We start from the raw sequence: 72,089 nt of genomic DNA, 5'->3' as shown, positions 1-72,089 counted from the left end.
TCACAGGACATCAGAAGTTAAGACTCCTAGGGGTCATACGAAGGGGGTGAGCGGACCCCAACAGCACCGCTCACAGGCACTATTGGCAACACAAGGTATTTGAGAGAAACCTTGTTTCTCAACATAATATCGATGTGACCAGTAATGAAAATGGGTGAACCACATCTTTAAGATCAACCTACTCTATGAGGTGCTCATGTCCTCCTTTTTCTCTTTTATCCACTGGTATGTACCCAACTACTCATTTTGAGTTTACGACTTTAAATGTGTGAATAAGCAGTATATGCTGGGAGATTCTAGCTAGCAGAATTCAGAATGCAGCTCTGAGAATAAAAAATATAAGAAATCAAGACCCTGGTCCCTCACCGACCATGTGCTAACTATAATACTGTTGTATTTTTACAGAGAGGTTCTTGTCCCACCCCAGGAACAATGGCGTAGGATACCATAATTCTTCCGCACCCCAATAGCTAGACTGCTTTGCAAAGTAGCTCAGTTAATTCTGTATGTAAAAATATTAATTTCCTTAGTCCTAATATTTCAGATTGAGTTTTTCTTTTTTTCTTCCACTTTGCGTATTTTGCCCAGTAAATTGCATTTAGCCTTCGTTGTTGAACTGACTTGTACATAAATGAATGTTCAGTATTTGAAGTGAAGTCTACAAGTACATTCTGTAAAGCTGTTAACCTCATTCTTTCATGCACCTTAGACAAAGCCCATTTAAATTGTACGGAACGATTTTTATGTTTGACTTTATGCTGGATAATGAATATACCAAGTAAAAAACTGACATCTTTTCATCTAATTAGATAAAGAAAAGGGAAAAAGATTTAATGCCTGGAAAATTTATTCTAATAAATTCTGGAAATAATTATAGAAACGAGTTTCATAGTTTCAAACAAAATCACAAAACTACTTCTATAAAGTTCTTTTTAGGAGGACAGAGGAGTGAGAACATTACAGTGTTGCGATGTGAGGAACAAGTTACACAGAATGGTAAAGAAGTATGCATCAGGTACAACTTAGGAATTGCTGTTTGGTGCCATCTCTAGGTCCATATACAACTGAGGGAAGGAGTTACCCACCCTTTTTTTTTTTTTTTTTTTTTTTAATCCAATCAATTTTTATTGTAGGAAGTTACATTACAAAAAGGAGAAATTCAGGTATCATTGGCAATAATACACAAAGAAAACAACGCTGTAACATGTGGTAGTATCACCTTTGATTATGATTCACATTTCCTGTCACACCACCACCAATCATGTCTGATGCAAGTTGCAACTTTTTTTAGGTTAATCAATACCCAATACGTATAGAGTCAACCTACCAATTTACTCTTTAACCCCTTCACGACCATGGACGGATATATCCGTCATGGATCGTGTCCCGGTAAGCCCCGCCCCCTGCCGCGGGCAGGCGGCGTGGATGGGCACACATATCAGCTGTTTTCAACAGCTGACATGTGTGCCTACATGTTCCGAGTGGAATCGCATTCCACCCGGAACATTAACCCCTTAGATCTCGCTGCCAAAGTCTGGCAGCGAGATCTATATGCGCGCGGCCATCTTTTTTACTTACTGCCGCCCCCTCCGGACGTCACGTGAGTGATCACGTGACGTTCGGTGGTTGCCATCGTAGCACAGGGTCATGTGATGACGCCTGGTGCTACGAAGTTTCACTTTCATTCTTCCTCGGCACGGAGCAGAGGAAGAAAGAAAGTGACTATTTCTGCTGTTTACAGCGGTCTAGCTGTGATCAGCAGATAGCGATCAGCAATCGGATTGCTGATCGCTATAGCCCCCTAGGGGGACTAGTAAAATAAAATAAAAAAAGTAAAAAAAATGTTTTAAAAAATTAAAAAAAAAACAAAAAACCTAAAAGTTCAAATCACCCCCCTTTCCCCCCATTGAAAATTAAAGGGTTAAAAAATAAATAAATATACACATATTTGGTATCGCCGCGTTCAGAAATGCCCGATCTATCAAAATATAAAATCAATTAATCTGATTGGTAAACGGCATAGTGGCAAAAAAATTCCAAACGCCAAAATTACGTTTTTTGGTCGCCGCAAGTTTTACGCAAAATGTAATAACAGGCGATCAAAATGTAGCATCTGCGCAAAAATGCTACCATTAGAAACATCAGCTCGAGACGCAAAAAATAAGCCATCACTGAGCCATAGATCCCAAAAAATAAGAACGCTACGTGTTTCGGAAAATGGCGCAAAACGTGCGCCACTTTTATTGGACAAACTTGTGAATTTTTTTAACCCCTTAGATACAAGTAAACCTATACATGTCTGGTGTCTACAAACTTGCACCGACCTCAGGTATCATACCCACACATCAGTTTTACCATATAGTGAACACCGTGAATAAAACATCCCAAAAACTATTGTGCCATCACACTTTTTTTGCAATTTTTCCACACTTGGAATTTTTTTGATGCTTTCCAGTATACCATATGGTAAAACTTATGGTTTCATTTAAAAGTACAACTTGTCCCACAAAAAACAAGCCCTCATATGGCAAGATTGACGAAAAAATAAAAAAGTTACGGCTCTCGGAAGAAGGGGAGCAAAAAACAAAAACGCAGAAACGGAAAGTGCCCCGGGGCTGAAGGGGTTAATCCTCAAAACGAGGGATCCAAACAACCAGAACCAGAGAGTAAGAAAGGAAGATAAGAAAAGGGAGGGGAGAGAGAGGTGGGGGAGAGGGGGAGAACCATGGATGGTTGCAAGGAAGCAACCAGGGGGGGGGAGGGGGGAGGGAGGGAATTGGATGGCGTTTCGGGGTAGCCCGAGCAGTAACAACAACAGAGATTTAAACACCTTGAATATTGACATGTGGTATGAGTGAACTACCCACCCTTAACCCCTTCCTGGTGTGTGACATGCATGAACATGGGGACTAAGGGGTAATGTTTCTCCCTGTGGAGAGAGACATGCCTGTAATGCCAGTGTAAAAATGCTTATAGGAAAGAAGAAAAAGAACATATTCTATCCATTCTGTTGCTTTATTCACCTCTAAAGCAACAGAATGGATTCAATATACTCAAATCCTGGGTTTTATTTCTACCTTTCTTGGATTGCCTTCCACACCCACCAAAATTTTATAGGGTGGAGAGTCAATCACCTGTTAGATCTTAAAAAGGCTTATAAGCCATGCAATGCTCCTCTGGGAAATTAAATATGCATATTGCTTCTTCAAAGAGGAAAAGGACTTGAACTTTAGTGCTACCTATTGGGAGCAGCAATCCTAAAAGTCAATATTGAGCCTTTAACGAGCCTTACTATATGACTTAGGATAAAAGCTAAACCAGAATTTCAATTTGCAGACACAATGTTTCAGGGTGTTGCCCCTCTTCAGTGAACTGATTTCACTGTATGACAGGCTTCTGACCAGAGTCTAATGGATAATGTTTCTCCTTGTGGAGATCAACATGAATGACATGCCATATAAGCCTCCTTACACTGGCATGTCAGGCAAAGATTAGTGATGAGTGAGCACAACTGTGCTCGGGTGCTCAGTACTCAAAACGAGAAGGTCAGACGCTCCGACAGGCTTGTATTCAGTACTGAGGTTAATGGAATTGAATGGGAAACTCAAGCATTTTTCTGTAAGATCGTATTTGAAATGCTTGAGTTTTTCATTGACTTCTATTATACTCGGTACTTGAGTACCTAGAACCTGAGATTAGTGAAGAAAATCAGAACAAAATTGAGAAATGTCTTATGACAATAGGAACTCCACTAAGCAATATCCCTTGACCCCAATTAATGAAGATCTTCCGGAAAAATGCTTAAGTTTCCAACTGACATTTATTATGCTCAGTACTCTTGTTGAACCTGTCTGGGCATCCGACCTGCTCATTTTGAGTACCGTGCACCCGAGTGCTCGCTCATCACTAGCAGATATAGTATCTCAACATTGTTCTTATGACTGTGCTCTCATTCCTATTCCCACTGCCAAATTACCTAAAGCTTTCTCACCTGTATAATTTATCGGATCCTGAACGGACCACCATGAAAGAATATGTAAACAAAAGTTTACGGAAGTGTCATATTTGTCCTTCCTCCCTGCCTGTAGCTGCTGGATTTTTCTTTGTTAAAAAGAAAGATTGGGGTCTCTATCCTTGATTTATTCCTGTGGATTAAATAAAATTACGGTTAAGAATACTTACCCATTTCCACCTATATAACCTTAGATCCCAGTCTTAACTTTCAGAGAAAGGAACAGAAAAATTACCCCCTATTAATAAAGCTGCCAGAGATTATGGAAAATGCTCACACTATTTAGCCTGGTTACACCTAAAAAATAAATAAATAATTTAAAAAAAAGGCATAGGGTCCCCCCAATTTTGCTTATCAGCTAATTTAAAATAGACAGCCGAGGGCTGATATCAGACTGTAAAGGCCCATCGTTATACGGCCCTTCCAAGCCTAAAAGTATCACCCCACAGCTGCTCCAGAATTGGCACATCACATTAGATTCACCAATTCTGGAGCTTTGCCCCAGCTCTTCCCTGGTGCGGTGGCAATCGGAGTAATGGTTTATGGAGTTGATGTCAGCCCCATTACTGACCCTGTAAATGTAAAGGAAAAATAAATAGTTTCTTTGAATAAAGACTCCCCCAAACTTTCCCTCATTCACTAATTTATTAAAAAAAATGATCCCACGAACATCCAACATAATCCAAGTACAGCTATTCACAGACACCAGGTACAACGCTTATCAGAGTCATCGGCTCTTAAAAGAAAAATACAAAAAAGTGCAGATGCAATAGTGGATCAGGCCATTTTTGACTATTGTTGTCTAGCCTTGTGGACTGTTTTTTCTCAATCACCACAGTAGCTGTCTTTCACATATTTCATGAAAGTTCTTTCACCCCCATGCACATGTCACTTCTCAATCAGCTGGAATCCTTGCATTAAATAATAAATGGCACGACTTTTTATGAATTATTCAGTTGTATCCTGAACATTATTATTTTAGACTAACAATTGGCAATGTAGGGGAAAAGAATCTAATTACGGTATTTCTTTTCATCTGATGACCAAATGTTTTCCTATAGCTGCTTGCGTTAAAGCTAAAATAATGTGCTGCATTGTGTGACATTATGTGGATGTATGTGCATATTATATTCCTCTTGGAACTAAATCCTGGGATTATTTTTTTAGCTGACCTTTTCCATTTAATAAATTCCCTGCCAGTGAGGTTTCTGTCAACACATCCTCTGTATAAAGAAAATAGCATGCCTTTCAAGTAACAAATTACAGTATTAGTATATAGAGACACTGGTTACGTGAATGGTAAATCCTGTAAATCAAATTATTGGATACTTTTCTGATATTTGTAATATTTAAGTGAATTTGAGTTGCTTTCAGTTCTTCTCGATTTTTACATGTTCTTTGGCCTGCTTCACATTGGGCTGCAGCTTCCGCTGTGAATAGGCCTTTGACATCCTTCCTTGCATGCTGTGCCATCGCGGTGCATGTCCTAACATCACTACACGCATCACCTAATACACTGACTAGGCCTTCGGTGACGCATGTCTTAATGTTACAATGTGTGCTACAACAGCACAGTTCTAAATCCAATAGCTAAAGACTAAAAAATAATATTTTAACAAACCAAAATGAAAACATAACTTTTAATTGTTAAATTAAAAATATAACAAACTAGTTCAAATCATATGTTAAGATGCACACTAAACTAACACTCTGTCCCTTATTCGACTTACCTGTTTAAATATATCCCAAGCGGTAAAATTGCTAGGCTAGTTGAGTCATTAATTTGTAATATATGCACATGGATAGATCTACATAATTGTAGATACATTGATGTAGCGCTCTAGTAGCCTTCAATTGTATAAAGCAAATGCACTGCCAACCATTATCTAACCATCAGGGATTGTATTATATTTTGGAATAGCTAATGACCAGAGTAACAATGCACTATTTCCCTTGTGTGTCTTCTTTCGTCTTCCCAGCTTACTCACACTGCTACCTACCTCCCCCCCCACTTCCCACTCTAATTTTCCTCCCTTCTCCCTTTTTTTTTTTTCTTCTCCTTTTTCTTCTCTCTCTCTCTCTTCTCTTCTCCTTTCCTTTTCCTGGGTTCTCGTTGGAATCCAATCTGAAATGTTTATTGAGGTTTATCGATGGAAAGTGTTCATTATTCGGTCAAATTGAGAAAGATTGAGAAAACCTGATTTCTTTACTATGCAATTTATAAAAAGTTTGACATATCAGTCATTCAGTTTTACATGCTGTATATGTACAATATAATATGTTTACAATAAAAATAGATTGAACATAAAATAGAAAAAAAGCCTTCCCAGAATGTTTCACCCTTTTGGGCTTTATCAGGCATTTGCCTAATTCCCTGATGAAGCTCGTAAGCGTGAAACATGTTGGGGAGGATCTTTTTCTGTCTTAATAGCCTCTTGTTCATCTAGTCATTAGAAATTACTAAATAGGTTACAATCCCTGATGACTAGATAATATAACCGCAGTGCTTTTGCTTAATGGTAGTTCTACAATTTGAGGCTATGAAAGCTGTACAACTATGTAGCTACAAATAGGTAGTCCTATCCCTATGTATATTACAATTGAATGACTGAACTAGTCAAGCAATTTGATCCCTTGGGATACATTTAAAAATCAATAAGGAACAGAGTGTAATTTTAATGTACACATTTACATAGGATTTGAACAACGTTACTTATATTTTTAATTTAAAAATTAAAAGTTATATTTTATTTTGGATTGATTAAAGTAGAATTTTTGGCTTTTGGCTATTGGATTTAAAATATTTTGTAATGCCTACCGTTACCATTTAGTAATTTTGCTGCAGTTGTCTCGCAGAGATATCAGAGGCCAAGTCACCTGGAAACAGTGGCCCAAAGTTAAGCAGGCCAAACAAGATGTGCACGACTGGGGAAGATGAAAAAAATGAAACTCAGCGGACCAGACGCTGGTCTGCAGGACAGGTGAGCAGTGAGGTGAGTCTTATTTTTTTTTTTCATCTTATATTGATTATGCTGATAGACTGAAAGATTTACCAAATTTGATTCTCTGCAGATTCAATCATTTCTCATCAGCTGTTATTCAAGCCATGAAAGTCAACTTTTCCTTTCTACTGACTTTTAGGCCTCTTTGACACGTCCTTGTCTCCGGTATATGTTTGGTCCTTTTCCTCACGTACCGGAGACACGGGTACACATAGACCCATTAAAATCAATGGGTCAGCACTCACGTGCGTGTTCTGCCATGGACCGTGTGTATGTGTGGAGCATACGTGTGTCCGTGTGCTCTACACATCAACATGTCCGTTTTTCTCCCGCATCACGGGTGTCACACGGAACGCAAACGGACCACATGGAGGTGTTCCGTGTGACACGCGCCGGAGAAAACACACGTGTTTGAGAAAAAAAAACTTTACTCACCTTCTCCAGCCCTCCTGTCTCTGCCGCTGTTGTCACTTGCTTCCGACTGCTGCTCATTATGCTCATTGAATATTCACTTCACTGTGGCCGGAAGAAGCAGCAGCAGGGAGGCCGAAGATCAGCACCATGGACAGCGACGCCAGGGACAGGTGAGCAGAAAGTTCCCGTTCTTCGTGTATTATCACGGAGAACACACGGAGAACACACGTGTGCCATAAACATGGCTCACGCAGGGCAATACGCACATTTGACACGTCCATGAAAAATGTGCGTGGTTTTTCACAAACGTGTGAAAGAGGCCTTACCTAGTTTTCAGATCATTTTCTGCCACTGCACAATAGATGAACTATGGTCTTAGTGCTTCTTTGTTCAAGAAATTTCTCAGTGTTTTCTACAAGCTTAGTATCTACCATAGAGATGAGCCACCCCCCTAGAGTTCGAGTTCGGTTCGGTTCGTCAAATGGTGCACCGTTCGACGAGCCGTTCGATGAGCCGTTCGACGAACCTCTCAAACCCCATTGAAAACAATGGGAGGCATTCACAAACACCTAAAAACACCCTCAAAGTTGCCCAAAAGGTGACAAACAACTCCCAAGACAACACAAACACATGGGAAAGTGACAAGGACAAATACCCATGTGAAAACTAAACAGCTAGATGAGGAAAAAGAGGAGGAGACACAGATATAGGCATGGCATGACCTTTTAAAGTCATGTAAAACACAGCAAGGAGACTCCAAGTGGAGTCTCCCTTTTTTCCAAAAATTGGGCCCCACAGACACCACTTCAGTGGCAGCACTTGTGCCCTAGTTGCAAAAAGGATGTTTTGATTTGCATCAAGCACATTCCAAAATATGCCAGCCTTAACTGTCCCCAGGATGACACCGGGATAGGTAGCAAAGTCTTTGCTGAACCATGACTTGTTCATCTTGGCTCATTTTTAAAAACACAGCAAGGGTTACTCCAAGCGGAGTATCCCTTTTTTCCAAAAATTGGGACCCTCAGACACCACTTCAGTGGCAGCACTTGTGCCCCAGTTGCAAACTTGACAGGTACATTTGCATCAAGCATATTCCAAATCCACAAGCATTTACTCTCCCCAGGATGACACAGGGGTAGTAAAGTCCTTGCGGATCCATGACTTGTTCATTTTGATGAACGATAGTCTGTCCACATTGTCACTGGACAGACGCGTGCGCTTTTCTGTCAGCACACACCCAGCAGCACTGAAGACACATTCTGACACAACGCTGGCAGGTGAACATGACAAGATCTCCAAGGCGTAAGTGCCGAGCTCAGGCCATTTTTCAAGATTTGAAGCCCAAAATGAGCAAGACTCCAGTTGCAAAGTCATTGCATCGATGTTCATTTCTAGATACTCCTGTCTCATCCTCTGCAGCCGTTGAATATGTATCACACTTTTTTGTCTCTGTTGGCCTTGCAAAGGATGGTCTAAAAAAATTATGAAACGATTCAATAAAATTGCTGTTGCCAGCACCAGATACGGTGCTGCTAGTATGGTTAGACTGTTGATGATGAGACCATCCCATGTTTGTCAAGTTAAAACTGGGAGATTCACTCCGTGCACCACTGGGGTTTGCTGGAAAAGCTGAGCTAAGATTGAGTAACAGCTTCTGCTGATACTCCTGCATACGTGCGTCCCTTTCTATGGCTGGAATTATTTCACAAAATTTGGACTTGTACCGGGGATCTAATAGTGTGGCAACCCAGTAGTCATCATCACTTCTAATTTTGACAATCCGAGGGTCATGTTGTAGGTAGTGCAGCAAGAAGGCGCTCATGTGTCTTGCGCATCCATGCGGACCAAGTCCTTGCTGTGTTTGTGGCATAGAAGTGCTAACCATTCTTTCTTCCTCTGACATCTCCCCCAACCTCTTTTAACTGAAATGTGACCAAGGTCTCCCTCATCTGCTGAGTCTTCCATGTCCATTGACAGTTCGTCCTCCATTTCTTCATGTTCTCCAGCACCTTCCTCAACATTTTCCCTGCTACCATGCGCCCTTGTTAATCCCTCTCCCCCACCGTCCCATGCCTGCCACCTTGGTGATGATGAACGTCTGGACCTTGGTGATGTTGTTATCCCTTGCGCATATGAATCCTCATGTATTTTCTCCCTTTCCTGTTGAACCGCCCCCTGACTCCGAATAGTGTTTAGCGTGTGCTCCAGCATGAAAATGACCGGAATTGTCATGCTGATAATGGCATTGTCAGCACTAAACATATTCGTCGCCATGTCGAAACTGTGCAGAAGGATGCATAGGTCCTTGATCTGAGACCACTTCATCAGGGTGATCTTCTCCACCTCTGCATCTCGTTGGCCCAGGCTATATGTCATCACGTATTGCACCAGTGCTCGGCGGTGCTGCCACAGTCGCTGTAACATGTGGAGAGTCGAATTCCAGCGTGTCGGCACATCGCACTTCAGGCGATGAACCGGCAGGCCAAAAGACTTCTGGAGCAATGCAAGTTGCTTAGCTACGGCGCTTGAACGGCGGAAGTGAGCAGACAGTTTTCGTGCCCTGTGCAGAAGGCCATCTAGGCCGGGATAGTGTGTTAAAAATTGCTGGACAACAAGGTTCAACACGTGAGTTATACAAGGCACGTGTGTCACCTTCCCCAGACGAAGGGCCACACCCAGGTTTGCAGCATTGTCGCACACGGCCTTACCTGGCTGCAGGTTGAGTGGAGACAACCATTTATGAAACTCAGACCGCAGAGCTGCCCACAACTCAGCCGCTGTGTGACTCTTATTTCCAAGACATTTCAAGCTAAAGACCGCCTGATGCCGTTGCGCTCTGCTGCCAGCATAGTAAGGAGGTGTGCGTAATTCCTTGTGCGCAGTTACAACGCTGGTGGCCTGACCAGGCAGGCTTGGGGCGGAGGTGGAGGACCCAGACAAGGTTGAGGAGGCAGAAGCGTTGGAGGAACTTATACATACAGAGGATTGACGCACAAGTCGTGGGGATGGCAAGACTTGTTCAGCAAACCCTTCTCCATCTATCACCATAGTTACCCAGTTCCCAGTCAGCGACATGTAACGCCCATGTCCATGCTTACTGGTCCAAGTATCGGTGGTGAAATGCACCCGTTCACACACAGAGATTCTCAAGGTAGCGGTGAAATTGTGTGCGACATGCTGGTGTAGCGCTGGCACACCTTTTTTGGAGAAGTAGTGGCAACTGGGCATGTGGTACTGGGGCACTGCGACGGACATAAGGTCTCGAAAATCCTCTGTGTCCACCAGGCGGAAAGGCAGCATTTCCGTAGCCAAGAGCTTACAGAGGGATAAAGTCAACCTCTTAGCTTTGTCATGGGTCGGAGCAAATGGCCTTTTATTTGTCCACATCTGAGGGACAGAGATCTGGCTGCTGTGTGTAGACGGTGATGAGTAGGGTGTCCCTGGAAAAATGCAGGTTTGTGAGGAAAGTGCAGGCGTAGACATGATGTTGCCTTCATCCAACGTTGGTGCTATTGATGTCTGAGAGAGCTGTACACATGCACTTGTTTCCAACTGACGACCTACCAAGCAAACTGCCTGTTGCGATTAAGCGGGCTTTACACACTGCGATATCGGTCCCGATATCGCTAGTGTGGGTACCCGCCCCATCTGTTGTGCGACACGGGCAAATCGCTGCCCGTGCCGCACAACATCGCCCAGACCCGTCACACATTCTTACCTGCCCGGCGACGTCGCTGTGACCGGCGAACCGCCTCCTTTCTAAGGGGGCGGTCCGTGCGGCGTCACAGCGACGTCACTGAGCGGCCGCCCAATAGAAGCGGAGGGGCGGAGATGAGCGGGACGTAACATCCCGCCCACCTCCTTCCTTCCGCATTGTGGCCGGGAGGCAGGTAAGGAGAGCTTCCTCGTTCCTGCGGTGTCACACGGAGCGATGTGTGCTGCCGCAGGAACGAGGAACAACCTCGTTACTGCTGCAGTAACGATATTTGAGAATGGACCCCCATGTCACCGATGAGCAATTTTGCACGTTTTTGCAACAATGCAAAATCGCTCATCGGTGTCACACGCAACGGCATCGCTAATGCGGCCGGATGTGCGTCACCAATTCCGTGACCCCCAACGAGTTCACATTAGCGATGTCATAGCGTGTAAATCCCCCTTTACAGTGGTGGAAGGTGTGCATGGAAAACCAGGTGTGACAGCTGTCCCCACAGTAATAGAAGATGAAGAGCACGCGGATGCACTGGAAGGGGCAGGCGGTGGTTGGACCACTACGCTAGGCCGCATTGCAGGACAGTGAGCTTCCCACTGGGAATTATGCTTGGTATTCATGTGACGATTCATGGAAGAAGTTGTCAAACTGGTGAGCTTTTTGCCTCTACTTATAGATTCCCGACAAATTTTACAGATCACATGATTTTCGAGATCCTTTGCAAGGTCAAAATAGGACCAGGCTAGGCAAGGCTTAGAGGACATGCAACCTGCAGAGCCACCCCGACTTGTGCTCAGAGGCAGAGTGGTGGCTGAGGATGCAGTTGTAGACGTGCTACCAGTACTCCGACTCTGTCCAGGAAGGCGCAAGGTAACTTCGTCGTCAGTTGCATCCTCGCCCACCGCCTCTGTTGACCTCCTTAAGTGCCTGACTGTGGGTTGACAGTAAGTGGGATGTAGAACTTCATCATCAAGCGTTGTGTTTGCACCTCCCTCGCCCTCAGACCTAGCCTCTTCCTGCCCTGACCGAATATTTAAGTTGTCATCCCAATCTGGTATCTGCGGCTCATCGTCATCAGTATGTTCCTCATTGTCTCCACCAACAGGTGATACAGTTTGAGAATGAGGGTCTACATTATGCTCAGAAACGTGGTCATCAGGGCCTGAATCTGAGTCACAAAGGTTCTGGCCATCACTGCAGACCATTTCTTGGTCTGTACTCACTGTAGCTTGGGAGCAGACCTCTGATTCCCAGGCTATAGTGTGACTGAACAGCTCTGCAGACTCAGCCGTCTCTGGTACACCATACTGTGCAGGGCGGGTGGAGATTTGGTAGCTGGGAGAAAGCAATTGTGATTGAGATGACAACTCAGAGGACTGTTTTTATTTTATGTGGTAGTTGAGGTGGAGGAGAGGGCACTTGTTGGAGCACTTGAGATCCAGTCAAGCATGTTTTTTTTTTGTGCATCATCTAACTTTCTTACAGTTGTTCGGGTCCATAAAAAAGGGAGCACATCGGATTGTCCACGGAAAGTAGTAGACATCTTACTTTTGCTGGAAGATGGCTTATCTTCAGCTGATGTTAATGTAGCTTTGCCACCTTCCCCACGGACACAAACTTTTTTTCCTTTTCCAACACGCCTGTTCCCCTTTTCACCAGCATCTGTCCTTTTGCCACTCATTTTGTTAGCAACAAGATTAGTCACTTAAAATGTGGTAGCTAAAATTGAAAGGTGGTGTAGATTGCAGAGGTGGTCTAACTTTATTGACAGCTGAAGAACTAACACTGACTATCCCTGACAATGCAACTATGACCCTAAAACTGGCAGCACTGTTTGCTATAAAAATAGCGTAGCAAAATGTGCATGAGGGTTTAATGCAGAGGTGGTGGGACTTGCTTGGCACAAGTGGCACACAAAATTAGTATAGCATGTCCATGAGGGTTTAATGCAGAGGTGCTGGAAAATGCTTGGCACTGGTGGGACACAAAATTAGTATAACAGCCACTGCTTGGATGCCACTTATGTTCAGCATTGTTTGCTATAAAAATAGCATAGCAAAATGTGCATGAGGGTAGAATGCAGAGGTGGTGGGACTTGCTTGGCACAAGTGGGACACAAAATTAGTATAGCAGCCACTGTTTGGATGCCACTTATATTCAGCACTGTTTGCTATATAAATAGCATAGCAAAATGTGCATGAGGGTTTAATGCAGAGGTGCTGGAAAATGCTTGGCACCGGTGTGACACAAAATTAGTATAGCAGCCACTGTTTGGATGCCACTTATATTCAGCACTGTTTGCTATAAAAATAGCGTGGCAAAATGTGCATGAGGGTTTAATGCAGAGGTTCTGGAAAATGCTTGGCACCGGTGGGACACAAAATTAGTATAGCAGCCACTGTTTGGATGCCACTTATGTTCAGCACTGTTTGCTATAAAAATAGCGTAGCAAAATGTGAATGAGGGTTTAATGCAGAGGTGCTGGAAAATGCTTGGTACCGGTGGGACACAAAATTAGTATAGCAGCCACTGTTTGGATGCCACTTATGTTCAGCACTGTTTTCTATAAAAATAGCATAACAAAATGTGCATGAGAGTTTAATGCAGAGGTGCTGAAAAATGCTTGGCACCGGTGGGACACAAATTTAGTAGAGCAGCCACTGTTTGGATGCCACTTATGTTCAGCACTGTTTGCTATAAAAATAGCGTAGCAAAATGTGCATGAGGGTTTAATGCAGAGGTTCTGGAAAATGCTTGGCACCGGTGGGACACAAAATTAGTATAGCAGCCACTGTTTGGATGCCAATTATATTCAGCACTGTTTGCTATAAAAATAGCGTAGCAAAATGTGCATGAGGGTTTAATGCAGAGGTGCTGGAAAATGCTTGGCACCGGTGGGACACAAAATTAGTATAGCAGCCACTGTTTGGATGCCAATTATATTCAGCACTATTTGCTATAAAAATAGCGTAGCAAAATGTGCATGAGGGTTTAATGCAGAGGTTCTGGAAAATGCTTGGCACCGGTGGGACACAAAATTAGTATAGCAGCCACTGTTTGGATGCCACTTATGTTCAGCACTGTTTGCTATAAAAATAGCGTAGCAAAATGTGAATGAGGGTTTAATGCAGAGGTGCTGGAAAATGCTTGGTACCGGTGGGACACAAAATTAGTATTGCAGCCACTGTTGGGATGCCACTTATGTTCAGCACTGTTTGCTATAAAAATAGCATAACAAAATGTGCATGAGGGTTTAATGCAGAGGTGCTGAAAAATGCTTGGCACCGGTGGGACACAAAATTAGTAGAGCAGCCACTGTTTGGATGCCACTTATGTTCATCACTGTTTGCTATAAAAATAGCGTAGCAAAATGTGCATGAGGGTTTAATGCAGAGGTTCTGGAAAATGCTTGGCACTGGTAGGACACAAAATTAGTATAGCAGCCACTGTTTGGATGCCAATTATATTCAGCACTGTTTGCTATAAAAATAGCGTAGCAAAATGTGCATGAGGGTTGAATGCGGAAGTGCTGGAAAATGCTTGGCACCGGTGGGACACAAAACTAGTATAGCAGCCACTTTTTGGATGCCACTTATGTTCAGCACTGTTTGCTATAAAAATAGCGTAGCAAAATGTGCATGAGGGTTGAATGCGGAAGTGCTGGAAAATGCTTGGCACCGGTGGGACACAAAATTAGTATAGCAGCCACTTTTTGGATGCCACTTATGTCCAGCACTGTTTGATATAAAAATACTGTGGCAAAAGTTGGCAGGTGGGTACAGTGGCCGGGTTCCCTGGGTCAGTGGACATGAAAAGATTCCTTACTTTCTATCCCTCCTAATGGTGAAATGCAGCAAGGAATTCCCTAAGCTTAGGTACATAGATGCTTTTATCTGAAGCTGTATACAGTGTTTCCACGGACCTGACTGTCACCTATGGCTCTGAGCCTGAGAAAATTAGCCCTGAAAAGGGCTGAAATAAACTTTTGTCCCTAATCTGTAGAGCGCTGTGTGTATAGCGGACACAGCTGGAGCGGCGCCAGGAGCTGCGTGAGCGGTGACTGTCACCTACACGCAGAAAGCAGATAATGGCGCCGTGAGGGAAAATGGCCGTATTTATAATGCAAGGACATGTGAAATGGACAGCCTATGACACATGCCCTTGCCCTGTCTGGCAAAAAAGACCATTTAGCTGTGTGTGTGTCTGGGATTGGCTGACATGCTGGCCCGCCCCACTTCACGCGTGCTTAGGAAAAAAAAAAAAATGGTGATCGCCATTATCCCAGCAGCACTGATCTAAACGCGCCGCCCCCGCACACTATACACTTAAATTAGATAATAGTGTGAATCACAGAGTGACTCACACTATTACAGTGAAAAGCTAGCTAGTAACTAGCTAGACTTTTTGCTGATCGAACCGTTCTCGAACGTAACTCGACCTATCGAGCTTTTAGCATAAAGCTCGCGTTCAAGTTCGATCTCGAGCACCCCCAAAATCACTCGAACATGAAATTGGCGAACCTCGAACATCACTCAACTCTAATACTGGGTGTCTGGGGCTAAAGCTCAAACATGGTTTTTCAAAAAAAAGTCTATATCAGAGTTCGGAGTGCTGTTTGTATGCTAATCAAGTTTGTTGAAAGCCTGCAGCACCTGGATGCCTTTCATTTGAACTACATTACAGGTTAGGTGCACAAAATTCTGTGATAGGACATTATTTGCCCCATTTGGAGATAGCAAGCATTTTTTGTTTCCTATTATGGGATAATTGTCATCTGCCTCGTGGGGTAGGTGCGCACAATCAGCATTTCAGATGCAGTGTGTTTTCGCTGCAGGATGTCAATTTATATTGTGGAGATGCGAATGTTCTCCGTAAGGAGAACATAGCGAAAGTTTGCAGCGGCCTAAACCATGATCATGCACACAGTCAGCTGTGGTCTCGTGTGGACAGCACTCGCGGCCCCCAGGAAAGGACATGCTTCGTCTAGGACACAGCTGTGCGGATTGTTGGCACGTACCCCTAGGCTATAGGTTAAACACAATCGACTTGTGTGTGTCTTCTTTCAACCATAAAAACTACCGTATTTTTCGGACTATAAGACGCACTTTTTCCCCCCCAAATGTTGGGGGAAAGTAGGGGGTGCGTCTTATAGTTTCAATATAGGGCTGCGGGGAATGAGGGTGCTGCGGTGGAGCGGGTCATCAGGGGTATGAGCAGCCTGCAGCAGCCTGCCGTGACCACGTGGGCCCGCTCATTTCATATGCATGCCCATCCTCCTGCACATCTCTCAGCGCTGAAGCCTCCGCTGACAGGTGGGCGGGTGATGGGCGGGGGACACGCGCATATTAAACAGCCAGCCCGCATGATCACCCCTGGCTACTACAGCCTGGAGTGATCATGTGCGGCTGTATTCACTGCCCCCCATGCATCATCATCAGTGTGGGGGGCAGTGAATCAGTATACTCACCAACAACGATCCCTTCAGCACCGCAATCTCCTCCTGTCTGCCGGCCGCGGCTGTGTGTGGAGACTAGCGGTGCTCACAGCGATGACGTCATTGCTGTGCACACGTGTCTACACGCAGCCGCAGCCGGCACAGACAGGAGGATATCGCAGTTCTGCAGGGAGCGTGGCCGGCTCCACACTCCAGCAGAGCTGCTGCTGACACAGACAGGAGGACGAGTGATGCTGCGTGGAGCGAGGAAAGGTGAGTATAAACATTTTTTTTTTGTGTGCCATAGGATGTGGCCATATAGCAGGATAGGGGTGTATAGCAGGATGACGGCATATACCAGGATGGGGGTATATTATGAGCAGGATGGGAGTATATAGCAGGGTGGGGGTATATAGCAGGGTGGGGGTATATAGCATATGACGGCATATAGCAGGATGAGGGTATATCGCAGGATGGGGGTATATAGCAGGATGGGGGTATATAGAAGGATGGGAGTATATAGCAGGATGGGAGTATATAGCAGGGTAGGGGTATATATCAGGATGGGAGTGTGGAGGTGGCTTGAGCTATAGCTTGTTTGTTCTAACGTAATAAGATTATCTGTGTATGTAAAAAATCAAAATATAGATGTAGTTGTATAATTATCTGTGTGTCTATATAGCAATTGCACAGACCTATAATATGATTCTAAGTTGTATAGTCATGAAGAGGTTACCAAAAATAAGTGAACAGATGTACAAACAATGGAAGTCTTCATAATGATGAACAAAAGGCTTATCAGTAGCTTCACACAGAAAGTATGTATAACGAACAGAGATGTTTTTTACAGCATACTGGGGAGTGGAACACTCCCTAGATTCTGTGTTCTAGTTCCAAGGTCAATGATGCATACTGTATAATTGAATCTATCCAATACACGAGTTTCAGTGGGTGATGCTGGCTCAAAGAGAGAACATGTCTTGTGTGATCATTGTCAGATACATTAACATCAGCTTTGATATATAACTAATACGGCACCGGCCTCTGAATATCCTAAACGAAGATACCATTAGCTATCTTCAACTAAATTTATACCTTGACAGTTTGGCGCCCAACGTGGGGCCCCTCCAAGGACGCATTGCCGACCTGAAAATATCAATGCTTTGGACGTCGCGGACTGAGATCTCCCTCTCCTCCAAACAGGCTGACCACCTCCGACCCCACGGGTAAGTGTTACATACTGTGTATTCACTACCGTTGTGGTTGGTTTTGGTGAGGAGGGAGTGGCGGGCTGTGTGTCCTTATCGGTGTCAAAAGGTACCTGATTGTGACTCAGGGGTGATGCCCGCTTGGGCTCAGTAGCACAATCACAGCCCTGAGGTGTGGATCGAGAGTGTCACACGGGATCCAGAGGACGGTTGTTAGGGCAGGAAAGACGGTGGTGGCCGGATATAGCTAGTTAGACTGACCCGGTCAGTAAATAAAAAAGCGGTGGGGGTTCCGTGACCGAAGATAGGGATTAGGACTGGTACAGACCGGTGGGACAGACCATACTTGAGAACTGGTACAGACTGGTGGGACAGACCAACTGGGAAGAGTTGGTACAGACCACTGGGACAGACCATACTTAAGAATTGTTACAGACCACTAGGACAGACCAGTTAGGACGTTTAAAAGTTGATACAGTTGACCATGTCCGGAGGTCGGGACATTCTTGTATATGCATGTACATTTTTGTACGTCCTCCTCCTTTCATGTGATACATACCTGTGATCAAAGATAGGGATTAGGACAATAAATTGGTGCAGCTGATCAAGTCCGGAGGGAATACATTTTGTACCCCTCCTCCTTTCGCGGGACCCTTATTATCACTATATATTTGAGGGGTTGCCAGCTAGTGTAGAGGTGTGACTTTAGGTACTGGACGGACTTTTAACGCACACCACAGTCATAAATTAGTGTAATCCAGACATCACCAAGATAGCAAGATGTTCAGACAGAGGAGACAGAAAGCTGAGGGTCCTCCGGCAGGTTGTTTTGTTGCTGCCCTACAACCTGATCCCCATTTTATTTCCCCTGTTCCGGAGCTGCTCATAGATGCTGCGGGCCCACCTACTGTCCAAAATTACTTAACTCTTTCTGTACTGCCCCCATCGGCCAGCCTGACGCCACGCTCCCCAGTCACCAATCCCCTCCCCTTGGTTCCCCCTCCTTTCTTTAGGACACATGGTGAACCTTATTCCAAACGATCCTGGACCTGTCTGGAGTTGTTTAACCCACGATATGTTCAGATGCTTGCTACGCTCGGAGGGGCTCAGATTTTGTTTAGGATAGGGACGGGAGATTTGTTGACACAGGAGACAGGGGTGTATGTTAATCTGGCTAATTCAAATTTGTATCACGCTGGGTGCTTTGCCCGGCAAATGGTTTTGCAGGGTGGTCAGATAATGCAAGAGGAATCAGATGAATATGTTAGACAATATGGTCATATTGAACCTGGCCATATTTGTGTAACTTGAGGAGGTGCCCTTCCGGCAGCCTATATTGTTCATGTTGTAGGCCCCCGGTTTGATCCCATGCATCCCCAGGATTCTGAAAATGTTCTCAGGAACTGTGTAAACCGTTCAATTGTTTATGTCTCTAATCTGGATGTTACCTTGCTGACCCGAAGACGTGTTTCACTGCCCTTGATACCTGCTGGTTTATTTGGTTTTTCTGTGGAGAGGGCTGCAAGGGTGATTGTTGAAAGCATCATGTCTACAATCAGAGGTTGTAATCTGCATCTGGAGGAGGTCAGGTTAGTGTTGGATGGAGAATTTGCTGTCTATCATGCAGTAGCAACAGCTCAACGGGAGGACTTGGCTCCCTTGCTAACAGCACCTAATGTGTCAGTCAAGACTGACACAGAAAGCCGTTTGGATTATTCAGCAGACCCCGAACCTGACGAGGAACAGTCCTCACCCAAATATATCCCCTTCAACCCCACCCAGTCAGCGGCATTAATCCACCGCCTGCCAGATCCCGAAATTAACCCTATGCGATTTTATAGGGAAATGCTACAGGTCCACCAGTTATATTCAGCTGCTCAGAAGGACCTGGTTAATCTCACCGAGATAAAAGCAGGAGACAGTTTTTGGCCCTTAATGGAACCCCATCTCACAATGCCACCAGGCAGTGATGACACCACTTTCCAAAGTGGACAACAGAATTGTGACGCTTTAAAAAGATGGGCTCAAGATCAATTGGTGGAACAAGACACTAATTTGAAGGACATTGTGCAGGAGAAAGGGGAATCTGCTGAAAAATATTATGCCAGGCTCCAACGAGTCTTTTTAGATCTCGGGTTCACTACAACCAGTAAGTCACAAGCCACCCTCCTAACCACCTCCTTTATTGAAGGAGATCTGCAAACAGATCTTAAGGACATGGTGATGTCCACTCGACCCGAGATCATAAATCTTCCTGCCAAAGATGCTATCCTGGTTGTTAAAAGTTTCCAGAAAAGCCTGGTAAAGCATCCAGCCCCCAAATCCAAAAGGAACGCCCCAGTATTGGTGTATACAGGCACGCTGGTGCAGCCCCCGCCACAGCCCATGCCCCAACAGGGCCCAAACCCCATATACATAGCTCCCAATCAACAAAACCAGCAGAGCCAGCAACGGAATTGTTGGCGTTGTGGTCAGCCCGGGCATTTCAAGAGAGGATGCCGTGTCCCACCATCCCAGTCTCCTGTCCAAAGCCCCAAAACCAAAGCCAACCGCCCATAAATTTATACCGTAATGGTCATATTAAATAAGAAGTATTGAAGGGGCCTCTTTCAAATTTATAGTTGACACTGTTGTAGCCAATTCCATTGATAAAGTGTCTGATATAACTCCCGACCATATTTTGCTATTTTTGCCCCAGTGTGAGTTACTGGTAAATTTGTTAATTAAATTAAAGGCCGCCATAAATTATGATGGAGAAGGAGGTATTACTCTCACCCTAACTAAATTATATTTCCCAGAAGGGTGTGAGGAGACTTGCCCCTTACGGGCACTCCCTACTGTGATACTCTCTATGCCATGTGCTGATGAATCTGATGTGGACTATTATGGTCAAAAGGGCCTAATGTTGTGGGTAAACTCCCTGCAGATCCAGTAATGATCTCCTTGAAGCCAGGTGTGCCTTTTCCCAGAGTATCACAGTATCCCTTTAAATCAGCCCCAGGAGATCTCCCAAGATACCGCCCACAGTCCGGGATGCACGCATGAGTTTGCCCCAACTTTCCCTAATGACACAAAGGGGAGCCGCGGACTGCTTGCCCCCTTGCTGCAGTGATTTCCAGTCCCAACCCACCCGTTCTAATGATGCCTTCCATTCCACCCCATCAATATTACAGTTTCTGTCATACAGTTAGGTCCAGAAATATTTGGACAGTGACACAATTTTCGCGAGTTGGGCTCTGCATGCCACCACAATGGATTTGAAATGAAACCTCTACAACAGAATTCAAGTGCAGATTGTAACGTTTAATTTGAAGGTTTGAACAAAAATATCTGATAGAAATTGTAGGAATTGTACACATTTCTTTACAAACACTCCACATTTTAGGAGGTCAAAAGTAATTGGACAAATAAACCAAACCCAAACAATATATTTTTATTTTCAATATTTTGTTGCAAATCCTTTGGAGGCAATCACTGCCTTAAGTCTGGAACCCATGGACATCACCAAGGTTTCCTCCTTCTTAATGCTTTGCCAGGCCTTTACAGCCGCAGCCTTCAGGTCTTGCTTGTTTGTGGGTCTTTCCGTCTTAAGTCTGGATTTGAGCAAGTGAAATGCATGCTCAATTGGGTTAAGATCTGGTGATTGACTTGGCCATTGCAGAATGTTCCACTTTTTTGCACTCATGAACTCCTGGGTAGCTTTGGCTGTATGCTTGGGGTCATTGTCCATCTGTACTATGAAGCGCCGTCCGATCAACTTTGCGGCATTTGGCTGAATCTGGGCTGAAAGTATATCCCGGTACACTTCAGAATTCATCCGGCTACTCTTGTCTGCTGTTATGTCATCAATAAACACAAGTGACCCAGTGCCATTGAAAGCCATGCATGCCCATGCCATCACGTTGCCTCCACCATGTTTTACAGAGGATGTGGTGTGCCTTGGATCATGTGCCGTTCCCTTTCTTCTCCAAACTTTTTTCTTCCCATCATTCTGGTACAGGTTGATCTTTGTCTCATCTGTCCATAGAATACTTTTCCAGAACTGAGCTGGCTTCATGAGGTGTTTTTCAGCAAATTTAACTCTGGCCTGTCTATTTTTGGAATTGATGAATGGTTTGCATCTAGATGTGAACCCTTTGTATTTACTTTCATGGAGTCTTCTCTTTACTGTTGACTTAGAGACAGATACACCTACTTCACTGAGAGTGTTCTGGACTTTAGTTGATGTTGTGAACGGGTTCTTCTTCACCAAAAAAAGTAAGCGGCGATCATCCACCACTGTTGTCATCCGTGGACGCCCAGGCCTTTTTGAGTTCCCAAGCTCACCAGTCAATTCCTTTTTTCTCAGAATGTACCCGACTGTTGATTTTGCAACTCCAAGCATGTCTGCTATCTCTCTGATAGATTTTTTCTTTTTTTTCAGCCTCAGGATGTTCTGCTTCACCTCAATTGAGAGTTCCTTAGACCGCATGTTGTCTGGTCACAGCAACAGCTTCCAAATGCAAAACCACACACCTGTAATCAACCCCAGACCTTTTAACTACTTCATTGATTACAGGTTAACAAGGGAGACGCCTTCAGAGTTAATTGCAACCCTTAGAGTCCCTTGTCCAATTACTTTTGGTCCCTTGAAAAAGAGGAGGCTATGCATTACAGAGCTATGATTCCTAAACCCTTTCTCCGATTTGGATGTGAAAACTCTCATATTGCAGCTGGGAGTGTGCACTTTCAGCCCATATTATATATATAATTGTATTTCTGAACATGTTTTTGTAAACAGCTAAAATAACAAAACTTGTGTCACTGTCCAAATATTTCTGGACCTAACTGTATATGTTTCTGTAGTAAAGGTTATTTACTGTGACTGTAATAAAAGTTCTGTCCATGGGCTTTCCTGTATCTGTAATGTTGTTTTTTCTCTACCAGCCATTCTGACACCGTGCACTCTGAAAGAGAGGTGGGGGTCTATTAAAGCCCACAGGGATGTGTGGGAGGGTGTACTCATTGTCAGCTGCAGCAAACTGTAGCTTATCACAAGTTGTAGGAAAAAAAAATGGTTTCAGCAGATCTATAAAGCTGTTTATGTCTTATGTACTGACAAGTGCTTTTTCCGGCTGGTAGGGTGGGTTTTGTTTAACCCTTAGAGTTCAAAATTTCACAGGAGATTATCAGTACTATCCTGCTAATATCTAAATAATTAAATTAACTTTGCAGGGAAAAGTATATTTTTTAAAATATACAAATTAGTTTTTTTTTGTTTTTATGGTTATATTTTGATTTTATGTTTCTGCATACAGACTGCCAGTATTAATTAGTTTCCTTTCTTTCGTAGATACAGAATATATACGAACCCGTGTTGTCTATTGTAAGGTTTTAAAATTTTCCAGTAGTGTATAAGTTTTATTCATCGGTTGTTTCATCATATTATCTGCTGTTATAAAACTATAAATTTTGCCAAAGTAGTACATAAAAACAAAAAATAAAAGGGGGAAGTAGATATCTATTATATTTTTCCAGCAGTACTGGGTACGTCATGGATCGCGTGCCGTTAATCCCCGCCCCCTGCCGTGGGCAGGCGGCGGCGATCCACGCACATATTAGCTGTTTTCAACAGCTGACATGTGTGCCTGCTAGCCGCGGGTGGAATCGCTTCCATCCGCGGCCATTAACCCCTTACATTTCGCTGCCAAAATCTGGCAGCGATATGTATATGGGTGCCACCATGACAGTTACTTACCCCTCCCCCACCGGAAGTCACGTGACATGATCACGTGACTTTCGGTGGTTGCCAACGTAGCACAGGGTCTTGTGATGACGCCTGCAGCTACGAAGTTTCACTTTCGTTTTCACCCGGCTCGGAGCAGGGTGAAACAGAAAGTGACTAAATCTGCTGTTTACAGCTGTATAGCCATGATCAGCAGATAGATAAGAGCAATCTGATTGCTGATCGCTATAGCCCCCTAGGGGGACTAGTAAAATTTAAAAAAAAAGTTTTAAAAAATAAAAAAAAAATAAAAAAACCTAAAAGTTCAAATCACCCCCCTTTCACCCCATTGAAAATTAAAGGGTTAAAAAAATATACACATATTTGGTATCGCCGCGTTCAGAAATGCCCGATCTATCAAAATATAAATTCAATTAATCTGATCAGTAAATGGCGTAGCGGCAAAAAAATTCCAAACGTCAAAATTACGTTTTTTTAGGCACCGCAAATTTTGCGCAAAATGCAATAACAGGCGATCAAAACATAGCATCTGCGCAGAAATGGTACCGTTAAAAACATCAGGTCGAGACGCAAAAAATAAGCAGTCACAGAGTCTCAGATCCTGAAAAATGAGAACGCTACGGGTTTTGGAAAATGGCGCAAAACGTGTGCCACTTTTTTTGGACAAGCTTGTGATTTTTTTTAACCCCTTATATATTAGTAAACCTATACATGTTTGGTGTCTACAAACTCGCACTGACCTCAGGCATCACATAGATACATCAGTTTTACCATATACTGAATACAGTGAATAAAATATCCCAAAACCTATTGTACGATCACACTTTTTTTGCAATTTTTCCGCACTTGGAATTTTTTTGCTGTTTTCCAGTACACTATATGGTAAAACTTATGGTTTAATTTAAAAGTACAACTCGTCCCGCAAAAAAACAAGCCCTTTTATGGCAAGATTGATGGAATAATAAAAAAGTTACGGCTCTCGGAAGAAGGGGAGCAAAAAACAAAAACGCAAGAATGGAAAGTGCCCGGGGGCTGAAGGGGTTAAAGCTGGCCTTTCTTTTGCAAAAGTTATGTCATGTTTATTGGACTACTATGAAATATGTCTGTTATAAGAATGATCAAATGCATATTTCTTTTAGTTTTTGTTTTTATAGATGGAACAAAATGCTGGTCAATTCTGCACTGGATATGCTACGGTTTAAACAACATGAGGTAGTCTAAATTTGAACCACTCCCTCCCCCCTATCGGTACAGGAGGAAGTGAAGTATTAATGCCTCTCTAGATGGGTGGAGCAGTGGTACTGTAGGTAAGAGTCAAAATTTGTATGTAGGATGTAGATCCTTCCTGTTGTCAAATAAGTTAGGTATGCTGAAGATAAAGTCTAGATCGGAGCTGATGGAATCAGATGCAGATCCCTGCACAGGTGCAGCTTACCAAAAAGCAGTGGACGGGTCTAGAGTTGAGGAGTCCTTTACCAATGCATATAGACCATACCTCGGTGTCACCTGTCACGTCAGTGACTTCTGTCACTCCTTGTGTTCTTAAATCCCTACAGGAACAAGCGAATCAGCAAGGAGTGGAGTGTGAGACGCAGGGAGCCAGCTGACTGAGGAAGGTCTGTGGATAAAGGGCAGTAAGCTTTCTCTGCCATGAGATCTCTTCTTAATGATGGTCCAAGTAATTTATGGACGAAAATCTGTGAAAAATAAATATCAGTGTGCGCTTTGGTAACACCAGGGTTCAGTACCCAAGTAGGCAAACTCGCCCGGCCTTTTAGAACATGTTCTTAAAACAATGAAGAAAAAAACTGTAAAGAGTGCGCAGAAACACGTCCTGCACCTGCTCTACCCATTTTTAGAGACTGAAAACTGATTATAGATGTATATCATGAGCACGTTGTATGCAAATCTGTGTGTAGATTTCTTTCCAGGTTTGGTCGGAGGCAATCCAGTGCGGAAAACGAGTCAAACGACGTCATTGCTGAAAATCCACATAATGCAAGTGGCATGTAAAAAAAAACAACAAATTAACAAGTTGTGAACCAATGCGTGTTTTGTTTCTTTTTAGTAATAAACAGGTTTCTATGTGAAATGTTGTTTTGGTTTAACACAAGGCATGTACAATTTTCATATGATTGACTAAATAGTGAAATAAACAAGTATATTTTCTAATTCCAGATCCTAAATCAGGGTTAGTAGTATATGGCTTTCAGTCAGGAGACTGATTAATCCTAAAAGCTCAAGCGAGAGAGAGCCATGAGTCAAGATTAGATGAGCTGCTCCAGCTTCCCCCAACCATCGATGAAGTTCAATGGCAGGACAACATGGATTCATGCCTCGCATTGCAGAAGGGTCGATCCACCGAAGCTGCACTATTTATCCTTTTCAAAAAGACCTGTACAGTCTCAGACCATTATTACCAAAACAGTTAGAAGAGAGGACTTAGAGAGCCTTGAGACATGGGAAAGTCCAACTACAAAGGGTAAAGACTCGCCTAAGGGTCCTGGTCTCAAACCGGTGAAAAAAACCCTTTCCCCTCTCCACGCATGCCTCAACGTTCAGTCAGGTAGGTTTTCCCAATAAATCTTTCTTCCTCTTTTCCTAAGGGAGCACAGTACCCTTAGTATTTGGAAATGGCAGAAGTAAGTCTAAGGGGGGACTGTTGAGGGTATGAATTGAGCAATGTAAAATACTTAATTCAGCCATTTCATAGACCCAAAAATGTGGTTTAGTTAATGTAACCTAACAGTTTATAAATGTTTTTATTTCCTACTAACTCATATGAATATATTCAGTGATTTTCCTTAGTACAAAATGCTAGCTGTGGACTCTCTCATCTCGGGAAAAGTTTTGGAAGAGCCTATCCCATCAGGCTGATGTCTCCCCCGCCTAGTCTGCTGAGCATTGGCAGTAACACGCGAGTTAACGTCACATCTCAGAAACCAACAGACCTGAAACAACCGAAGCAGAAAGCGGCCGCTATTGTACCCATTATTCCAGAAGGATTCTCCAAGTCAGCGCCACAAACTGTTTACATGAAGCCTCATCATATTTTGTTTTTTTTGTTTTTTTATCAAGAACATATCATCCAGGTTCACGAAGTGGCCCTAAGTGGACTAGCACTGACCAAGCATCCTCCTTTTTGTTTCATATCCGGAAAAAAGAACCATAGACAATCTGTAGCAAATGTGTTTTTGGTTATGTGCTAATTTTAAGATAAGGTCTAAATTCAATTTTCCTTAGTCAGGATAATGTGCCCTAATGAAAGTAATAACGCCAATCCTAATAGCCCATATAAATCATGAAGTTATTTTTAATAAATAGAATAAGTACTTAAAGGGGGAGCTAAAGCCTGTAGTGTTGTATTAAACAACAATCTAATGGAGGGCCCATATATATATATATATATATATATATATATATAATTAGAGTCCCAAGGGGGGTAAGTCACAAATAAGCTCCAAATAAAATATATCTAAATGGGCAAAATGTTTGACAACATTCACAGATATCTTATTAAGAGGGGACTGTGGAGGTGGCCTGAGCTATAGCTTGTTTGTTCTAACGTAATAAGATTATCTGTGTATGTAAAAAAATTAAAATATAGATGTAGTTGTATAATTATCTGTGTGTCTATATAGCAATTGCACAGACCTATAATATGATTCTAAGCTGTGTAGTCATGAAGGGGTTACCAAAAATAAGTGAACAGATGTACAAACAATGGAAGTCTTCATAATGATGAAAAAGTCTTATCAGTAGCTTCACACAGAAAGAATGTATAACCAACAGAGATGTATCTTACAGCATACTGGGAAAGATTGGGGAGTGGAACACTCCCTAGATTCTGTGTTCTAGTTCCAAGGTCAATGATGCATACTGTATAATTGAATCTATCCAATACACGAGTTTCAGTGGGTGATGCTGGCTCAAAGAGAGAACATGTCTTGTGTGATCATAGTCTGATACATTAACATCAGCTCTGATATATAGCTATTACGGCACCGGCCTCTGAATATCCTAAACGAAGATACCATTAGCTATCTTCAACTAAATTTATACCTTGACAGGAGCACATAGCAGTATGGGGGTATATAGTAGGATGGGAGCACATACCAGGATGGGGGTATATAGCAAGATGGGGCTATATAGCAGGATGCTGCCATACACCAAGATGGGGTATATAGCAGGATGCGGCCATATGCCAGGATGGGGTATATAGCAGGATGCGGCCATACACCAAGATGGGGTATATAGCAGGATGCGGCCATATGCCAGGATGTGGCATATAGCAGGATGCGGCCATATTCCAGGATGGGGATATATAGCAGGATGCGGCCATATGCCAGGATGGGGTATATAGCAGGATGGGAGCACATACCAGGATGGCAGTATATAGTAGGATGGCAGTATATAGCAGGATATGGGCTATACCAGGATGAGGGACATATATATATATATATATATATATATATATACAAGGCAGGAGGATCATTACCAGGATGGGATACCTGAGTTAGAGAATTTGGGGACATTATCCCCATAACAGTGTCAGCAGCAGATCCTCGCCCCATAACGATGTGTCATGACCACATTTTTTGCTTAAAATTTTATTTTCCTCCTCTAAAACCAGGGTGCGTCTTATGGTCCGGTGCATCTTATAGTCCGAAAAATACAGTATCAATGAGATTGTCATCCTGAGTTCAAGTACATAAATTCATGATGATCTTCGTCAGTTTGATTATTACTCAAAATAAAGCTAAGAAATTTTGAACTGAAAATCATATAAAGTAGAACTAATCTTTTACAACATTTTTATTAATTCCACAAAATCCACAGGGCTCGTATTAATATCCGTAATGAATTAAATTTTTAGTGTTGCCACATCTCCTGCATTTTATTAGGTACTTAAATAGAGACGGTCTATGATGAAACTACTTTTAGTAACTATGGGCTGTGTATGCACATTGCACTCAGAGGATGTTTTCAGCAGAGCTGGTTGTTAGCAATAGAGAAGCTTTGCATATAATTGATGTCAGTTCTCGTCTTTTGTGCCTCATAGTGACGCACATCACTTTTATAGAGGATGTATTAGTTCACTGTTCTCTTATAAGAAGACAATTGCTACATGTTCTGCCTTAGCATATACAATTTAAATAGGTAATTCAAATAGTAGTGCTAAAACCACAAATCGGCTGCTATACGTCACATTTTTCTATCATTATGCTGCCAAGTGTGTAAGGAAATGGGAATACTTAAAAGCATTCCTTGGGATTAATTTATATTTATTCCCAATTTCAATAAAAAGACAAGTGTAAAACATTTTTGTTTTCTTGTTTCTATTATTTATACTGCTGAGCTGCTTAATATAGGGGACATGTTAGAATGGTTTGTGCTGTTTTCAGAGACAGCAATGTGTTCTCCAAGAATTCAGTCTATAGGTGACTCATACCAAATAATTGTTTAGTATTTGGGGGGAAAGTTTTATCCATAAACGCAGATTTTGCCTACTCTTACTTTATATTGAATAAGAAATTTTTTTTAACATTTTTCCAGGTTTTTCAAATCCTAGAGAACTCCTTTAGTAATTTCTTGACATTTCTATTGCAATTTTATTTCCAGATGTCAGAAAGGCAAATATTGGAATTAATTAACATATATCATACTACAGGCATCTACTAACTTTTCACTAGTTGACTATTTTAGCTTTTATGCATTTCAAATTTGTACAAGCCGATTTTTTTTCCCCTATTCTGGCTTTAACAGTAACCCCTGCACGTGCTTATATTGAGTAAATGAACGCAAAATTCCATCATCAGACGTCCAAAATAATAGGACAACTGAAAGTTCCTAACTACATTATTAGGTTAAATCGTAAAGAAACAAATTATCACTATGAGTGACAATTCTGCCCAGAGACTATTGCTCATTTTATGCCGTAGTTGTTTTGGGAGATCATTGCTGCTAGTCTTCAGTATGTTAAAAATAAAAGTCTTAAAATGATAAACGAGGAATAATAAATATCAACCACTCTTTGATTTTGACAAACACACACATTTATACATTTTCTGCCACACTATTAGGCCCTCTTCACACATCAGTGATTCTGGTGCGTATGTTGAAGTTTTTATATGTACCAGAATCACAGACATACGCAGACCCATTATAATCAATGGGTCTGCGCACATATCAGTGATTTCTCACTGGCGTGTTTCCGTACGGCACACATGCATATCTGTGTGATCCGCATAGAGACAAGTCCTTTTTTTTCTGAGATCACTGATGTCCCACGAACCACACAATGGTGTGATCCATGAAACACGTACCAGAAAAATCACGTACATTTAAAATAAAAACCCTTTTTAAACTCACCCGTCTCCAACAATGCTGTCTTCAGCCACTGCTCTTCTCTGCTTCCAGGCTGGCAAATCATTCTCATGCATATGCACTGCACCACGACAAGGAAGCAGCTGTACAGGGGAGACAGCGGCGGCCAGAGACAGCATCGCTGGAGATATCAGCACCACGGACAGCAGCGGTGTGGACAAGTGAGTATAAGTGCCTGATATACATGTATTATCACGGATAGCACACGGAGATCACATGTGTGCCAAAATCACAGTACACGGAGAGACATACATACATTTAACAAGCCAGTGAAAAAGTCTGTGTTTTTCACTAATGTGTGAAAGAGGCCTTAGGCAGGCACTGTTTTCCAGGATTTGTTTGCTATGGACCAAAAGTATTGCCTTCAGAAAATAAGAAACATATTCAAACACAATATTAACTACAATGTTAGTAACTACATCATCTAGGTGCTCATTTGTGTTGAGGTTCCTTAGTTTGTGCTCTATGTGGTATTTTCCCATTTAGAGTTAAGTAGGGCCTATAATCCACTCTGAGATTATAGTAGTATCTAAAGAAAGTGATATTTTATATCTGAAAGATCTATTTAAAGGGAACTTGCCACATTACAAAACTCTACTAAGCTGCAGATATACTGTAGGGTTACTGCGCATGTCATTAGCAAAAATTAAGCTGTGAACTTGTTGTGAACTTGTTCCATTGCTTCAGTCATCGCTCACAGCAATACACACACCTGCTACTTTAATTGAACACTTGCTATGCACAGACACTACAGAGCCACCTTTCAGTAAAAGTGCCATGGTGTGATTACAGCCACCACTCACAGTATAGCGAGCAGGGCTGTGAACGATGATTGTAGTCCTCATGATGGAAAGCTGTTGGATCCAGGTAGAAAAAATAGTTAATTTTCTTCCAGTAGTTACACTTTTAGTAAGGTGGTCAGGCGGCATTAGTCAAGGTTGACATCCATGCAATGTACAGTGGCTTGTTGCCTCTGCTGGTTTTTTGTTATATACGTAGGATTTCTTGTTATTGTATGTTACCGGCAATGTGTAAAAACAGGCATTCTACAGAATACCTAGGCAATGTATACAATGCCAGAAATGGGTCGTCAAACTATGAAATACATCAGATGTTCATACATTTCCTAGTCATTCTATAGAATACCTAAATGGCAAACAGGCGGAGTGTAGAATACTACAGGGGTGGTCTGTCCAAAAGTAGGTGGACAGAGCAGGCAGCAGCAGATCTGCTTCTGATTCCTTTTTTTTTCCCAGCAAAGGTATCCTGTTGTTTATTTTGCATTTTTTCTTTCATGTTTTTGACTGTTTGTTACTAAAGACTAATAGGAATGACACCTCGGTTTCTCTGTGTTTTTCCCAGTAAAGATATCCTGTTGTTCATTTAGGATTTCTTCTTTTATTAGTTTTTTAACTGTTTGTTACTTCTTTTATTAGTTTTTTGACCGTTTGTTACTAAAGACTTTTCCAATCTGGGCATTACATCAGACTTTGCCCTGAGCAGTTCTTGTCATTCTTTATAATACCTAGACATTTTATGTAATGGCTAACTTTTCCAATCTGGACACCTAGACATTTTGTGTAATGGCTAAATGTTTCCAATCTGGGCATTATATCAGACTTTGCCTGAGCATTTCTTGTCATTCTTTATAATACCTAGACATTTTATGTAATGTCTAGGGAAAGTATAGAAATATGCAGATATTTCATACCTTGCCTGAAAATGACAGTTGCAGCCAAGGTGGCAATGGAAGTCTGTATCAAGGCAAATCTAGATGTGGGAATCACAAGGGGGCTAAAGAGCACAGGCAGCTTTGCCATATTGAGACAATTGTCTGGGATAATAGTGATGATTTTGTGGTGGACAGGACCTGGGAACCAGATGGGGATGACATGGATGTGATTTTATCAGAGCAGAAGGGTGGTAGCAATTTAATAGTAAAGTCAATATTTAGCCAAAAGATCTTCTGGGGCATAGTTGCAATCTGTATGGGACCAGGTGTTGCTGTAACTGCTGTTGGAGAAACAGGTTCAGCAGAGCCCGAAAGCTGTGTCATGTTGGTGGTATTGTATGTCCTATTTATGTGCCAACTCAGCCCCCCCTGGTCAAGTTGTTGGTGGTGCAGCTGTTGCCACACCACTTAGTGGAGTCCACTGCATTTTTCAGAAAGTATGGCATGTGCTCAGCCTAATTGGACGATATCAAGCCACCCTTATTTCTTGCAGACAGGTGTGCCTGCTTTATGCTTTCACATACAGTAGAGCATGGACTACAGCATTGACTTGGTATTAAAGGGGTGGTCCAAAATAAAGATTAATTTCCATCCTAAATCCTTATCTACTAAATGCCATAATTTAAGCTCTTTTCTAATATACTTGAATAAGTAATTCTGTATCTCTCCCTAACTACACTTTTCTGATGTGCTCCCATGTGATGAGCTCCCTTGCCCTATATAAGGTCTACCAAGATACACACATGTGTCTTGGTATTAGGACTTTAACTTGTCTGTTCCCAGTCTCTCAGGAGCTCTGCTACCATTCTGTGGTCTGAAGAACGTCTCCTGTCTGCCTGTGCCTTCCAGTACTCCTGCTACCTGTTTGCGATCTTTCAGTACCTATGCTACCTGTCTGCTGTCTCCATAACAAAACAGAGCATCACTCCCTGTTACATATAATATATAATGAAAAAAAAAAAAGTAACAGGGAGTGATCCTCTGTTTTGCTGGATTTGCAATCTAGCCCCCTCCAGTTACATTAACCTTTTGTGGTCACCTGCTGATCTTGTAGGGTTTTAAGAAGCCCAGAAAGATGCAGCTTAGAGTAGGACCCAGGAAAGGAGGGTGCCGTGCAGTGGCGCTGGGCTAGTATTACAATGAACATTCTAATATTGTAAATACCTCCAAAAAATTGTTTTTGACAAGATGATTTTCTGGATTTGTTTTCTCATTTTGTCTCTCATAGTTGTGGTCTACCTATGATGTCAATTACAGGCCTTCCTCATCTTTTTAAGTGGGAGAACTTGCACAATTGGTGGTTGACTAAATACTTTTTTCCCTACTGTACAGAAGCCAAAACGGCTGGCTGAATTATATAAAAAAGGCAAAACAACCTGACTCCTTCCTTTAAATCTCTTTGTCAACTGACCTACAAGGATGTTGAACCAGTTATAAAAACAGTGACCCTTTAACCCCTTCTAGATTTTTACATTCATCCAGCATCTCAAATGGCAACAAATTAAATTTCACTTTAAGAATTCATTTTTTCAATGATGTCTTCCAGATGCATGCTAAGGAGACATTTTCTCTAGCCATTTTAAAATTGTTCCTATAATTTGAAAGTTTTTCAACATGTTTAATTAAATGTTTTGACTTGGCTAAAGTCGTGCTTCCAGCCAAGAGCAACATAGAAAGAGTATTGCCACTTTTGTTTGAAAGACTACAAAGAAAATGAACCGAAATGACTCAATTTTCTTTTTAAATCAGATTGCCTCATCTCTTCCTCTCTTTGTGGATGACGTTAGAATGATTTTTGACAGTTCTTTCAAAAGCATCTTAAAAATTAATTTTAGCATCATGACCAGCGTGTCAGACTCAATTTCATAAAGTTAGAGAAGACTGGCATGTGAATTAAAACTTTTTTCCAAAATGCAAGTAATGTTGCACCATATCGCTAAATTTGTAAATTTGAGTTATTTTTAAATAGCTTTCTCAAACCCAAACTCTTACTACCGAAGCCTGTTCTCACCTTCCTGACACGGCCAAATTTTACAACTCTGACCAGTGTCACTTTATGTGGTAATGACTAATAATCGGCACTTCCCGATACTCGATTGAGTAACAAAGAGAAATATCTCGTCCCCGGCCCTCCTGTTATGGGGTTCTGTAAAAATGCTCACATTTCCCATTGACTTCTATTATGCTCGTTATTTGAATCCAGCACGTCTACGCATCCAACCTGCTTGATTTGAGGACTGAGCACTCGAGCATTTAAGTGCTCACTCATCACGAGTCATAACTCTAAGATACTTCAACTGATCCCAGTGATTGTCAGATTGTTTTTTAGTGACACATACTTCATGTTAGTGGAAAATTTAGGTTGACATTTTTTATGTTTATTTGTGAAAATATCGGAATTTTAGTGAAAATTTCAATTTCACAATTTTAAAACTTTTAATTTTTAATTTTTCTAAAGGAAACCTCTCAAGTGTCAAAATGTTACTATTACTAACCTGTAGATATGGGGTTAGTGTGCATGGTAATCGCATTTGCAATCTGCCTGATCCCTGCACATTAAACCATGCTGCCGAGAGAAAAACACGTTTAATCTTCCCGGCAGCGTTCAGGTTTGTCTCAGGAGACAGCGCACCATTGTGTAAATCGAGAGCAGCAGCTATAAACATGCCCCTCATACTGACTAACTGCTATTCAGCATTAGAGCCAGCTGTGAGAGTGGGAAAGTGCAATTGCAGCTGTTGCTGTCCATACACAAAGTGGTGACTGAACTAGCGCCGATGCCGCTCCAAATATGATTGAAACCTGAATGCTGCCGAGAGTATAAAAGTTCATTGTCAGCCAGCAATAAGGCTTAGTATGCAGATTACAGGCATGTTTCAAATGCTATTAACCTACAGATTAACCGTATATCTGCAGGTTAGTAGTGTTTTTACACACGACAGATTCCCTTTATATCAGAGAGTTATGTTACACAAAAAGCTAATAATAACATTTCCCACATATCTACTTTACATCAGCATCATTTTTGAAACATGCCATCTAAATCTCTAAATGGCCTGATTCAGATGGCATCCAGAGGGATACATTCACTATATTGAGGCAGCAGAGTTACTCTGGACACGTCTGGTCTCTGTTCACTGGTGTCAATCATTTCAGAAATGCACAAAACTGTGGCCGACTGAGCTTTTATGTACCCTTAAAAAGACAGACACCACTGGATTATAGGCTACATAGAGGCCGAAATATCTCAATCTACCTCATTATAGCGAATGTTCCATTAGAAGTTCCATTTGAATCCCGTATGTCAGAGATTTACATGTAAACCTCGGTTTAAGCACTCAGTGTAGAGAGCCAGATAAATGTGAACCGAGCCTTACTGTGATATTTGGGAGGCAGAGTAAACAAATCAAGGTCAAAAATTAATTTTATTTATTTTTTTATGCCATTCTTGTGCAGTATAAGTGATAAGACAGTTTAATTCTTTGGACAGGTGCAATTAGAGTGATACCAGGTTAATATTAACGCTTTAAAAATGTTTTTTGCATCACCATATTTTGAGAGCTTTAATTTTTTTATTTTCATAAATCATGGCTCTCTGAGGAAACTCACACGAAACATGCTTCAGGGTGAATAATTGGCTGATTTTCACGAGGAGCATGGGAACACAGGCTATTTATGGTTGGATTATATTATATCTAACTACTTAGCACTTAGAACTGTGTCATATATGCCTAGGCTTGTGCACCTTGATGGGAGCATTATTTAAATTATAATATTTGTTCTGTTACTGTCTGTTAAATCCCCAATATAATGTTTTTACTTCTTTGGCTTTATGCCCTCTCTATACTTTAATTGTGTAAATAGGTTGATTACCCTCATATGTGCTGCACCATAGCCCCTAGAACATTAATGATTTATGTTTGATGTGTTATATATTTAAAGAAATTGATACTTTTTAATCGAATTTTGGGATCACTATTGATTGTGGCATTTAGAGGGTTAAACTGCCAGGGGTGGTGCAGGTACTGGCCTTGGCTGTGACAGCCGGGTCTCAACTATCACATAAGCCGAGCTCCCGCTGGCGATCCCACAGGCACAGATCTTTTGCCCACTTGTTCACCAGGACTTACTGGTACATCCATTTAGTATAACGTACTACAATATAGGATGTACAGGCACTTCCAATGCCAGGGATTAAACATATAGTTAGGTCCAGAAATATTTGGACAGTGACACAATTTTCGCGACTTGGGCTCTGCATGCCACCACATTGGATTTGAAATTAAACCTCTACAACAGAATTCAAGTGCAGATTGTAACGTTTAATTTGAAGGTTTGAACAAAAATATCTGATAGAAATTGTAGGAATTGTACACATTTCTTTACAAACACTCCACATTTTAGGAGGTCAAAAGTAATTGGACAAATAAACCAAACCCAAACAAAATATTTTTATTTTCAATATTTTGTTGCGAATCCTTTGGAGGCAATCACTGCCTTAAGTCTGGAACCCATGGACATCACCAAACGCTGGGTTTCCTCCTTCTTAATGCTTTGCCAGGCCTTTACAGCCGCAGCCTTCAGGTCTTGCTTGTTTGTGGGTCTTTCCGTCTTAAGTCTGGATTTGAGCAAGTGAAATGCATGCTCAATTGGGTTAAGATCTGGTGATTGACTTGGCCATTGCAGAATGTTCCACTTTTTTGCACTCATGAACTCCTGGGTAGCTTTGGCTGTATGCTTGGGGTCATTGTCCATCTGTACTATGAAGCGCCGTCCGATCAACTTTGCGGCATTTGGCTGAATCTGGGCTGAAAGTATATCCCGGTACACTTCAGAATTCATCCGGCTACTCTTGTCTGCTGTTATGTCATCACTAAACACATGTTGTAGCTGTTCTGTTTTGTCACAAGTCAGCTTATGGGATCACCAGTGAGGTCCTCTGAATTAGGCCTCTTCAGACCTAATCAAGATCGAGCGCTCGGAGAAAAAGACCTGCATCCATGTGGGCATGATCAATTTTTCTGTTTATTTAACCAAAGTACAGTTTATTTATACCATTTACAGATCAATGTGATATTGCAAAAAAAAAACTTCTAGCTGGACTTCACAAGTTGCTCATATGACCTTTAAGTTTTAGCAAAACAAAAATGTAGAGTCATGCATATGAGATAAGGAGAAGATAAGAAGAACATTTAGAGACAATAATAATCCTTGAGCCTGTCTCTTATTCCGTAGGCTCCATGACTATGAACTACCATCAGATATACTTACTAATAACAATAAAATATCTTTTATGAAGAAATAGAGAAACTATTAACCCTTCTATATCAATTTCCCCCTTTTGTAAATGGTATAACCTTCACTACAGGGTCAGTAGGCGTCCAAACAGGAGCTGCTGGCTCATGGGCCTAGTACCCATGAGGGGTCTTCCTACCACTTCACCCATCCACCCTCAGTGTGGACACCTACTCCTCGTCAGCAGAGGCCATTTGGGGTCCGTAGTAAACTACAGAGGGTTCAATGCTGGGACTCTTAGAACATACATTATTCATTAGTTTAGGTAATGCATATATCAATGTTTTTACAGCTATATAAAGCAGTAGACAGAATAACAATATTTGCATACAGGTTTGTATAATGCCAGAAACTCAACCTGCTATGCCCTTAAACCAATTGGCTGGATTCATAAAAGAAAATGTATTTCCCCACCAGGAGTCCTTGTTGGCATCGTGCTCTTTTAACCATTTATCCCTAAGTTCACTTGTTTTCTGTATATCTGCTCTAATCTGGAGATTGCCTGCAGGGTCAATGTAATGGCAACAGGCAGGACCAATTATTTGACACATTCCGCCGTCTTTTGCTGTCACAAAGTCTAGCACTATAGTATGCTGGTTAGTGACTACAATTAATTGTTTTTGTATAGCATTGGTAGCATTTAGAATCTCAAGAACCCGAAAAATTTGATCATCCAGGTAGTCAGTGGACTCTACTAGCTTGTCCCACATTTGCATTAGGAAAGGGTGTATGAAAATAGCACTAAATACCTTATTTGCTTTACCCATTTCTACTACATGAGGCCTACCATTTGGCCGGGTTTTATTATCTGCTGCTCGTTTATACAAGGTATGAATTGGGACAGCTGCTACATCTACTTTACTATGAGGAACTATGAAAGTGGCTGGTGTAAGTCTGGCAAGTGGGCAAACCACTCTCATGTCAGGGCTCACCCACTTGTGAGCACGATTCCCACAAACCAAAAACACTCCCTCTGGGAAAATACAAAAGTGAGTTTGACTTTGTACACAATAAAGCAGATTCAGAAGCCCCTTCATGACTTTATGAGCACACCATGTATTGTTCATTTGTTTTCCGGTCATACCCGAGATACAGCTACCCCGCTCCCTCCTAAAAGTCCGTCTAATAAATGATGATGTACAGCCCTCAATACCCTTCTGATATACTGTCTCATTGTCCTTGGTTAAATCATGTGTATGTATATAGAAACAGTTATTGTCTTTTCCACAATTTCCAACACCATTGTATTGAAGACTGAACCATAATCCATCATGGGGAATGGGGCCCGAATGAGGAATCTTAGTCTTTATTTTGGCAATTATGCCCTTGTCTGAATCGTATTCCATCCACCATGAGTATCCATCGGGTCGTGTGATATTTAGCTGGAACCAGGGTTTAGTGATCCATCCAACTATAGTCAATGTAGCAGATACATCACGAGGTACATCTCCCAAAAATCTAGACTGAGTCCAGGTTTCATTGTGTATACAGTCTGGTACCAATACCTCCTGTGGTTCCAGTGGTAAGGCTAAATAAGGCATAGTCTTTGAAGAAATAGGACTGTGTGTGCAGATCCAACAGTCTTTTGGCTTTTCTCCTTCCATGTCCTCAGTAAGAGAAATATGGTGGCGAATGAGTTTATTGTCCCAGTCCGTATTAAAAAGTTCGCTCAGTGTCTTTGTTTGGTGCAGCAACCCTGCTACACCTAGCAGGATAATTAGCAAAACTGTCATTCTGCCGGTGGAGTGACCTTTTTACAGTGACTAGCGTGGATCCAGGTGGGTTTTCTCTCAAGTTTCACTGAGGTGGATGTGGTCAGCTGGACTTGGAATAGGCCATCAAAGCGTGGATCTAGGCTCCTTCTCACGTGTCTGCGCACGACCACCCAATCACCTGGATTCAGCTGATGCACATCTGCACTTGCATTGGGATCTGGAATGGATGAAAAGACATGTTTATGCACCACATTAAGTCTTTCCTGTAAGGCCTGGATGTAGGCTGTCATAGTGCCGTGTTGCATCTGTAACACTTGTGGAAAGTAGAGACCTGTTTTTGGGGCACTACCAAAAAGGACTTCAAAAGGAGACAAGCCTGTCTTTCTATTTGGAGTGTGTCTGACTGAAAAGAGTGCCAGGGATAAGCACTCTACCCAATTCTTTCCTGTCTCTGCCATGGCCTTTTGAATTTTTAGTTTAAGTGTCCCGTTTAATCTCTCTACTTTTCCACTGCTCTGTGGATGATAAGGGGTATGGAATGCCTGCTCTATTCCCAGGGCCTGCATAATGTCCCTCATTATTTCTCCAGTGAAGTGTGTACCCCTGTCACTTTCTATGGCTTCTGGGATGCCATACCGACAGACTAGTTCCTTCATCAGTTTTTCTGCAGTTGTTTTAGCATTTGCACATTTTACTGGATAGGCCTCAACCCATCCTGAGAAGAGATCTACACATACCAGGACGTATTCATACACTCCTACCTTGGGTAGTTGTATGTAGTCTATTTGCAGTCGTTGAAACGGGTAGAGCGGTCTGGGTGTTGCTTTCTTAGGGACTTTTACTGTTTTACCTGGGTTGTGTTGTGCGCAGATAATGCAGGATTGTACGTGTTTGGAGGCTACGTAACTGAAGCCAGGAGCGATCCAGAAGGCATTCACCTGGTTACACATGTGACTTTTTGAGGCGTGAGTGGGGCCATGTGTTGCTTGTGCCATCATAGGGAACAGGGACCTTGGTAAACACAACTTATCCTTACTTTCCCATACTCCATTCGAGTTCAGCCCAGCTCCCATTTTCTCCCAGTGTTCCTTCTCTGTTTGGGCAGCCTGATGCTGGAGGGATTTCAGGACGTCCAGACTCACTGTGGCTGGGACTTGCTGGCTCCCTGCCACTATCCTCTGATCCCTAGGCTTCTTTGCCGCTGCTTTCGCAGCTGCATCCGCCCTTCTATTGCCCGCTACCTCCAGTGAGTCACCTTTTGTGTGTGCTTTCACCTTAATGATGCCAACCTGGACTGGTAACATTAGTGCCTCCATTAACCGTTTTAGCAATTCTGCATTTTTAATAGGCTTACCAGCTGACGTAAGACAAGCTCTACTTCTCCAGATAGGGCCAAAATCATGACAGATCCCAAATCCATACTTTGAGTCTGAATAAACATTAATTTTCCTACCTGATCCCGCTCTACACGCCTCAATGAGTGCTGTTAGCTCCGCCTCCTGCGCGGACATGTGCAGCGGGAGTGGTTAAGCTCGGATTACCTCATGTGAGGATACTACTGCATAACCAGTGTAGAATCTTCCATCCAGGTGGTATCTGGAGCCATCTACAAAAAACTCAAAATCTGCATTAGTAATAGGTGTATCATAGACATGTGGAAAACCTGCTGTCTCCTGACTCATCAGCTCTATGCAGTCATGCTCGTGCGTCATGTCAAAGTATTCATCCTCACTTGCTACCATTGTCACCAATTCCCCCTTTTCTGAATCTACTGGCAAAAGGGTGGCTGGATTCAGAACATTACACCTCTTGAGGGTGACATACTCAGGAATCAGAAGGGCACATTCAAGTCTGAGCTGTCTGGCCATAGACAGGTGTTTCGGTTGGACTTGCACAAGTATAGCATGGATGTCATGCGGGGAGTAAATTCTTAAGGGAAATGTCAGTGTGATCTCGCAAGCTTTCCCTAGCAGTACTGCAGCAGCCGCTACAGCACGGACACATGTGGGTGACCCTCTGACAACTGGGTCCAATCGCGCTGAGTAGTAAGCTATTGGTCTTTGTTTGTCACCATGTTGCTGTGTGAGGACGGCTGTCGCATGCCCTCCCTGTTCTGTGCAAAACAAGAAAAATGGTTGATCGTAATTTGGAATACCCAGGGCCGGGGCAGATACAATGAGTAGTTTAAGGGAATGAAAGGAATCAATAGCTTCCTGAGTGAGGTCAAAGGGGTCAGATGACAGACAATCATAGAGGGGTTGCATCATTTGCGAGGCAGACCTTATCCAAGGCCTGCAGTATGACACTAAGCCCAAAAAGGTGCGCAGTTGCCGGTGGGACCTGGGTAAGGAGAGATTTTGGACTGCTTGTTTTCTCTCCTCAGTCAGGTGTCTTGTACCTTCAGAGATAGAGTGACCCAAAAATGTTACCTTTTGCTTACAGTACTGTAATTTTTCACGTGAAACTTTGCAACCATTCTCTGCCAGAAAACACAGCAAAGAAATTGTGGCTTCCTTGCAGGACGTTTGGTCTGGACAGCAGAGCAAAAGGTCATCCACGTACTGCAATAGCGTAACCTGTGGATGAGGCGGTTGCCACTGCTCCAGAATTCCTGCCATAGCTGTAGAATAAATGGTAGGTGAATTCATTCCTCCTTGCGGGAGGACTGTCCACATGTACTGTTTCCCCTCATGTGTGAAGGCAAAAAGATACTGACAGTCAGGGCGTAGAGGCACAGAGAAAAATGCATTTGCCAAATCAATTACTGTAAAACATTTGGAGGTCCCTGGGATTTGTGACAGTAAGGTATGTGGGTTTGGAACAATTGGTGTTACACTCTCAGTGACAGCATTGACAGCTCTCAAATCATGCACCATTCTGTACGTGTCAGGGGAACCTTTGGGCCCTTTTTTCTTGATTGGATACAAGGGAGTGTTACAGGGGGAGGACCTTTGTACTAGAGCCCCTGCTTCCACGTATTCTCTTATATCTCTGGTCAGGGCCATTGATTTGGCTGGGCTTAAGGGATACTGTTTTAAACAAGGAGGAGTGGAGCCTTCTTTTAATTTTATCATGACTAGGGGAATAGGAAGCCGACCAACATCAGTTTTTCCCTTTGCCCATACAATGTCTGGAACTTGTTGCATTGCTATGTCTTCACTAGTTCTGGTATCGGACACTCTCGCAGATTTGGACATGTACACCATTGCTGCAATCTTGCACAAGTGTTTGTCAGAGAGGGGACTTGTGACTGTAATACCTTCTGGGGTGTATTGTATGGTAGCCTGGATAGCACTTAACACATCAGCCCACTGCAAATTCATAGGAGTGTTTTCACTAACAATAAGCTTTGTGAGAATTTCCTGGCTATCTTGTAATCTCAGCTTCATCTGTTTTGTCAAGGGAGTTTCAGACACCAATCCCTCCACCCCGACACACTCCACAGTCTCGTCAGTAATCATATCTGGCTTTATCAGGTCTTTATGTACCACAGTGCCGGCTGCCCCAGTGTCAATTAAAAATTCTGCCTCCTTCCCCCCTGGCATTGTTATGGTCGTAAGTAAGGTGGGACCAGGTCCTGAGGGAACGAAAACAGGGTACACATTTGTCACTGGGTTGCCAGTTTCCTAGGTCAGAGGCAAGGGAGGAGGGAAATCAGTCTGCTCACTCTCCTTTTTGGAGTTTTTGCACTGTCTGGCATAATGTCCATTCTGTCCACAATTCCAGCACTGTACGGTCGCTAGGTCACCTGGTGCCCCCCCTCTGCTTCCACTGTCTTCCTTGTGCTCTAGCATACATAACTGGTCGCTTGCCTTTTGTCAGTTCAACCCCCTTAGCTACTTGCAGAAGGTCTGTTGGGTCCATGTTTCTCCACTCAGGTCTGGCCGTCTGTACTGCTTCTCGTAAAAACTTATTCATACCGTCAATGAATGCATTCACCAATATTTTGATATCAAGGTCGTTTCTTGCACTGTACCCCATGTCTGTCCACTTCAGCTGTAACCTCCCAAAGTACGTCTCTATACTCTCCCCTTTTTGCTGTGTCACGTCAGTCATCAGTACAGACTGCTCTGTTTGTTTCTTTGTAGCCCATCCTTTCAATGCCTCACAGTACGTCATTCCAGACCTCTCAGACTGAACATCCATGACCCATGATTGCTCCTTTATCATATCACTATGTGATTTAATTATGTGTCCCAGCACGTCACCTGCCTTTGCAGTCACCAAACTCTCGAGGTCTGCCCAAGTGCATTTATAAGTCACCTGTATTGTCTGTATTTGCCTGTAAAATGGGAAAGGTTGGTTTTCAGGGTCAGGTAACTGTTTCAACATAGCTAGCTGGTCAGAGGGGCTCCAGGGATGATATTCCTGTGTCTGTCTGATTCTTGTGACCTTCCTCGGTCGGGATGTATCTGATTTTTTTGTACTGGTCCCAGGGCGTAATTTCCTTTCCTCACCGTCAGCTTCCTCCCCAAAACTCAATTCCTTCACTACCTCTGTCTCAGAGTCAGCGTCCTCTGTCATCACATGTGATCTGGTTCTAACAGGATTTAGTGCAATCTGCTTAGGGCGAGTAACATTACACGTAGCACAAGTACCTCTCCAGTCTGGGTTTTTCTGACTACAATGTTTACAAGTCCATTCATCTGGTCTGGGTTTCTGCTTATGTGAAGGGGGGGGGCGGTAGCAGTCACAATTCCTGCTTTTGGTGCATTAAAACATTCATAATACACCTTATCTCCCGCTGTGGTCTCTTTATATTCACAATGCTGCACCTCTTCAGCCACACGACACCATTTATTTACTTGTTGCTCTACCCTCTTATCTTTTATCCAACCTCTCTTTTCTTCCCTGAATCTGTGCCATTTCTCAACATCCAAACATCCGTACTCTGGCATGTCTGCCTTTTTGAGTATCGGTCTGACATTTTTCACTGCTTCTTTGCCTTCTCTTTCTTGCACTATCTGTTTGGCTGTTTTGGATCCTGCTGGAGCCCCACGCTGCACACTGGACAAGTTGCCCATGTCTTCAACTTATTCCCACACAGCCCACCTTTCTGCAAATGCCCTCTCAGTGTCCCTGAACCTTGTTAACAGGCCACACTTCTCCTGGCAAGTCAGAATGGGCTCTCAAGTGGTAGCAGGAAGGCTAAATCAGCATTCACTCTCACCTGCTACACTTGTAGGGCGTATTGGGAAGGGTTAAAAAACACCTCTCACCCAATAGACCAGATGACTAAAGCAGGAAGGACCAGGTGTGATAGTCCTCTCACCTGCTAGACCACCTCCATGTAAGTGGGAAGGCCACAATGCTCTCTAACCCACCTCAAACCTGATGTGCAGTTGGGTAGTCCATGCTGGTCCTTTACAAAGTATTCCAGCAACGAATGTAAGCTAGAGTTAAACCAAAACAATCCTCAGAGCTGACTTCTCACAGAGGGCAGAAAATCGCGCAGCTGTTCACTTGACCCCTCCCAACAGAATGGCAGCGCACAGTTTGTTTAGCAAGAGTGTTATCTCAAAAAGAATTCTTCGTCCAGATTCAGCTTTTCCAAAACATCCCTAATACCCACTGGTATAATACACAATCCCAGCAGAAAATTGAGACTACTTATATACCTTCACAGCACTTGATTCTAGAAACATATGTAACAATACACCTTCCAAGGATCAGTTAACCTCACATGTAAATAAAATTATCTAAACCGCTCTTGACACTGATGGGAAAAAATACATATGTCAGGTATCCACTCAAATACTCTATATGGCTATGCCCTGTGACATGTCACAACCGGAACATCTTTTCACAGTCCACAGTATGACCTATAACCATTAAACTTATACATACATATTATTTCACCAAGTCTCTTATCTCAATTTCTCATCACTTTGTTATTCAGAGGCTTCTCATCAATATACAACAACCTATTGCCTGCCTACTTTATCTAGGCATTAATATGAAACCGCTTATGAACACAAATCCCTAGACCAGTGTATTGCCCATCAAAGATGCAAAGATGGCCAAAGTAAAACACAAAACACAGCAACACAGCAAATGCAATTATACAGAGACTGTCCCAAATTCTGTGCTATGCAATCTATGCAATCAGTTACTGGACGGACAACAGATTATCTTATTAATCTGTATTTCAACTCTCATTCAGACATGCATGAAAAAACAATACTCACTGGTGATGCCAGAGTTCTTGAACCGTGTGTACAGCCTTACCCAGAATATTCGGGAAATCAGAGAGAGTGAAATAAAGTGTAAGAATAAAGCTTCTCACCTTGCTGCAGCTGAAATTTCACTGTCTCCAGAGTCCCCAAAATTTCTTCCGAATAGGCTGGTTGGCCACGGCCCCACGTTGGGCGCCAAAAACTGTTGTAGCTGTTCTGTTTTGTCACAAGTAAGCTGAATTAGGCCTCTTCAGACCTAATCAAGATCGAGCGCTCGGAGAAAAAGACCTGCATCCATGTGGGCATGATCAATTTTTCTGTTTATTTAACCAAAGTACAGTTTATTTATACCATTTACAGATCAATGTGATATTGCGAAAAAAAAACTTCTAGCTGGACTTCACAAGTTGCTCATATGACCTTTAAGTTTTAGCAAAACAAAAATGTAGAGTCATGCATATGAGATAAGGAGAAGATAAGAAGAACATTTAGAGACAATAATAATCCTTGAGCCTGTCTCTTATTCCATAGGCTCCATGACTATGAACTACCATCAGATATACTTACTAAAAACAATAAAATATCTTTTATGAAGAAATAGAGAAACTATTAACCCTTCTATATCACACAAGTGACCAAGTGCCATTAAAAGCCATGCATGCCCATGCCATCACGTTGCCTCCACCATGTTTTACAGAGGATGTGGTGTGCCTTGGATCATGTTCTGTTCCCTTCCTTCTACAAACTTTTTTCTTCCCATCATTCTGGTACAGGTTGATCTTTGTCTCATCTGTCCATAGAATACTTTTCCAGAACTGAGCTGGCTTCATGAGGTGTTTTTCAGCAAATTTAACTCTGGCCTGTCTATTTTTGGAATTGATGAATGGTTTGCATCTAGATGTGAACTCTTTGTATTTACTTTCATGGAGTCTTCTCTTTACTGTTGACTTAGAGACAGATACACCTACTTCACTGAGAGTGTTCTGGACTTCAGTTGATGTTGTGAACGGGTTCTTCTTCACCAAAGAAAGTATGCGGCGATCATCCACCACTGTTGTCATCCGTGGACGCCCAGGCCTTTTTGAGTTCCCAAGCTCACCAGTCAATTTCTTTTTTCTCAGATTGTACCCGACTGTTGATTTTGCTACTCCAAGCATGTCTGCTATCTCTCTGATGGATTTTTTTCTTTTTTTTCAGCCTCAGGATGTTCTGCTTCACCTCAATTGAGAGTTCCTTAGACCGCATGTTGTCTGGTCACAGCAACAGCTTCCAAATGCAAAACCACACACCTGTAATCAACCCCAGACCTTTTAACTACTTCATTGATTACAGGTTAACGAGGGAGATGCCTTCAGAGTTAATTGCAGCCCTTAGAGTCCCTTGTCCAATTACTTTTGGTCCCTTTAAAAAGAGGAGGCTATGCATTACAGAGCTATGATTCCTAAACCCTTTCTCCGATTTGGATGTGAAAACTCTCATATTGAAGCTGGGAGTGTGCACTTTCATCCCATATTATATATATAATTGTATTTCTGAACATGTTTTTGTAAACAGCTAAAATAACAAAACTTGTGTCACTGTCCAAATATTTCTGGACCTAACTGTATGTGGCCCACAAGCTTTAAAGACTGTCCACCAGAATTGATAAACTCATTGTGGCAACCACATCATAATGTAGAATACTATACTTATCTAAAAAGTCATCATGTTTATCAATGCACGCAAGGCTATCTTTACTTATACCCTCAGTGCTTAGGCCATGCACAGACTAAAAACTAGGAAAACTTTCAAGTATACAGATTTGTATGTCTCTTTCTTATTTCCTTCCACAGACACATGTCTGAGCACGACATGCCTGGTCTGCTTTTGTGATGTTATAGTATGCCTTGTGTCCATGAGCAGTGAAATAACTTATTTCACTTCAGATAAACTCTCAGTTTGACACTTTTTGAGATAAAATGTCCATTAATTGATTTTGAATTTTGGGACTAAGATATTTTTATGTGTGGTCAGGTAATTGTAGAAATTGCTCAAGAAGAGTATCGTACTCAGCAAGTAGCTCTATACAGATTGCATGGAAATTATCTTTGTTACTCTCCAGTTTTCTTTTTCGGACCACAAAAGGCCATATTTTCCACTGCCAATGTTAAGGTGACATTAACTACTCTTTACTAAGCTTACTTCCGGGGGGGGGGGGGGGGGGGGGGGGTTCTTTTATAATTTGCCTGTCAGTTTCTTGGTCAATTGTTCCTTCCCTTTGACAATGATCATAAAAAACCCAAGTTTCAACATGAGTTTGGGAACATTCTTGAAGCTGTATTTTGGTAGCTAAATACAATTTTAGATATCTCTCACCACAGCCATGCCCAAGTTGGCCCAGGAAAAGGGCCTATGACTTTATAAATCTTTTCTTTTCAAACTGGCATTAGATGCTGTTATTGTGAAATTCCATCAGTCTGTGATGTAGTTGTAAGAAGCAATGGTTTTTTGTATCACTGCTATCACAAAAGTAAAATCAAAAGAATTTTAAAAAAAATCACAGAAACTAATGCACAAACAGGATGTAGCAGATCCTCATAATAAAGGTGGAGGTAACACAAGTACAAAATACTAATAAAACAACTACTAACAATCTACCAGTTCATGGAGGGGATGATTGCCCAGTATTAGAATTGCACACAGATGAGGCTTGCATAAGGCACAAGTTACACACACATGTAAAGCACATCAGTGGTGACTTTATAGACTATGGTCCTATCTCTCTGTGATTTAGCCCACTGGGCAGCCCACCTGATCTAAAGGTAGGGGAGAGTAATAGGCTATTAGCTGAGCACTGTGCTTCCCATGTGTGTGACTAGTGCCTCATATGTGTGCAATTTTAATACCGGGCAATCACCCCCTCTATGAACTGTGAGCTGTTGTTTCAGATGCTTTACCTGGATCATCCCGATTTCGCTGGAGCAGTGGCAATCGGGGTAATGTAATGGGTTAATGACAGCTAAAATTTGTAAAAAAATCACAGATGCAACGAAGCCCTGGATTAGTAATGGTAGGGGTTTATGAGACTCCTCTCATTACTAATTGTGTAAGTAAAAAGAAATAAACACAAAACAGAGAAAAATCCTTCCTTTGGGGTTCCATCAGGGACCCTGGCAGCTAGTTTGAGGGCAACAATCACAGACACCTGCACAGAGGGTGGGGGTGCAGTCTGACTGCAACCAATTACAAATGCTGTAACAGAGGGTGGACAGGGGAAGCAGTGAATACTCATAAGGTTTAATGAAAGAACCCAGAAGCAATGTGAGAGCTGCACGGAAACTCAGTAAGTTTAATTATCTTGCTTTAAGCCCCATTTTGCATCCACCACTAACACCACTTTAAAGCACTAAAGGTCGTGTCCCCATAGATTTATAATGGGCTCAAGGTCTGGGCTCAAGTTCAGTCTCAAAATGGACTTTATTAAAGTCTGGTTGGACCCGGCAGACTCAAGCCTCTGCAGGTTCGCCGTTCTCTAATGATACGTCATCGCAAGATCCTGAGAAAGAAACTTTCAAATATTATTTTATTACTTATTTCCTAATATATTATTCTCTTTCATAATACTCAACTATATAAGAATTAAGGAACAGGCGACAGCCTATATCATGAACAACTGTAAGCAAAAAATAATCATCTAAAACTACCACTATCGTGATGTTACAAATAAATTCAATGCAATCCAGAAATACCTTGTGCACACATGAAAATTAATTTTCTAAATTGAGTAATTTTAAACTATTATACATTTTACACAAGGGACAAATATCACAAAATCCATACGTATTTCAGCTAAATGTTATCTCAATTAAGTCGATTGAATTTATGTCCCAACAAGGAATCATTTATTATTAAGACTAAGGCAGGCTTTGCACATTACGTCATCGCAGGTGCGATGTCGGTGGGGTCAAATTGAAAGTGACGCACATCCGGCATCGCATGCGACATCGTAGTGTGTAAAGCCTAGATGATACCATTAACGAGCGCAAAAGCGTCGTTATCGTATCATTGGTGCAGCGTTGGCGTAATCCATAATTACGCCGACGCGGCGGTCCGATGTTGTTCCTCGCTCCTGTGGCAGCACACATCGCTGTGTGTGAAGTCGCAGGAGCAAGGAACATCTCCTACCGGTGTCACCGCCGCTTCCATAGGATATGCGGAAGGAAGGAGGTGGGCGGGATGTTTACATCCTGCTCATCTCCGCCCCTCCGCTCCGATTGGCCGCCTGCCGTGTGACGACGCAGTGACGCCGCACGACCCGCCCCCTTAACAAGGAGGCGGGTCGCCGGCCAGAGCGACATCGCAGGGCAGGTGAGTGCATGTGAAGCTGGCGTAGCGATAATTTTCGCTACGCCAGCTATCACAAGATATCGTACCTGCGACGGGTGCGGGGACTATCGTGTGCGACATCACAGCATCGGCCTGCCATGTCGCGATGTGCAAAGCCCGCCTTATACTTATATTTTATCAACAACCATACATATGGTTAACATTAATATCATAATATACACACAAAAGTTGTCTTTGCAATATACATATTTATTCAAAATTGTTTTATTCATTATAAAAAGCCTGTGATATCAAAATCCTGGTTTAATACCCATGATTCTAATGTTTGTGGTTTAGCAAAAACGTTTCCCTCTGTTCTAACATTTCAATGTGGTTTCCCCTTTTCTCGGTTCTTTGATTTGCTCCAGTATTTTAAACCTTATTTGAGAGATATTTTTAAGTTTGTATTTGTCAAAATGGGCTGGAATTTAGCAACATTATTTTTTTTGTTGAATAGTATATTTGTGTTTGGACAATCATTTTTTGATTTTCAAAGTTGTCTCTCCTACATATTTAAGTCCATATGGATATTTTAGAATATAAATGATAAAGTTACTGTCACAAGTAAAATAATCATGTACTCTATAGCATTCCCCTGTGCTGCATGTGGGTGGTGAAAAAATTCACCTGGAATCACATTTGAATAATGAATACAATTTAAGAAGGGAAAGGTTTCACTCTTCAAAGTAATTAAATGTCTTTGAAATAACGTTCTTTTGCCACCCACATCAGCCCATACCAATTTATCCTTTATATTTTTAATTCTACGATAACAAATCATAGGTGGGAGTTTAAGTTTTATTAACCCTGGGATAGGACTGGTGAAAGATATGTCAATGTATTGTTACCCCTCTATAAATCACTTGTAAGGCCACATCTGGAATATGGGATTCAGTTTTGGGCTCCACATTTTAAAAAGGACATTCAGAAGTTAGAGTCAGTTCAAAGGCAGGCAACTAGACTACTACAAGGAATGGAAGGCCTCCCATATGATGACAGGTTGAAAAAGTTAGATATGTTTAGCTTAGAAAAAAGACGTCTCAGAGGAGATCTCATTTATATGTATAAATACATGTGTGGTCAATATAAAGAACTGGCACATGACTTATTTCTTCCGAAGACAATACTAAGGACCAGGGGGCATTCACTGCGAGTGGAAGAAAAGCGATTCCGACAGCTAAATTGGAAAGGGTTCTTTACAGTTAGAGCAGTCAGATTGTGGAATGCCCTACCACAAGAGGTAGTAATGGCAGATACTATAACAGCTTTCAAAAAAGGGCTGGATGATTTCCTCAGTACCCACAACATTGTTGGTTATAAATGACTTTGTGACCAAATGTAGAACTGGTGGAGGAAGGTTGAACTAGATGGACCTAGGTCTTTTTTCAACCTTAGTAATTATGTAACTATGTAACTATGTTTTTTGTTTTTTTTTTCATTTTATGAATAAAATGAGACCAGGAATGATGTTTATTAACAAGTGTTTTTCTTTTATTATTATCTCAATTGTTAGATGTCTCCCTGCTTTGTTCCTCAATTAATGTTTGTGGATACCCCCTTTGTGAGAATTTATCAATCATTTCATCCCAAGGGTGTCACTATAGTACATACCTTTTGGTATTTTGAGAAAGGTAGTGCTTTTTATATGGTTGGTGAATGATTTCTTAAGCAAAAGAGGAGGGTATTACTGTCTTTTGTCTTCATAAATAAATCAGTAATCAGATTCTTTTCTGTTCCTTTTAATACCACAGTGTCTAGAAAATTATTTCTCTTGACACAAGAGTTCACAGAGAATTTGTTTCATCCAAACAGAATTAATTCAATCCAAGACAAAGAAAAGGCTGAGATATTAAACACTAACTTTTCATCTGTGTTCACCAAGGAACTGATTGTTCCAGGGTTAATTCAGCAAGGCAAAAATAATAGTTCACCACTTGATATAGCTAACTTAAGACAAGAAGAAGTATGGCTGCATCTGAACAAATTAAATATTGACAAATCCTCCAGTCAAATATCCACGAACATTGCGGGAATAGAGCTCAGTAATTGAATGACCACTGTATCTCATCTTCTTAGACACTCTGGTTAGGGCCACAGGATTGAAGGATGGCTGATGTGGTACCGATATTTAAGAACGGTTAGAAGGTGGATCAAGGCAACTATCATCTGGTAAATCTGACATTAGTGGGGTGCAAAGTTTTTGAGTGAATTTTAAGAGCTAACATGCAAAAATATATTGCAGAGAATAATATAATAACTTACAACCCAAATAGATTTACTAAAGATGTCATGTCTAACTAACATGTTGGGTTTCTATGAGGAGGTAAGTGCGAATCTGAATGTTGGTATTGCAGCTGACATGATATATCTGGACTTTGTAATGGCACTGTACCACAGAAAACCCTTATAAAGAAGCTGAAGAAGCAAGGATTAGGAGAAATGATATGTAGATGGATAAGGAATTGGCTAAAAGACAGGAAACAAAGAGTCATTGTAAATGGTACATTCTCTAAATTGGATATAGTTGGCAGCACGGTGGCTCAGTGGTTAGCACTGCAGTCTTGCAGCGCTGGGGTCCTGGGTTCAAATCCCATCAAGGACACCATCTGCAAGGAGTTTGTATGTTCTCCCCGTGTTTGCGTGGGTTTCCTCCGGGATCTCCGGTTTCCTCCCACACTCCAAAGACATACAGATAGGGGCTCTATATTGTGAGCCCCAATGGGGACAGTATTGCCAATGTATGTAAAGCGCTGTGGAATTAATAGCGCTATATAAATGAATAAAATTATTATTATTATATAGTCAGCAGTGGGGTACCACAGGGATCTGTGCAAAGCAGAAAAAGAGCTCTTCAGGCAAAGAATCACGTCTTTATTTCATCATGCAGACACAGAGAATGACATGACCAGCACTACGCGTTTCAGGTGAAAACACTCACCCTTAATCATGATGCTGGAGAGACGGCGCTACAGAGTTTATATGCAAATGCTAATTAGCAGAACAGATGTTTAAATCACTTAAGCACTTTACATATTCAAAAATAAAGTTACCATGAAAGTTATTACATGTAAAATACAATGCAAATACAAATACAAAATAGGTAATTGCATAGCTACTGCTAGCGTTGCTGTTATCAAAAGAGGTAGTTTTTCTAGGAGTTAGTGGACATAATTTACACTGTTTTCTCGCACATTGGTAAGAACCCTTCAAAGACAACCAATTGGTGCCCGAAAGATTCGATTTTTTATTATTAATGTCACTCGGGGATAATTTATCACCCAGTGACATTGCTCTTTTGGCAACTACTCTGCAAGTATTATTAAGAATTTTTTTCAAAGTTGTATCTGTTTTTAATATGCTTATGTTGCGGAAGAAAATTTTTCGTATATCCGCAAACTGATTACTATATTGTAATGCTAAAGTGATAGCTGAGTTGGCAGTTGATTGATTCTCTGGTTATTTTGCACCCAAAATTGTAATTAAAGGTAGCATGATTTTTCAATAGCACATGAGGGGGAGATAAATACATTTTTAAAAAAAAAAAAATAAATATTGTAGCTATGCACATAAAAATTCTTGTGTGCATCCTCATATATGTGCAGATTCATTCATATATATAGTCATGCATTTGCATATATTTTATGTGCACTTACTTGTAGATGTCATATCTGCATATGTATATTTGTGCACCACAATGAATATGTCAGAATTTATATACATTCCTAACTTAGTCCAGAAAACTATTGATACCTATTTTGTATTTGTATTTGCATTTTATTTTACATGTAATAACTTTCATGGTAACTTTATTTTTGAATATGTAAAGTGCTTAAGTGATTTAAACATCTGTTCTGCTAATTAGCATTTGCATATAAACTCTGTAGCGCTGTCTCTCCAGTATCATGATTAAGGGTGAGTGTTTTCACCTGAAACGCGTAGTGCTGGTCATGTCATTCTCTGTGTCTGCATGATGAAATAAAGACGTGATTCTTTGCCTGAAGAGCTGGACATCCTCTTTTTCTGCATTTCATTGGGCTGTGGCAGTGCCTGTCCGTGCTCCAGGACGGAATCGGGATTGAGCCTTACACGGTGAGCTGATTCAAATAAATTGGATCTGTGCAAAGACCTATTCTTTTTAATGTCTTTATTAATGACTTTGTGGATGGGATTGAGAGTAAAGTGTCAGTGTGCTGAAGACACCAAATTATGTAGGATGATTAAAAACTGACTTTAATAATGTAATATTACAAAATTATTTGGATAAGATGTCTGTATGGGCAATCACTTTGAAAATGAGACTTAATGTTGTTGATAAATGTATAATAATACACCTGGGACGGAGTAATCCTATTGCTCTATATATATTAAAATGGAAGTAAACTTTGGAATACTCAACAGGAGAAGGACTTGCATATTCTAGTTACAAATAAGCTGAGCAGCAGCACTCAATGTCAAGCAGCATCTTCAAAAGGAAACAAGATTTTATGATGTATAAAAAGAGAGATTAGATCTTGTGATCCCAACGTATTGTTCACTTCTATAAGTCACTTGTAAGACCTCATTTAAAATTTGGGATCCAGTTTTGGGCTCCACATTTGAAAAAAAGATATTAAGAAGTTATAGTCAGTTCAAAGGTGGGCAACTAGATTATTACTAGGGATAGAAGGACTCCCACATGATGAGAGGTTGGAAAAGTTGGGCTTCTTCTTCTTCTTTGAAAAACGACGTCTCAGTGGAGATCTCATTTATGTGCAATTGTATGTGGATGACACAGAAGACATCATCCATATCGCTGGGCGAAATATAGTGCCTGCACAGAGACCTTGCCGTTTTGCACATGCACAGTTAGGCATCAGGTTCTGCCCACAGTAGGGCAAAGTAAAGTGTGGATGCGTGAGCCGACGATTTCTCTGTGCAGATGTGCGATTTCATCCGGCTATAGGGATGACTCAGGAGGTGTCATCCATCTCATTCATAACAAGAGTACAGCTATCAGGGTGGTGAGAAGTGACAGATGCCTCAGCAAGCACATCCATTGACTGGACAGTACGGATTTACATACAGCGTGGGAGATTTTCAAAAGGTATTTGGAGGGTGTACGGGGGAGTCAGATGATAATATGAAACTTTATAGAATGCAGCACAGGTGCTGCTGAAGGGGGTAGTTTTGGTTTACATATTAAAAATCTGGTGAAAGTCTCCCTTTGAAAAAAAAAAAAAAAAACAACCACACAAACCGGAAAAAAAAGTTTATTTGCATAATCACTCCGCGACACTCCCACCTACACTAATTTACTGAAAAAAGCAAATCCTCCAATAAGTAATCCAATGAAGTAATACCCCACAACTCACATTGATTCCTATGAATTTTACCTGCACGTAAGCTCCGATCTTCACAAGATCGGCTTCTCTTATCTCCTGCTCTCTTAGCTCCTCTTCCCACAATTGCATACAAGTTTTCTCTGACGCCTCACCCATACTCGGGAACTCTCTACCACAACACATCTGACTTTCACCTATCGTAGAAACCTTCAAAAGGAACCTGAAGACCCACCTGTTTTGACAAGCCTAAAACCTTCTGTTATGCTCAATCCACTATAGCGTTGCTCAACCCGTTCCACCTTCACCTACTGTATCCTCACCCCTTCCCTGTAGACTGTGAACCCTCACGGGCAGGGTCCTCTCTCCTCCTGTACCATTCTGTGCCTTCAATTGTTTACGATTATTGTGAAATGCCCGCGCCGGGGCTTGCAGGGCCGTCATGGTCACCGGGCCGGTGGTATTCGGGGTCAGGCTGTGAGTGGCCCGACCCGGCTTCCGTGACTCCGGCGGGTTTCAATAAAAGGGAAAGTCCGACAGTCAGTCCGGTGTGACAAGGGGGATAGAAGGAGGGTAACGGGGTTCCTGGGGAGCTTGCCATCGCTCACGGCGGCCACTGAGGTTTCACCCTCCTCTGCCACTGCTCTCCCCCAGGAAACAGTATGGGACGGGGTCGGGGGATGCTAGCAGCGCAACCCGTGGTATGTGGCCAGGTGTTTAGTCGCCGCTGCACAGTCTCTCTCCGGGCAGGTGTTATAAGCAGCCAGATGGAATCGCTCCCCACGGGTGGAACGGGGGAGCCCCGGGAGGTTAATGAGACCCAGGGCAACAGTCCACAGGGACACCGGGGGCACAGGGCGGCGGCATTACTCACACCAGTCATGGAGTGCGGTTCCAGTTTCTCTTTATCTAAAGTCCGTTCCACATCGCACCCGGGTGCTGGTCCTCGCCACCTGTAGCATCTGGTCGGTCCCGGGCAGGTAAGAGGAAGTGGTCCGGTGAGGGGATCTGGGGGTCCCTGTCTTTCGGTGCGTTAACCCCGTGGCATGGAGCATCTTGGGGATCCGCCACCCGTTCTATCTCTCTCTCTTACGGTAGCGCATAACACAAACCGCCACCAGGTACAACACTCTCCAAAGATCCCCAATCCTCAGCTCCATTCCCTTCCTCAGATGTTATCAGCCCTGGTCTCGTGGCATCTCCTCAGCAGGGAGCTGTTCTGTGGAGGTCTGCACTCTCTTGCAGCCTCTGACGTTCTGACTAAAACTTCAGTCTGCTCTGCACTAAACGCACACATTCAGGTCCCCCCTCCCTTTGGGTTGTCATGGGGACCTGCACACCTGCTCATTAAGGAGACAGGATGAGTCATGCAGGCTCAAACTACATGCTGAAGAATTTTTAACTCCTTCCTGCCAATGTGTGTGTGTGTGTGTGTGTGGACTCTTCTCCTCCTGCCCGGGAAAAATGGGGTAACATTTAATACCCTGGAACGACCCGATTGTAGGGGCGTTACAATTGTACTTGTCTATGTATGCCCCTTTAATCACAAGTAAAGCACCAACGAATAAATGGTACTAAAAGAATAAATAATAGTGATGAGAGTGGATATGTCACTGAATACAAAGTGTGTAAATCAGTTTTTAAAGTCATCCAGGAACTGGTGAGAATAGCCAGCGGATGATAATCACCACTGTCACTCACAGAGAAAAAGCGCAGAATTTAAGTGAGCATACCGGGGAGATTATCTCAGTGGTGGAAAGAGACAGAGAAGGGTTCGCGTGCAAGAACATTATATAAGCTCTTTGCAGTCAATTAGGTCTATGACAGAAACTGCTTATTGCTTTGGTGGCCTCTCACCTTTTGGCCCCTGTGTATCTGCACAGGTTAATAATAATAACATTTTTTATTTATGAGAAAAACCATAAGAACGAGTCACTAATACTACCTTGATGCAAACAATAAATATGGATCTTTATTAGTCAAAATACAAGAGCAGACAGAAAAGGTTTAAAATATTCAGAACAGAAGGTACTGGTAAGGATACAAACAAGTGGAGTTAGCACCCATATGCTGGAAATGTGCCCAACAGCACATATGTATATGACTGGGTAACACTGTGTCAGAATGATTTATCTATGGGGCAGCACTAAATAGTTGCCATATGAGGTAAGTAAAGTGCAGCATAGTGCAAAAGTGCAGAAGTGAAAGACCAAGCACCAATGTGATGTGCTTAGTACACAAGATAATGAATGCCAGCAGCACAATATATAAATAAATAATGGTCACAGCCCCAAACACTCAAAGAGGTAACCCGATTGGTTACCAGGAAGTGTTAAAATGGATATAAGACACATACCCATATGTCACCAGGCCAGCAGGGATAAGGTGCAGCTCCACTAGACCCCAACGTGTTTCGCGAGGGCTTCTTCACTGGGGGATTAATTATCCTATTGTCCAGTACTGGGGTTATGGTGATCAATTTTTGATCACCAAAAACTTTCCCCTCTGTGTGTTGTTCAGATGTTGTTCACATTTTTTATTTATATAGTGCCAACATATTCCGATTGCATATTCCTGGTTGCATCAATCATATGTCCGCCCCTGAATTATCTGAAAAAAAGCAGCCTGATGTCTAATCTCATGTCTTTAGAAAAGTGTAAGCTACCATAAGAGTACAACAGAGAAGATGGCGTCTGACTGTTGAATCCACATTTCAGTGAAAGCCAAAAGTTTAACAGAACTTGAAGAGATAACAAGTTGTCAATTCAGCTTGGAGTAGGAGTAAGGGGTACTTCACACACAGCGAGATCGCTACTGAGATCGCTGCTGAGTCACGTTTTTTGTGACCTCATTAGCGATCTCGCTGTGTGTGACACTGAGCAGCGATCTGGCCCCTGCTGTGAGATCGCTGCTCGTTACACACAGCCCTGGTTCATTTTTTTATTGTTGCTCTCCCGCTGATAAGCACACAACGCTGTGTGTGACAGCGAGAGAGCAACAATCCTGAATGTACAGGGAGCAGGAGCCGGCATCTGGCAGCTGTGGTAAGCTGTAACCAAGGTAAACATCGGGTAACCAAGGTGGTTACCCGATATTTACCTTCGTTACCAGCCTCCGCAGCTCTCACGCTGCCAGTGCCGGCTCCTGCTCCCTGCACACGCTAAGTTAAGCGGTGTGAGCTGGTAACTAAGGTAAACATCGGGTAACCATACCCGATGTTTACCTTAGTTACCAGTGTCCGCAGCTTCCAGACGCCGGCTCCGTGCAAGCGCAGCGTCGCTTGCACGTCGCTGCTGGCTGGGGGCTGGTCACTGGTCGCTGGTGAGATCTGCCTGTTTGACAGCTCACCAGCGACCATGTAGCGATGCAGCAGCGACCAGGTCAGATCGCTGGACGGATCGCTGCTGCATCGCTAAAGTGTGAAGGTACCCTAAGAGAAGAGGAGGATGGAAGTAGAGTCAGGAGATGGTTCAGTGATTTTTATTTGGTTTTGAATGTTTTAAGAATATAATGTATGAAAACTGTACATAACAGAGGGGTGATGTATAGAATCCACTGGAAGTTGTTTCATCTGCAAAGGGAACCAACTCCCTATTAATTCTGATCTGATGTTGTAAAATGTTTTGTAGGTATAATGTGTAGGTGTCCCAATAGTTATTATGTGCATATAGTAAATTGGTGCCATTTTTGAGCAATGAAAACTAGAAAAGCATTTTTAGTCAATTTTTTTATTTTGTGACAGACTGATGAATTTTAGTCTGACATTTTGTGTATGGTGACTGCAAAAGGTACAGTATCTAAAATACCATGCCCTGATAATAACACATTCTTCCCATTATACTGCACAATTCAAGTAAGAATAAACATACATCCTACCTGTAATGTAATGTTTTCATACAGTGAAGACTGACAGTGGAACAACATGAATTGGACCAAGAATTATACCCTCATGATTCTTAAATTTACATGATCTGTGGGGAATGTATTTGATTTTTTATTCCTATTGATGCAATTTTTTTGCTATTCTCAACAGACCAACTTCAAAAGCTTCAAACTGAAATGATCAGACAGGAAAACATCATTGATGCATGACATTTGACAAGTAAACAGTGTAAATAAGACATAGTTTTCTCAGAGAAGTTAGATCAAAGGCAGAAGTTCTAGTTTACATCACAAAGTACCACATTACGCTGTTACATTGTTTTAGAAACATAAGTTATAGAATTGAGAAATATTATTCCTACAGTTTGGTGACCTTACCCCTGGGACTAATAAGTGACCAGACATTCCACTTCTGTGGTAATCCTAGTGGAGTATACAGACAGAATAAGGCCCCTATGTAAGAGCAATATACAGTTGTGCTCAAATGTTTTCATACCTCTGCAGGTTTTTTGCTTTTTTTGGCCTTTTTTCAGAGAATATGAATTATAACACAAAATCTTTTTTTTCACTCATGGTTAGTGGTTGGGTGAAGACATTTATTGTGAAACTACTGTGTTTTCTCTTTTTAAATCATAATGACAACCAAAAACATCCAAATGACCCTGATCAAAACTTCACATACCCCAGTTCTTAATACCTTGTATTGCCCTCTCTAACATCAATGACATCTTGAAGTCTTTTGTGGTAGTTGTAGATGAGGCTCTTTATTTTCTGGTAAAGCTGCAAATTCTTCTTGGCAAAAAGCCTCCAGTTCCTGTAAATTCCTGGGCTTTCTTGCATGAATTGCGCGCTTGAGTTCTCCCCAGAGTGGCTCAATGATATTGAGGTCAGGAGACTGAGACCACTCTACAACCTTCACTTTGTTCTACTGTAGCCAATGATAGCTCAACTTGCCCTTTTGTATTGGATCATTGTCATGTTGGAACGTCCAAGTATGTCCCATGCACAGCTTTTGGGCTGATGAGGGAAAATTTGCCTTAAGTATTTGCTGATAAGGTGCTGCATTCATCTTTTCTTCAACTTTGACCACATTTCTTGTGCCTTTGTAGCTCACACATCCACACATCATCAGCGATCCACCTCCATGCTTTACAGTAGGAATGGTGTTCCTTTCATCTTAGACCTTGTTGACACCTCTCCAAATGTAACGTTTATGGGTGTGACAAAAAAGTTTGATTTTGGTCTCATCACTCCAAATTACCTTGTTGCAGAAGTTTGGAGGCTTGTCTCTGTGCTGTCTGGCATATTATAGGTGAGATACTTTGTGGCATTTACACAGTAATGGCTTTTTTCTGACGACCATGCAGCCCATTTTTCTTCAAGTGCCTCATTATTGTGCATTTTGAAAAACAGCCACACAGCTAGTTTTCAGTGAGTCCTGTACTTCAGCTGATGTTATTTGTGGGTTTTTCTTTGCAGCACGAACAATTTTTGTGGCAATTGTGGCCGAACTTTTTGTTGCTCTACCTGATCATGGTTTTGTTTTTACAGAGCCCGCTATTTTCCATTTGTTAATAACAGTTTGAACACTGCTGACTGGCCTTATCAGTTCCATGAATTTATTTTTGTATCCCTTTCCTGTTTCATACAGTTCAACTATCTTTTCCCGTAGATCCGTTGACAATTCTTTTGCTTTCCACATGACTCACAATCCAGAAACATCAATGGCTGTATCAAAGATGCAAGAATCTGTCTGGATCCAGAAAACTCACTCATTCACTCACTCATCACTCACACTTTTATGCACACACACTTCAAACAGGTCACAGGTGAAGATGTTATCTTTATTAGCCATTCAAACCCACTTGTGTCAACTTCTGTGCAAGTTATCAGGCCAAAATCACCAGGGTATGTGAACTTTTGTTCAGGGTCATTGGGATGCTTTTGTTGTCATTATGATTTTGACAATAAATGACTTCACCCAACCACTAACCATAAGTGGAGAAAAAGAATTTGTGTTATCATTAATATTCTCTGAAAAAAGGCCAGGAAAGCAAAAAATCTGCTGAGGTATGTAAAGTTTTGAGCACAACTGTATAGGCCCTTTGCAATCCAATAGGTATGTCTATGAGAAAAGCTGCTTGTTGCTTTGTTGCTTTGGAAGTAGAAGTAGGTCCCTTACCTCTTGGGCTCCGGTTGGTCACATATGCTTTACGAATGCCATGTCCGCCTCTAAGTCAACTTACCTGGTGCCCTAGGTTTGCCTCCTGCTGCCTTTTCTGCTCAAATTAGCTTTCTGTAACCCCTGCACCCAAGAAAGCCTAGGGACTGCAGTAGTAAGTCTACTTTAAACCATGAATCCTCTGCCTTTCCTGTGCTGTATATTAAGAAACAAAGGACAGACTTGGTTTAGACCAGGGGTCAAACTCATTTTCACCAAGAGCTACATCAGCATTATAGTTGCCTTCAAAATGAACCTTGTAATCATAAGAGCTCATGCAGATCTCCATGTAACATGGTACGAGCATGGACTGCAATGCACAAACTGGCCCTGGGTAGAAGGGCTATACAAGGTATTTCCCTGGGTTGTAAGGCTATATGACAGCTGTCCCTGGGTATTAGGGCTATAATAGAGCTGTCCCTGGGTAGTAAGGCTACTTAAAAGCTGTCACTGAGTTGTAGGGTTAAGGGCGCTGTCCCTGGGTTGACGGACTAAGGGTCTGTCCCTTGGTTGTATGACTAAGTGCACTGTCCCTGGGTTGTAAGGTGTCGCGTGCGGGGGCCAGTCCCCCATCACGGGGGCTGCCCGGGGAGATCACGCTCGGGTCCGGTACCTTCTCCTTGGTGGCTCTAGTGGGCCGGACCCGGGGCTCGGGCAGCGCTCCTCGCCCATGAGTGAAAATGGGGATTGGGTTGGTGATCGGGTGGGTGCGCGGCCGGGGCCGCTATGGATATTGTTCATGATGCCACCCACGGGTCGTGGTGATTGTCGGCACCACCGCTGCTGATGATGGTGAGGGCTCCCGGGTGGCGGTGTTATGGCGCAGCTAGGTGTTGACCCCCTCCGTGGGTAGGGGGTATGAGTCCCGGGGCCCGCTGGGGTGATGATGATGGAGCTGCTGGAGGGGTGCAGGGCAGGGCGGTGTAGCGCGGCGCTGCGCCTGAAGATACTGGTATACTCACTATTCAGATTAAAGTCACAAAGAGTCTTTATAGTGAACCAAGGCCGGATGCCAGTAGCCTCTGCGGGGGTGTGCTCGGGTCCCGCACACGGATGCACAGCAAGGGCCCTTACAGCCACCTAGTCTGGTAGTCCAGGGCCCCAACCCCGGCTACCACTTTTTCCGGTGAGCTGCAAGCCTCCCCTGTCAGCTTTCCACTGACCTCAGCACAGACTGACTAAACTCTGCTCTAACACTTTCTCAGTGCTTTCCAATCCCTCCCATTTTCCTGAGGAGGGGGTGAGTAGGGCCTGATTGGTTGGTGTGCATGTGTGTGAGGACTGTGTTGGTACCAAGGAAGAGAATGGCCTGCACTTTGCTGAATTTCTGCAGGCTCTGTGACACCCTGGTTTTGCAAGGGCGTCACACACCCCCTTGGAAAACACAGCCCGTCCTCGGGCTGTCCGGCACCGACATTTATTGTAACTGGACTGAAAAAAAAGGTAAAACAGGTTTACAAGCATACTAACAATAAGACAATTGTATTAACTGGGAACGGGTCTTTCCGCTCGCCCACCCAAGCAACCTGAACCTTGATACTGCCCCTAAGAAACGGGCAGCACCCCTCTTCCCCAGTCCAGGAACGGGCCAGGTGGGCCGGGTACGGTGTTCAACACCCAGCAGTCTCTCAGGGGCCCCACGTCCAGGGGACCCCCAGCCCCGTAGGTCGCCACCAGTTACAGTAGTGGTGGACCTCGGCCATCATTTTCCTGCAGGCCCATCCTCCAATCCGCCTCTCTGGAGACTGCGGAATGGAAAGTTGTTCCTTTAAAACATGGTAACTCTGCTGCCGATGCAGCCTCTTCCAGTCACTTTCCCCTGTCTACCACAGGGCAGCACGGGTCCCCAATGCCACGCTCACTCACTGCGGCACTATCAATAAAGGCCCCGTCTTCCACTGCCTGCAGAGTGGGTACGGTGGACTGGGCTCCACTTGTAGAACTGTCCTCGCTCCTCTAACTCCCTGCCGTCCTCCACCAGGGGCTCCGATTCCTGATGGCGCCCACCGAGGTTCCGGCCCCGGCGGCGTTCAACAAGTCAGGCAGGGTCCGGCTCCTTCCACCCGGGATACCGAATGGAGCCCCACAGGAACATGGGGGCGTTCAACAAAGGAAGACAGGGATGCAGGAACGGGACCTTTAAAATTCTTTAACTTCAACTTCAGGAGTTAACTTACAGGGCATTGCTATCGTTGCGGCCGGGCGGACTGCCGGAGCCGACATCCTTTCGGTGGCAGGCGGGTCACCGCCAGCTGCTACACGGGGAGTCACCACCAGAACTTCGGGGTTCGCTGCTCCTGCGGCCGGAGCGGGGGCCGGCATCAGGCTTGGGAGCAGACACTCTCCATCTGCTCCCCCTTGGTCTTTTCGCAGCACTCCTTCTAGCAACTTTTTAAAGTTTTCCTTTCGCTTCCGGTCCTCCGGCACATTCACTTCCGCCCGCGTTCCCAGGGGGCGGAGCCTCTTTTTCGCGCCTTTTCTCTCGGGGAAGATGTTGAAGGCGGGAATTTTTCGCACCCAAGATGGCGGATCTTCAAATTTTTCAGCAGGACGCCGCCGACTGGAACCACAAGGCGCACTTCTACTGGTAAGTAGACTGGGTTGATCCTGTTCGTGACACCAAGTTGTCGCGGGCGGGGGCCAGTCCCCCCGTCGTGGGTGCTGCCCGGAGAGATCACGCTCAGGTCCGGTACCTTCTCCTTGGTTGCTCGAGTGGGCCGGACCCGGGCCTCGGGCAGCGCTTTTCGCCCACGAGTGAAAATGGGGATTGGGTTAGTGATCGGGTGGGTGCGCGGCCGTGGCCGCTGTGGAGATTGTTCGTGACGTCACCCACGGGTCGTGGTGATTGTTGGCACCACCGCTGTTGATGATGGTGAGAGCTCCCGGGTGGCGGTGTTGTGGCGCAGCTAGGTGTTGACCCCCTCCGTGGGTAGGGGGTGTGAGTCCCGGGGCCCGCTGGGGTGATGATGACGGAGCTGCTGGAGGGGTGCAGGGCAGGGCGGTGTAGCGCGGCGCTCCGCCTGAAGGTAATGATGTACTCACTATTCAGATTAAAGTCACACAGAGTCCTTATAGTGAACCAAGGCCGGATACCGGTAGCCTCTGCAGGGGTGTGCTCAGGTCCCGCACACAAATGCAGAGCAAGGGCCCTTACAGCCACCTAGTTTGGTAGTCCAGGGCCCCAACTCCGGCTACCACTTTCTCAGGGGAGCTGCAAGCCTCCCCTGTCAGCTTTCCACTAACCTCAGCACAGACTGACTAAATGTGGTGCCCTGGACAAGCCAGGTCGTCACAGGTACTACAACGCGCACCCCCACCCCGAGACAGGCACATCAGCCAGACACCAAATCCCTGTTGCCTCCCTCCAGGGGCTGATGTCCACACCAGGTGGGGTGGAGCCAGGCAGTTGGCCTCACCCACTGAGGAGTTCCCAGTCCTGGAGGCAGGAAAAGGAAGGCAGTTAGAGTTTAGGAGAGAAAGTGAGGAGAGTGAAGTGGCAAGAGAGGAGCAAACTGACCGTGTCCAGGTGTGTGGCCCGGGCACCAAGAGCAAGGTTAGCAGATGGTGGTGGCCGTCTGCAGGAGAGGCAGATCAACGTGGAACCGTAGGACCGGGGTACCGGCGGTGGCCCGCCGGTACCGAACCGGGGAGCGAAGTGAAGCCAGCACACACAGGCAGGGCCTACGGACCCCGACCAGGCTTGGAGCCGCTATTAGAGGTCAAATCCGTCAGTGACCGGAACCCCAGGGGTTCCCTAACAGCCAAGACCCGATTGAAGGCAACCGTCCAACCAGCAAAAGGAAATACAGCTACCACCACAGCTAGAGTCCCAAGGGCCAGAGCCTGCGGGGAAAAGGGCTCCTCCGGCACACATACACGCTGGGGAGCGGGTTACCGGTGGGAATCCACCGGGACTGAACAAACACACAGGTGCAGGGAAAGGCAGCCACCACCAACGGTCTGGAGAAACCACAGCAGCCGGCTGCGGGACCCGTCCATCCAGCCGTTTGTTTTACCAGAGACTTTGCATATCTTTGTGGCTGAGTGAGTACAACTATGCCGTCCGGCACTGCACTGCGCAGTCCAAGGCGACCCTGCACCTTCCCGACCCTGCCTCTCCGTCACCTCACCGGGCCCCGGGACAACCAACCCTTACCCACGTAGGGGAAAACAACATCCCAGCTGCTCCCTGCCATCGCTCCCGGGATCCCTGTCACCAGCAGCGGTGGTGCCCCCGACCTCACCACAAACCGTGGGTGGCGTCACGGACCAAATCCCCAAACAAAACAAAACTATTCCCCCTTTCACTCACGGGCGAGGAGCGCCGCTCGAGTCCCGGGGATCGGCCCACCGCTCGAGCCACCTAGCAGCCATCGCAGCAGTGCCGGACCCGAGCGTTAGCGAGCGCAGCAGCGGCGGCGCCCTCCCCGCCCGTGACAACTTGGCGTCACAAACAGGATCTTACCATTCTACCAGCTGGTAGAAGTGCACCTTGTGTCCCGCCTGCGGTGTCCGGCCGAAAAAATTCAGAATCCGCCATCTTGGGCGCGAAGATTTTCCCGCTCGAGCGTCTTCTCGAGCAGTGGAGGCGCGAAAGCCGAAGCCCCGCCCCTGAAGAGGAGGTGCTGAGAAAAGACCAAGGAGGACGGATGGCGTCTGGCCGCATGTAAACCGAGGCCAAAAGCTGCTGAAACACGTTCCTGGATCCAGCCGCAAGATGTGCCAGGAGCTCCAGGCCCAAGTCCACTTCATGCTGGCGAAGTGGACATCGGAGATGAAGCGCCTGGCCGCAACCGTTTGGGCATCCGAAGTGGAGGTGGTCTCAGAGGAGCGGGAAAGCGACCCACGCCCCTATGTCCCCGAGGGATCGGTCGATACGGCTGAGGGGCCCGGCCTGCTGACGTCCATCACGCTACCTCCCTCACTGCCCATGCCCGCGGCCAACGCCCCGACCAACCCGTTACCCCTGCCACCGGTAGCGGAGCCCGCAGCGTCTGAGGGAGAGGGCCCAGACCTGCGACCCCTGGGCCTTACCTTTGTCACCGCCCTCCATCCCGACTACGACAGAGATGACGACGGCCCCGGCAGTCCGCCTGCCGCAGCGGAGGCGATCCTTGACCAGAGGCCAGCACCGCAAGTCCCGTCAACTGCTCCCAGACCCCGGGTCTCGGCTGAGGCACGGCGGGGATGCAGCTACCAGGAGGCAGAGCAGGCCACGCCACAGCGGGGTCCCTCATTATCGAAGGTACCGGTCGTAGCCTGCATGGAGGGACTCCGTCTGGGCCCATCCCCGACACCGCCTGCACCGGAGCAAGCAGAAGGTGCTCCACACCGGGAGCGGCAGCAACGTCAGCTGTGACGCGGGATTGCTGTTTAAAGATGAGGAAAAGAGGAAAGTTGTCCCTGTTGGGACCCTCAGCAGTTCGAATGAATCAAAATCAAACCGAAGTTTTACCTGATTGACACCGTGATTGACCCGGCCGTTGCCGGCAAGTAGTCCCCGTAGGGACCTTTTACTACCGTTGCATGAGGAACTCTTCATGAACATGCCTGAGAACTTGCAGGGCACCCACGAACTTGTGGGATTGTAAATAGGTTGGGGGTATGTTTCCGTTGCCGTTTCCAGAGAGGCTGATTTGGAGGATGGGCCTGGAGGAAAGTGATGGCCCGGCCTGCCACTACCGCAACTGGTGGCGATCCTCCGGGTGTCAGGGGTCCCCCATGGACGTGGGGTCCCTTGAAGTGATAGCCGAGTGCGAGATACCGTACCCGTTCCCGCTCGGGTAGCTTGGATCTGGACTGGGGTCAAGGGGTGCTGCCCATTTGCTTAGGGGCAGCATCAGGGCCAGGTTGCTTGGGTGGGAGAGCGAAAGCCGTCCGTTATTAATAAAAATGTAAATATGACTGTTTTGCAGCATTCAAGTGTCCTTACAAGTATGCATATGTTGAAAAGTTTTACATGTTATTTATCTTTTACAGTTTTGCAGAATAAAACCGGTGATGGATGGGCAGCCCGCGGACGGTCTGCATTTAACCAAGGGGGAATGTGGCGCCCTGGACTAGCCAAGTCATCACAGGTACTACAACATGCACCCCCACCCCGAGACAGGCACATCAGCCAGACACCAAATCCTTGTTGCCTCCCTCCAGGGGCTGATGTCCACACCAGGTGGGGTGGAGCCAGGCGGTTGGCCCCACCCACTGAGGAGTTCACAGTCCTAGAGGCAGGAAAAGGAAGGCAGTTAGAGTTTAGGAGTGAAAGTGAGGAGAGTGAAGTGGCAAGAGAGGAGCAAACTGACCGTGTCCGGGTGTGTGGCCCGGGCACCAAGAGCAAGGTTGGTAGACAGTGGTGGCCGTCTGCAGGAGAGGCAGATCAACGCGGAACCGTAGGATCGGGGTCGGGCGGTGGCCCGCCAGTACCAAACCGGGGAGCGAAGTGAAGCCAGCACACACAGGCAGGGCCTACGGACCCCGACCAGGCTTGGAGCCGCCATTAGAGGTCAAATCCATCAGTGACCGGAACCCCAGGGGTTTCCTAACAGCCAAGACCCGATTGAAGGTAACTGTCCAACCAACAAAAGGAAATACAGCTACCGCCACAGCTAGAGTTCCAAGGGCCAGAGCCTGCGGGCAAAAGGGCTCCTCCGGCACACATACACGCTGGGGAGCGGGTTACCGGTGGGAATCCACCGGGACCGAACAAACACACAGGTGCAGGGAAAGGCAGCCACCACCAACGGTCCAGAAGAAACCACAGCAGCCGGCTGCGGGGCCCGTCCATCCAGCCGTTTGTTTTACCAGAGACTTTTCATATCTTTGTGGCTGAGTGAGTACAACCGTGCCGTCCGGCACCGCGCTGGGCAGTCCAAGGCGACCCTGCACCATCCCGACCCTGCCTCCCCGTCACTTCACCGGGCCCCGGGACAACCAACCCTTACCCACGGAGGGGGAAACAACATCCCAGCTGCTCCCTGCCATCGCTCCCGGGATCCCCGTCACCAGCAGTGGTGGTGCCCCCAACCTCACCACAAACCGTGGGTGGCGTCACGGACCAAATCCCCAAACCAAACCAAACTATTCCCCCTTTCACTCACGGGCGAGGAGCGCCGCTCGAGTCCCCGGGATCCGGCCCACCGCTCGAGCTACCGAGCAGCCATCGCAGCAGTGCCGGACCCGAGCGTTAGCGAGCGCAGCAGCGGCGGCGGCGCCCTCCCCGCCCGCGACATAAACTCTGCTTTAACACTTCCTCAGTGCTTTCCAATCCCTCCCATTTTCCTGAGGAGGGGGTGAGTAGGGCCTGATTGGTTGGTGTGCATCTGTGTGAGGACTGTGTTGGTGCCAAGGAGAATGGCCTGCACTTTGCTGAATTTCTGCAGGCTCTGTGACACCCTGGTTTTGCCAGGGCATCACAAAGGCTAAGAGTGCTGTCCCTAGCATGTATAGTATATTCCACCACAAGCTTACCCCAGCATTGCACACACCAATATCCCACAACAGGTATCAGCATAGCCTTAACAACATTATTGACTCCCAAAATTGCACCATAGGCACCTCAGCATTGTACACCCACTCAAACCACAAATCTAAAACAGGCATCTCCCCAGCATTTCACACCCCCAAACTCCCACCAAAGTGGTCCCTCCAGTATGGCACATCCCCCAAAGTTCGACCACAGGCATCCTCAAAGCATTATAGACACCCAAAAACTCACTGCAAACATCCCCCAGCATTGTACACCCCACAAATCCCATCACAGGCACAGACCCCAAATTTCCACTGCAGCCATACCCACAACATTATAGACCCTAAAATTCCCACCACAGGTTTCTTTCAGCATTGCAGACGCCCCAAAATTCATTGACAGATATCACTACAACATTGCACCCCCACCCCCCAAATTCCTACTACAAGAGTCCTGCCAGCATTGTATACCTGCCAAATCCTACAACAGACATCCATGCAGCATTGCACATACACCACAAATTCCCAACACAGGTATTCCCACAGCATTATGAACCCTTAAATCCCACCAAAGGTATCCCCTAGCATTTCCCCCCCCCCAAAACCCAACACAGGTATCCCCCACATTATAGACCCCCACAGATCTCACCAAAGTCATCCCCCTGTATTATAGCTCCCCAAATCCTACCACAGGCATCCCCTCAGCATTATTTTTCACCTGCAGTTTCTATTCATATGTCACGCCCTGGCAAAACCAGGTTGTCACAGAGACTGCACAAATCTACCAGGTGCAGGCATCCATCCTCCTTGGCATAACAACACAAACCCACATCCAGGTACACAACATTAGCCAGCAAAGCCTAGCCATCCCCCATGACAATAAGGACACACCAGTGGGCGGGGCCATCCAGATGTTGACGCCCACCTATGGGTCCTGAGGTGTCCTGGGAGTGAACAAGACAGTCAAACAGAGTTCAGTGCAGAGAGAGGAAATGAGACGAGTGTGGAGTGACAGCGGAGTCAGGGGTTGGAGCCTCTGGACTACCGGACCACAGACTAGCTGGCAGTCGGTAGACAGGGCAACAGGTGACAGAGATCCGGTCGTTGGAGACCTTAAGTGGACCAGGGCAGGGTTGTAGCCCGCCGGTGCCGACAGTGAGAATCCGGTCCAGAGGTCGTGCACAGTCGGGGTGCCTGGACCCTAGGGCGAGGACTGCTTTCTGTGTATACTGTGCAAAGATAAAATCCAGACAATCAATGATGGGGGTTGGGATTATACAGAGCTCATGAATATGGGGACTACCTGGCAGCAGGTTTATTACCCCTGTAATAGTAAAACAGTGATTTGATCACACCTAGAGCAAGCGCATAGTACGTGATATATTTGTGGAATTGGGGTCTTTGTCTATACATTATGTTCTAACAAGATTAAGTGGCAAAAACCTGTTGCCAGATCCCATTTAAAGTTGGAAATACATTTGTTTGCTTATTACCTTGGTCTCCTAAAACACTCATAGGCATACAACAATGATTCTCGTCTGTAGATTGCTCAATTCCGTGTACTATTATAGTATATTAGTTAGACCACAACCATTTTATGTGCCATACTATCATTCCAAACATACATAGATGTCAACAGCACAAAATTAACAAACTTGAACAAAAAGAGACTATTCAAGCTTGCCAGCCTTTGTGTGCCAGTGTCCTCTGTTCCCTATTCAGCAACCTGCAAGCCATAGCATTCTCACTGACATACGATGTCTTTCTTTATTCCAGGCTCATCTGATGCCATTTTGGGGGGGGGGGGTCATGTTCCCTTACGTAAAAACAGCTCTTACATGGATTGTTAGCTGATGTAGCACCTTGAATGTCAAATCTTCCTAACATCATGCAGAATGTGTTCCCAGATCCAACAAAGCTTTATAACTAAGACCTATCTGTGAAAAAAAATATTTTATAAAGTACTAGCTGTAGTACGCGGTGTTGCCCGGTATAGTAACTAAGTGTCTCACTGTCTCTTTCACTCTCCCTCTCTGTCTGTCTCCCTCTCTGTCTGTCTGTCTCTCTCTCTATGTCTCCCTCTGTCTGTCTGTCTCCCTCTCTGTCTGTCTCCCTCTTTGTCTCTGTCTGACTCCCTCTCTCTCTTTGTGTGTCTGTGTGTCCCTGTGTGTCTCTTTCTCTGTGTGTCTGTCTATGTGTGATTCTGACTGTGTGTCTGTGTGTCTCTGTGTGTGAGTGTCTGTCTCTGTATCTGTCTCTGTGTGTCTTTGTCTGTGTGTCTTTGTGTATCTCTGTGTATCTCTGTGTCTGTTTCTTTGTCTGTCTCTGTGTGTCTGTGTCTCTGAGTGTGTCTCTGTGTGCGTCTGTGTGTGTGTCTGTCTATGTGTGTCTTTGTGTGTCTGTCTCTGTGTATCTCTGTCTTTGTGTGTATCTCTGTATGTCTCTGACGGTGTGTTTCTGTGTGTCTGTGTCTCTGTGTGTCTCTGTCTCTGTATACGTCTCTCTGTGTCTCTGTCTATGTGTGTGTATCTGTGTGTGTGTGTGTGTGTCTCTGTGTGTCTTTGTGGGTCTCTCTCTGTGTGTCTCTGTCCCTGTGTGTGTCTTTCTCTGTGCTTCTGTGTGTCTCTGTCTGTGTGTCTCGGTCTCTACCGAAATCATATTACCTTACACATAAGCTACCTTAAACTAAGAATGTCCTTTGTTGCTTATAGCAACCAATCATCACTCTTATTAATGGCCTGTAGCTCTCAACTCCACTGACTTTAATGTAAACAGGTTTTTGGCGAATAAATGTAAAGCGCGGGGATACATTTTTCCCTCAAAACATAGTCTATGACGTTCCCTTAGTCAAATGCGGTAACTGTGCAAAATTTCGTGATTGTAAATGCTACGGTGCTGATTCCTTTAGTGAACATCCACACATTCACACACTCAGCTTTATATATTAGATAAGATTATGTTTTACGCAAAATATAGAATGTTACGAATGTCCAAATTCCCACTGATTATTAATGTGAAAAGTACATCAGTAATTTGGCTATTAGAACTACATAGAAGATTCCGGTTTAAAGGATGTATAGAAACAACAAACATGAGATTTTATCAGACATCATCATCTGTGATTTTGGATTATTAAATTTACCGGTATGTCTGTCCCTTTTACAATATAATTTTTTTATTAGGGTTAGAGATAACACATGAGTGTCAAAACCAAAATATCTGTATTTCAACAAAAGTAATTTCTGACATATCCCCCCATTTCTAGTACGTTAGTACGCTATCTACATGGGAATAACTTGAGAAAACCCTTTATGATTACTTGGCAACCAGCAGTATAAAACAAAATAAAAAACAAAAAGAATCATGAAGAGTGTCTGCAGTGATATATGATAGTTGCTGTTTGCTAGAAATAATGACTTTACAACAGCAATAAAATACTTGATCTGAAGTTACATTTGAAGTAACACAATCTGCTGTGATTAACTACGTAACAATGGAAACATTAATGCACTAATGATAAAACAGGAGATTGCATTAGGTAAATGGTAAAATCCATTTCATGACACACTTCTTCCTATAAATAGAAGCCTTTAATATCATAGAGTATCTTTATCTACAAGAAAGGAACAAACTATTTTCTTTTATGTCATAGCCAGTATTCTGTACCAATGGAAAAATTGACAAATTCTGGATAGAAAAATACTTTAACCCCTTCACCCCCGGCCATTAAAACACCCTAATGACCGGGCCATTTTTTGCAATTCTGACCAGTGTCACTTTGACAGGTTATAACTCTGGAACACTTCAACGGATCCTGGCGATTCTGTTTTTTCGTGACATATTGTACTTCATGTCAGTTGTAAATTTAGGCCGATACTTTTTGCGTTTATTTGTGAAAATTTAGGAAATTGTGCAAAAATTTTGAAAATTTCGCAATTTTCAAACTTTGAAAATTTATGTCCATAAATCTGAGAGATATGTCACACAAAATAGTTACGAAATAACATTTCCCACTTGTCTACTTTACATC

This window comes from Anomaloglossus baeobatrachus, chromosome 3, assembly GCF_048569485.1.
Source record: "Anomaloglossus baeobatrachus isolate aAnoBae1 chromosome 3, aAnoBae1.hap1, whole genome shotgun sequence".
Lineage (NCBI taxonomy): Eukaryota > Metazoa > Chordata > Amphibia > Anura > Aromobatidae > Anomaloglossus > Anomaloglossus baeobatrachus.
This window is presented reverse-complemented; position numbering follows the sequence as displayed.